The sequence below is a fragment of the Centruroides vittatus genome, unplaced genomic scaffold, assembly GCF_030686945.1.
Source record: "Centruroides vittatus isolate TY-2023 unplaced genomic scaffold, ASM3068694v2 contig_496, whole genome shotgun sequence".
In the NCBI taxonomy this organism is placed as follows: domain Eukaryota; kingdom Metazoa; phylum Arthropoda; class Arachnida; order Scorpiones; family Buthidae; genus Centruroides; species Centruroides vittatus.
This window is the reverse complement of record NW_027122282.1, coordinates 31,953-95,511: the sequence shown is the minus strand read 5'-3', so window position 1 is coordinate 95,511 and position 63,559 is coordinate 31,953. Positions and strand designations below refer to the sequence as shown.

The window sequence follows — 63,559 nt, the reverse complement described above, 5'->3', positions numbered from 1 at the left end:
GTTTGATGTTCATTTTTATTATTTTTATAATATTTTATTCGTACGTATTCCTTATTTGTAATTTGATTTGTACATAATAATAAATATTTTTTCTTCCTGTTTTCTCCCTGTATGCTTTTCCGTTATAACATATATCTACTTTCGCACTTCATGTGTATATTCACTAGATTGCAATCGTGAAATCATAACTATTCATATGCACTGTTGTTGGTTTGGTGTCTGACTGTCTTATGCTAATCTTGGGAACAAAGTTAGATAGATGAAAACCGAGACTACATAAGAGTACTTTAGAGACGGAAATTTAAATTAAAAAATTTGACAAAAGAATGGCCGCTTTGCTTTGAAACGATGTCACGATATATTTTGGTCGTTGCAATTGTTTGCCTGTTTGTTTGACTTAGCTGCAATCCTTACATATTTATAAACACTATAAAGTCGTTTTGCATTACAACTTTTCAAAAATAACAATTTTAATCGTCGACGTTTTCATTAACACAGATATATTATGTAAAATTAATTATTTAAATCCTTCGAAGAGAGTATATTTTTAATTATTTAATTGCAAAATTGATATTGTCATCTAATTTATGACTTGAAATTAAAATATGTTAATATTCTATCCCCAGATCAAATATAAGTAATTGTTCGTAACCGTAATATCATTAATATAAGCAATAATTATTACAAATATTATGTGAAAAACGAACGTACCAATTTTATAAAACTAAACAAACCTGAAACGCCTATAAATGAATCAATAAAGAATGTGATAAAGCCTTTGTGTCTTTTTAATTGCACTCCATTGTGCTAAATAAATAAATATAAACATATATATTTTTATACTAATATAACAATCAGAGCCGTAACTAGGGTATGGCCAACCTGCCTCCCGCCATAGGCGCAGATTTAATAAAAGCACCAACGAGAAGAAATAATATGTGTTCGAAATTAATAACACAAAAAAATTTCTATAATTATATTAATATAGTATTTATTATCTGCAATTTTTACGAACATATATTTCAGAAAAAACAACCAGTTTTATTTTTACTTATTAAAAGAAATTTAAAGAGGCGCCATTTTTATTCTTGGCCATAGATGTCCAAAATCCTAGTTACGGCACTGATAACAATGTTTTATTTATCAGGTTCGTATCACACAACTTTCAAATAATAGTTATATTGAAAATTAATTAAATTAACTTTAAACTTACAACGAAAAATTTATCAGAAATTTCGTTAAATGACTCTTCGGTGATATTTTTAGTATCATCTGATTTAATGTATTTGCCCATTTCACTTGATTCTTTTGTTTGATTATTTTCTTCAGTTTTAAATTCTGAAACTAAAATATGAAAATTCACATTGAAAATAAAATCTCTGTTTTAAAATTTTATATAATAAAAACGCGATCTGTGTTTTACTCTGTAACAACCACTTAAATAATTATTAAGTTTAAAAGGATAATCTGATTTTCTGTAACATCAAAAAATGTGAAACGAACGTGAATAAATTAAGTAAATAAGTAGTCATATATTTCAAAGAATATTTTGCTGTTAAAGGAATTAATTATTTTATATACGACGCGTTATTATTCAAATTTAATTACGCAGTGTGCATAACTATGTGTAACAATACGGTAGATGTTGATTGGTGTCAAGTATTACAATGTGACATTGGTTACTGACCAATGTCACATTGTAAGATGGAAATGTACAAGAGTATGACTTGGTGATAGATGCATTAATGCCAGAGATGTAGAAGGCTTATCCTCAGTATGGAAGTTTGCAATTAAAAGACTTATAAATGGCTCGGGATTTGCGCCATGTTTCATATCATGAAAATCTTTAAGCGAAAAAATGGAAAACTTGCCAAGTGTTGAATAAAAGTCACTTCATTGTGGCAGTATACTATAACATAAATTACAACACGGTTTCAATAGCATCGACTTAATAATTTTTATCATCTGTTAACTGATGTTAGCTTGTACTAATCATTTTGAAATTGCTATAATTCTTTTATTTTACATTTATGTATTTTTTACGCTTGAATTCCTATTTTAATTAGTTGCTCCGTTGTTGGTATTTTCGAATATAAATTTTTTGTTCTATTTTATGAAATTATTTCGCGTTCGTCACTTTCAACCTTAAGATGATCTATGGAATAGATCGAATACGTTCGTTTTCATAATAAAACTTTCTCGGCAACTAATAAGGTGTTAGTTACTGGATTATTTATTTTTGCTGAGTAAGTTTTTGTTCATTGGTCACTGATTACAAATGTTAAAATATTGATAAAAATACAAAATACACGCAGTACTGTACATAATCATAAGAAAACCTCTTACAATGATCCAGCTAGCGTAAAAGTTTTTTGCACTCCAAGTTATAGAGATACCCTTATAAACTAAATAAAATGAACCTCAGTTACAAATGACCCGCCTGCACCAGAGTATACAGTATTGGTATTTAGCGACAAACAAGAAGCTACGAGTGAGGAAACTAAATCTAATTTAACTAATAATGTGCAACCAGATAAATTGGAAATATGTATACGCCGTATAGGAAAAATAAGAGATGGAGGCCTTGCAATTAATTTGAATCATAAGAGTGATGCTAACTATTTTAAGGAGAGTGTTGAACAGATACCGGGTTTAATTTCAAAACTACCGAAAAAGACACTTCCACAAATCAAAATTGCTTCAGTTCCCAAAGATATCTATAAAGAGGACCTCATTGAGGATATTTTTGAACAAAATGGGCACCTTTTAAGATCCAATTTCACACAACGCACTTTCCCTAAAAATGCTCATATCAGGTTTTCACTTAATGAAAAGAATCAAGATCACATCTCCTGGATTCTTAAGGTAACTCCTATGGTCAGAGAAAAAATGGTAAAAGCAAAAAAGATCCACCTCCTTTGAACGACCTGCCAAGTTTTTGACTTTTCCCCCATTATTCAGTGTTATCGCTGTTTATCTTTTGGACACTGCAAAAAACTGCATTTTTACAGATAATGTGTGTAGTCACTGTGTTGAGCTTCATCTATACAAAATTTGTCCTAACATACTTTGTTTACCAAAGTGTACCGATTGTTCACGTGAAAATAAAACTGATACTTGTCACAATTCAATGGACAAAACTTGCCCAGTATTTCTTAAGGAAAAAACCAAATTACGACTAAAGACTGACTGTGCCATTGCAACAGAGAGAAAATCCGCCTTGTTTACAGGACTATAATATTTTGTATACATTATTTTGTAATGTTATTTTGTCATTGGTAAGCTGTTAATTACTCTGCATACTAACAAGTCTTAAGAATCTGTTTACTGAGTGCATGTTTCATTAATATGTTAACACTTATTTTTTTTTAGTTGATGTACGCAACTTACCAAGATATGTATATAATTGTATATAGTTAGTATCTCTCTTGTAAATAATATATTATCTTAATCTCATGATAATTATATGCTACACTGTGAACTATGCATCACCTTTGAATTGTTTTATTGTTAATACTCTATTTTATATTATATTGTTATATGTTATATTTAAATACTGTTCAATCTTATGTAGAATTTCATGTATATTGTATCCATTGTTTTCTGTATGTAATCCTAATTATGCCATACGATATCAGGGCATGTAACAAACAAATGTTACGTTAAATAATATTAATGAATGAATGAATGAATTGATAAAAATTAAATTTCATCACGAATTTTCGAGTATAAATAGTCTACTGACGGGCGAAATAAAAGATTAATTCTACGATATTTTGGTTCCTTAATTAAATAAGTAACGAAATCAAAAATGTGAATAAGAGATATACAGTACTAGCAACTAAAAACAGGAAGATTGATCGAAAAATCCTACAATTCTGAAACAGAGCTTAGATTTACTATATTTTATAATTAGCTTTTATAATTTGAATAGATTTTTCTAGACTTTATCAGAGAGACAATGGAAACAATTATAATACAGAGATTTTTGCTCTGCTGTAATAAAGGTCCGAGCACATGTTTCAAGAATACACAGTGTATCTGTTTTTTGTGTCAAAAAGCCTGTCGGAAGTTACGTGACTGTTTATGCAGATATATGAATAGTAATATACTTGTTTGAGATATATATCGAACTATTTCTATTTTAACATACAAAATGTTTACCAGTAGGAAGCTGTTTTTCCAACTCTTGTTCAGTTGATGGCTTGGGCTTGTATGCGATCATTCCGGCTGCCGAAAAGTAATTCAGTACGGCAGGAGGATGGAGATTTCTATCCAGTCCTGGTGGGGGCCCGTAAACAATAACTTTGTAATTCGCTTTATAATGAAATGTATCGAGCGGAGGGGCCCTTCCTGTCATTCCTCTAGGTGGTACGTATGCGAAGAGTCCCGAAAGACATACATAATATATCATTTCTGGAGCAAGGTCACTTTTGGTTATTTGAGGAGGTGGCCCATTAACCATCACAGCATATGGTGCTCCACAGTTTATTGTATCATAAAATGCTCTATTTGCGTCTATTGTTACAGCTGATGGATATGCGTAGTACTGAAATAGCAAGAACAAAATTAATAAACACTATTTTAAATATAACTTTAAACTTTTATTTTAAAAATGTTAACTTAGACTTCATATTGTTTTTGAATATATTATATATTTTCAATATTGTTGAAAATTTTAATTTAATTTTTAATTGACAACAATTATTTTAAATTAATAAAATATTCTCCGAATTTAAATGTAGTGAAGAAACAAACATCTATAGAAGAAACAATGTTTTCTTTGTGTACACTTAACAGAAAATTATCTTAACACGCTATTTGAGTTCACTTTTTATGAAAGTAAAGCAATATAATTTATAATTTTCTGTTACACTCACTTGATTATTATCCATAACAGACAAATCACCTCGAAAATATTGTCCTTGAAAACCTGTGAACAAAGATTTCACAATTAATAGTTATGTATTTTTTAACACACATATTGTATTAATGCTACAATAAACTCTGAATGACATTTACAGGCAACAACTTTTAAAACTGTGTGACGCCGTCTGTTATAAAACGATTTTTTAAAAATATTCTATTATTAATCGTTACGAAATGGCAAAAGCTTAATTTTGAGGATAATAAAATGTTCATTAAGTCCAACCGCTCAAGATGAATCTCTCTATCTTTCACTTCTGGACTTCATCCATTAAAATATAATAGCTTCAATGGTACACAAACCTCGCTGAAAACATTAAGCAATTTTCGACAAAAGACACAGGAGTTATTATGCTGCAAACTAAGTGAATCAAATCGTATTTCATACGCATACGTTATCTTTCATGCATACAGAAAAAACACCCGAATTTTGTTGCATTTCTCAAAGTTTCACAGTTCCTCCAATTCCAAAAGTGTAAAAATGTTGGGGAAAGTCGTTTTTCTTCGATCACTGTACTTTTCCTCTACTATTTTTAACAGCGGAAAAATAAAAATAATTACAATAATTATAAATAACGTATCTTTATGAATTGAAGGCATCGGGGATATGTTTAGTAGAGTAATTTTTACAAATAAGTGTCATAAATTGCATGCTCAAATTTTCATAAATCATTCCACGAAAATCAATATTGAAGTTTTCTTTTGATTTCAATTAAGGTCTTGCCATAAGTCAACTAATGTAATTAAACACAAAATAAGATAATTTAACTTACTTTCACCACTCATAATCTCAAAATTAATGCGCTTTCGATAATCTTGCATTTGACAACAATGGCTTCGAATAAACAACTGGTTCCAAGAAATGTCAAAATTGTATTGTTAAGAGTTATTGTGAATATTAGGGCGCCCTTAGCGGAGAAAATAGATTCTGGCATTTTAGTTGGAATGCCCGTAGCGGGGAAGATAAAACGTGGCGTTTTCGGGTTTCATGGCGGAAAGTCTCTTTCAACTCGTACTGTACTCTTATCTGACTGTATATTTTCAATTCAAACAAACGTTGCTTGTTTACGACGTGTCTAGTTTCGTTTTAGGATCTGTAACTTAGTCTTGCAGCATTTAATATATCAATGGAAAACTTCGCGCCAGGCGATTAGATAAATGCCGGACACTTTGCGATAATTTATATTTTCGACGACACATAGGCCTATAAATTTTCTTGAATTGTGTTATTGTTCTCATACAATGATTTTCAAATATTATGTCGAGGCGATCTATACGAAGCCAGTTTATCAGACTTCGTCGTATATCAAGAGTTGTGGCCGAAAGTAGAATTTGGTGACATTATAAACTATTTGGTTTTTACAACAAATTTATACACCCTGTCACAAATGAAAGCTTATAAATCTTTAGAGGCCCATAACTATTTAACAAGTGGCTGGGTTTCTCCTGATATAAAAGTAAAAGTAATTAATAACAGCGAAGTAATATTGCTTGGAAAGATATGTTTTCTTTTGTTTGTTTAAACTCGTGTTTTTACGTATTTCTTAAGTAAGAATTTTTGTCTGAAAGTAAAAGTCTAATTAAAAACAGCCGTGGAAATTTTTTAATTCAAATTGTTCAGTACCTTTATTTTCTAGTTGAAACTAGCATATAATAAGTCTACTTGCTTTTCGTTTTAACGTGTAATGTTTATAAGTTTGCACTAGCTAAAGCCTGAAATCACGTTAGTTATTCGTTTATAAATGCATTATACCTAACTAATTTAATATAAGCAAATCAGTAAACTCTTTAGGTTTTAAAATATAACTTAGTGTTTATTAACGTAAATATTGAAATGAAATGTTTCTGACAAACTCTTGTATTGATATTCACTTTATTCGTAACGAAATTTTTCCGGTTAATTCTTGAGAGCCATGCAGTTTGCCTTCGTCGTGAAAGCTCCTCAGTTTGAGATCCTTGATGACAAATAATGCCGGGAATTTTAAAAAATGATGTTCCTTTGTTCTTGAGTGAACTAGCATTACACCCAATTACACAACAAATTACCATAGTGATATTCGCGACGAAAAAAACAACACAAGAACTCCAGTTAAAACGCACGTGAACACACACAAAACGTAAACAAGTCACAAACAGTCACAAAGATGGCGCTGGACAATTGCGCATGCTCATGACGTCACTCGTAATGTCGACATGAAACCTCTCTATACGGTGCTGTAAATGTACCTATTTTTTGGTATCTTTATAAATAAAATAACTGTAACTGTAACTGTTTTTGTTATTATATAATAGAACGCATTAAACATCTTTTTTGGCTGAATTGCTAAACTCACCAGTCGCTGTGAGTTTCCACATAATTTGATTTAACTATTGTGCTATACAATTAAAAGAGCTCAGCAATTAAACAACTATCCTGGGAGCGGTCGCATGACCCATTCTGACCCGCACTCCCTATTTCATGATCGACTGAATCATTAATAATCAAGTTTTACGGATGTCACTCACAGTAGCTTCTTAAATTTATTGTTATTATCGGAACGTATCGCCGTTACTTAGTTTCTCAGAACGTGTTAAGAGATAATTGCTCTTTGGGGTCATGGTGACCCGCAGCGACCTTTTACGTCTGCGTTAATTTGTAAGAGGGGGTTTGTCATAATCACCCGTTATCTGTTTATTTTCAATTCCCAAACCATTAGTTGTCACCTGCAAGTAATTTAGTATTTTTAGGAACGTAGTTTTATTGAATGCATTTCTAGGAAATGTTTTTCGTTTATTTTTCAAAGCCTAAAGCGATTTTACTTATATATAATAGTGAAACGACAGCTTGTAGTCGCTGTTTGTAGTTTTGTTTCTTAGTCTGCTTGTATACGAGTGTATAGAGTTTAGAATGGATCAGAAAGAGATAGATAGAATACGTTCTATGCTAGACGAAACTTTATCAGAAAACGAAGATGACTACTTAGGTGGTGAGGAAAGTGATGCTGGAAGTGTTGTTGATGCAGAGGAAGAAAATGGGGATGCTGCTCAGTTTAATAGTGATACATCACAAAGTGAAAATGAAGATGATGACGACATTCTATCACAGGATGGAAATTTTTACACAGGAAAGGATGGTACAAAATGGAAGAAGGTAAAACATATTCAGTCTGTGCGCACACGAAGACACAACATTGTGTCTCATCTTCCAGGTTGTAGAAGTGAAGCAAAAAATGCTAAAACACTTTTGGATGCCTGGCAGTGCTTTTTTCCTGACGCTATTCTACAAAAAATAGTGGACTATACTAACGTCAATATAGAAATCATTAGATCAAAGTATAGTCGTGAAAGAGATGCGAAACCTACAGATTTGGTGGAGATAAAAGCTCTCCCTGGACTTTTGTATTTTTCCGGTGTTTTGAAATCATCATACATACACACTGACGAATTGTGGAACGATGATGGCACAGGAGTTTCTATTTTTCGTGCAACAATGAACCAACAGCGATTTAGATTTTTGTTGAGGATGCTGCGCTTTGATGACAAGAGAGATCGTCAAGTAAGGATTGCACTTGATAAATTTGCTCCTGTGAGAGAAATATTTGAACATTTAGTAGAAAATTGTAAGCAACATTTTTGTGTTAGTGAGTACACAACAATTGATGAAATATAAATGAAGGCATGTATAATATATTTACTAATTTATTTGTGCATATAATTATTTAGTTGTAATTTCAAAACCTTTATGTTTTTAAGTGTTAGGCAAGGACCGTTAGACTGATGACGTAGGCTGTTTACTTTTTCGAATTGTATCAATGCTCTCAAAATCACGTGATTTACAGAAGTCTCGCCAAGTATTTTCTGATGCAAGCCAATTAGAAATACAGTAGAGAGTCGTTAATCGGAACCCCGGTAATCGGAAGGCTTTTCAGTCGGACTGTGTCGTGCTGAATCGAACGTTTTTGATACTAGATTTACTTCTAAACAGAGCCAGATTATCGAATAGGCAAAGTAGACAAATGTCTAGGGCCCGTAATTCAAAGGGGCCTGACTTCAGTGCAGAAGATTTCTCTGTTTCAAAACGAGTTAAAAATTATTTAAGAAATTAGATAGTAGGAATTGTTAAATACAGCCTTTTCTGTCCTAAGCTCCACTCGACTAGCCATTATCTAAAAAAAAAGGTCAACAGTCACCCATGCGTCAGAAGTAATGTGCGCCACGAGATCTCTGGCACCATCTAGAAATATTCCTAGGGCTGCCTCTCGTGGTAGTAGTACTGATGTATGGTTATGATTTATTTTCTAAATCTAAACTTATACGTCGCGACATCGCATATTCGATGTAGCGTTCAAGTTGCTCGAGTGCGAAGATATTACAATTCAATAGTGTTTTATAAAAGAGTTAAAGAGGATGACACTACGGTGTGACTTGGGGTGACTCCACGATATCCGCACTGGGTGTCACTCATGCTTGCTACGCTAATGTCACATTATATAAGATTTGTTTAGAAGCAACATATTTAAATGGGGCCCCAATTTAAATTTTGTCTAGGGCCCGCTAGAGGCTTAATCCGGCGCTGCTTCTAAAGTATAATTTTCATGTTTTTATATTCTTCAATATATTTATTTTGTTTGTACAAAATGAAGAAATAATTTTTAACGATACGATAGCCTCGATTATTATTATACAAATTTTTGTTAGGCTTAAAATCGACGAAAATTCAACACGAAGCGACCTGCAACGGAGAAAAATTCGAACATCAGACAGGTTAATGTATTTTTTTTCGTACATAATCGATAATCGGAACAAATCACTAATCTGAACCACCCCAGTCCCCAATTGATTCCGATTAACGACTCTCTACTCTATTAATTTTTATAACCAATCAGATGATGACAGGTGGTTTAAATTCAATTTATGTCGATAAATAACCCTCTAAAATTTCATATGTATTTTAATTTTCTCTTTTTTATTTTAATTTCTCGAGAACTGATGGATATTCCGAAACAATGTAAGAGAATACAACTATGCATGAGAATTCTAAAACTTTACGAAAATGGTCCAGGTATTTTATACGAATATTTTTACGAGTATATTCGTCCCGCACCACTGCCACTTGATCGCCTTGGACGACTATACCTCACTCTTAAAAAATTAACCTCTTCACAGTGAATGAGAAGTAGCCGATTAAATAACGCCACTGGTAGGCCAAAGCCTACCAGCGGCTGAATAAATAAAACAATCGAACATTGGTAGTTGGTCTTTGGTTCGTGCATGACCAATCGACTGGCCACCATGTTCCGCGTTTTCATCGTGTGTCAAACACCTAAAAAAGATTGCCAAATAGGAGATCTTGCGAACAGTTTTTTTTTGGAAGATCATTGATGTGTTTTGTGCCTTCCTCTCTGTCAATTCACTGACAAAAATCTTAATGCTGACAATTTAATATTTTGTGAATGTATGTAAGCCTCGGACGATTTGTGTGTATATATTACAACACAGTAAATAAGAAAGTTTATGTTTAAATGATTTATATATTATTAATGGCTTGTATATTTAAATTAAATTTTATAATACTATGTAAATGAATTATCATTTATTATTTTTATAGTGATTTATATTAACATTTGAAATTATAACAATGTTGTAAAGTGGCTATAAATTATTTTCTTAAAAAAGACGATTTAATAATTCATTCATAAACTTTATTCAAAACATTTAATTTAATCAATACATTTCTTTTTACATTAAAATATAAAATATTCTTATTTTGTTATAAATTTAAAAAGCAACAATACAAATATAAGAAAAAAATTTGATAAAATTTATCAATATTTAGAAAATGAATAAATAATAAGCATATTTTACATACAATTAAAGTTAAAGAGATTGGATATAATTTTATTTTTTTCAGTGAAAATGAATAATTGACTAAAATCATTTTTTGTTTTTTTAAAATTATGATGGAAAATAAAGTAGCAAATTAATTTTTTTCTCAAATAAATATGACAAGAAACTAAAACTGACTTTTTTCGTATTTTTTAAATTGAAAAAATAAAGAAACTAAATCTAACTTATTTTTGTATTTTTTAAATGAGAAAAATGAAAAAAACTAAAACTATTTTTTTGTATTTTACAAATTAAAAAATTAGAAAAACTAAAACTAATTTTTTTGTATTTTTTAAATGAGAAAAATGAAAAAACTAAAACTAATTTTTTTGTATTTTTTAAATGAGAAAAATGAAAAAAACTAAAACTAATTTTTTTGTATTTTTCAAATGAAAAAAATGAAAAAACTAAAACTAATTTTTTTGTATTTTTTAAATGAGAAAATGAAAAAACTAAAACTAATTTTTTTGTATTTTTCAAATGAGAAAAATGAAAAAACTAAAACTAATTTTTTTGTATTTTTCAAATGAGAAAAATGAAAACACTAAAACTAATTTTTTTGTATTTTTTAAATGAGAAAATGAAAAAACTAAAACTAATTTTTTTGTATTTTTAAATGAGAAAAATGAAAAAACTAAAACTAATTTTTTTGTATTTTTCAAATGAGAAAAATGAAAAAACTAAAACTAATTTTTTTGTATTTTTTAAATGAGAAAAATGAAAAAACTAAAACTAATTTTTTTGTATTTTTTAAATGAGAAAAATGAAAAACTAAAACTAATTTTTTTGTATTTTTTAAATGAGAAAAATGAAAAAACTAAAACTAATTTTTTTGTATTTTTCAAATGAGAAAAATGAAAAACTAAAACTAATTTTTTTGTATTTTTTAAATGAGAAAAATGAAAAAACTAAAACTAATTTTTTTGTATTTTTAAATGAGAAAAATGAAAAAACTAAAACTAATTTTTTTGTATTTTTCAAATGAGAAAAATGAAAAAACTAAAACTAATTTTTTTGTATTTTTCAAATGAGAAAAAGAAAAAACTAAAACTAATTTTTTTGTATTTTTTAAATGAGAAAAATGAAAAAACTAAAACTAATTTTTTTGTATTTTTCAAATGAGAAAAATGAAAACACTAAAACTAATTTTTTTGTATTTTTTAAATGAGAAAAAGAAAAAACTAAAACTAATTTTTTTGTATTTTTCAAATGAGAAAAATGAAAACACTAAAACTAATTTTTTTGTATTTTTTAAATGAGAAAAAGAAAACACTAAAACTAATTTTTTTGTATTTTTTAAATAAGAAAAAGAAAAAACTAAAACTAATTTTTTGTATTTTTCAAATGAGAAAAATGAAAACACTAAAACTAATTTTTTTGTATTTTTTGAATAAGAAAAAGAAAAAACTAAAACTAATTTTTTTGTATTTTTTAAATTAGAGAAATGAAAAAACCAAAATCAATTTTTTGTATTTTTTAATTAAGAAAAATGAAAAAACTAAAATGAATTTTTATAGTATTTTTCGAATTACAGAAATAAAGAAACTGATACTAACGTACTTTTGTTTGTTTCAAATTAGAATAAAAAAATTATTAAGTTGAAATTATATTTTATCAATCGTAATAAAAGATAAAAAAATTGAAATTATTTTCTATTTCAATTTTGTATTTCAATGAAATGTAAAGAAGCTCAAATTATTTCCTTTTAGCAATAATGGAAAACAAATTGGAAACAATTCTTTTCTCCAAAAAGAAGGAACAATAAAGAAGTTGAAAACAAATAAATAATAAATATATACAAAGTAGTCTATTCTGACAAAATCATTCAGTTCCATTTTCAAAAGTATTAGTGTTTTTTCCTTCCACAACGGAAAAAACTCAGAATTCTGCGAAAGTAGTATTGGAATAAATCTATGCATTTTGTCTGTTCCTGCAAAAAGTGAAAAGTAATTTTCGTAAGTCAAAATTATTAATATTCATTTTAAAAGTTTTAAAATATTATATGAAATTTGATTAAATTTTAAAACAATGAAAAATGTATAATCAGTAAAATAATTAAAACTATATCTAAATCAATTAAATATAAATAACAAAAATAAATGATAAATAATAACCGAATTTCAATAAATATCATGAGAAAAAAATGTAATAATTTAGAAAAATTTCACCATTACTAAAGAAGTAATTAGGTAATTTTAATAACTTAATTTAAAACAATTAAGAATAAGATAAAAAAAAACTGGGAAAGAGGTCATGAATGAGAGTTTAACATGACATGATAACACGTGTTTAATTTAACCTAGACAAAGATTATACAGTAAAATATTTTCTAACCTCTTTTACAGATTTTACTTCGAATTCTTCATCTATAAACATATTTCCATTAGTTTCCACGATTTCTTGTGTCTTTATTAAAAACTTTTGCGGGTTTTTTTCATCTTTGTTAATAAACATTTCTGAAAAACATAATGTATGTTTAGCGTGTGTGGCATTTTTTCTATGTAAAAATTTTAATGCAGCCAGTAACTATAAATTATGCAAGAACCATGTCGCTTCTCAAACATGCAGTTACATTATCCGTTTGAAGTGAAGAAAAGACATAAATGATTTCAAATACTAATCAGCAATTCAAGAATGACAAAGTTCACAAAGTGATACAATGAGTGACAAATTCGAATTTTAATTGAACAGATACAACAAAAATTTAAATATTTCTCATTCAACAAAAAACTTCTGCTTAATTAAACTAAATTCTAAAGTATTCTCTCACTAATTTCATTATCAATGCAAGAAACATTAAATACCTAATTATAATTTTAATTTTAATTTACTTTTATGTTAAAATTTTTATACAAACGATTTTAAAACTTTTGTAACTGTTAGGGTGGGTTTTAAAAAAAAATAAAGAAACATTGTGTTATAGAAATGAAAGCAAGTCTGAATTATAACTTATTATCTTACCATGTCTGTCATCATTATCGGTGTTGGTTTCGCTACGAAACTTTTTAAAATCGCTGTAACATTCCAATGACTCTTCAATAGATTTTAATTCATCCTCTTCTTTAATTACATCACCGACTAAGGAAAACTTTTCTAGTTCGTCAAATGCTTTTAATAAATAACGATGTTGAGTATTTCCATTGACAATTGTCATTTTTGATGAAGTTGGAAAAGCATTATGATCTGAATTTTCAACAGAATTCTGAAAAAATTTCAGTATATTTATTAAATTCGATTCATAATATTCAACAGTTATATCTTTAGTAATTGTCGGACAAATTTAATACGCGATGACAGGCAGCTTCAAGAAGTGGTTGTAATTGGCAATAGGTAGAATATCGCTCAAATTGTAGTTTATTGTAAATTAACGCAGAATAATAATGAAAACATTAAAATTTGATTGACGATAATACGAAGAGCATGCATACAGTTCAGAATCTGAGAAATACAGATGTTTGATGCTCATTTTTATTATTTTTATAATATTTTATTCGTACGTATTCCTTAATTGTAATTTGATTTGTACATAAAAATAATTATTTTTTCTTCCTGTTTTCTCTCTGTATGCTTTTCCGTTATAACATATATCTACTTTCGCACTTCATGTGTATATTCACTGGATTGCAATCGTGAAATCATAACTATTCATATGCACTGTTGTTGGTCTGGCTGTCTGACTGTCTTATGCTAATCTTGGAAACGCAGTTAAATAGATGAAAGCCGAGACTACATAAGAGTACTTTAGAGACGGAAATTTAAATTAAAAAAACTGACAAAAGAATGGCCGCTTTGCATTGTAACGATGTCACGATATATTTTGGTCGTTGCTATTGTTTGCCTGTCTGTTGACTTAGCTGCAATCTTTACATATTTATAAACACTATAATGTCGTTTTGCATTATATCTTTTCAAAACTAACAATTTTAATCGTCGACGTTTTCATTCACATCAGAGATATTATGTATAATTAATTATTTAAATCCTTCGAAAAGAGTATATTTTTAATTATTTAATTGCAAAATTGATATTGTCATCTAATTTATGACTTGTAATGAAAATATGTAAATATTCTATCCCCAGATGAAATGTAAGTCATTGTTCGTAACCGTAATATCATTAATTTAAGCAATAATTATTACAAATATTATGTAAAAAACGAACGTACCAATTATAAAAACTAAACAAGAAACAACTACATATATAAATAATATGAGATGAATATAAATAAAATGTATGTCTTTCACGCTCAATTTAAAACTGTCTTCTTATTTGTCTTATTTATTCAGCATAATGGAGTGTAATTGATAAAACTCAAGGCGTATATTACATTCTTTATTTATTCATTGATACGGGTTTTGGATTCTTCTACCCCTGTTCATTCAGTTTATAATTTCTTTTTTAATATACATAAAACTGTAAAAAGGAATTACAAGCTGACTGAAGAGAAATAAAAAAAAACCTGAAACGCATATAAATGAATCAATAAAGAATGTGATAAAGCCTGTGGTCTTTTTAATTGCACTTCATTGTGCTAAATAAATAAATATAAACATATACATTTCTATACTAATATAACAATCAGAGCCGTAACTAGGGTATGGCCAACCTGGCTCCTGCCATAGGCGCCGATTTAATAGAGGCGCCAACGAGAAGGAATATGTATTCGAAATTAATAACACAAAAAAACTTCTATAATTATATTAATATAGTATTTATTATCTGCAATTTCTACGAACATATATTTCAGAAATAACCACCAGTTTTATTTTTACTTAATAAATAAAATTTTAAAGAGGCGCCATTTTTATTCTTGGCCATAGATGTCCAAAATCCTAGTTACGGCACTGATAACAATGTTTTATTTATCAGGTTTGTATCACACAACTTTCAAATAATAGAAATATTAAAAATAATTAAATTAACTTTAAACTTACAACGGAAAATTTATCAGAAATTTCGTTAAATGACTCTTCGGTGATATTTTCAGTATCATCTGATTTAATGTATTTGCCCATTTCACTTGATTCTTTTGTTTGATTATTTTCTTCAGTTTTAAATTCTGAAACTAAAATATGAAAATTCACATTGAAAATAAAATCTCTGTTTTAAAATTTTATATAATAAAAACGCGATCTGTGTTTTACTCTTTAACAACCACTTAAATAATTATTAAGTTTAAAAGATAACCTAATTTACTGTAACATCAAAAAATGTGGAACTAACGTGAATAAATTCAGTAAATAAGTAGTCAAATATTTGAAAAAATTTACAACTATTAAAGCCATTCATTACCTCAGGTATACCGTTTGATTATTTCTATATAATTATGTATTGTGCATAACTATGTATAATTTTGACGGTAAATGTTGATAGGTGTCAACAGTTACAATATGACATTGGTCACTGACTACTAATGTTAAAACTTTGAAAAAAATTGAAACTTTTTGAGTAGAAATAGTCTCTTAATGGTCAAATTAAAAGATTAGTTTTTTGATATTTTAGCTTTTTAATTAAATAAGAAACGAATTCAAAGATCTGACTGCAAAGTCAATGATAGATATATTAGCAACCGAAGACAGGAAGATTAATCGAAAATCCTAATCAATTACCTAATTTTAATAATAAAACTATCAAAATTATTTACTTTTTTGTTAAAAATTTTATACAAACGATTTTAAAACTTTTGTATCTGTTAGGTTAGGTTTTAAAAAAAAATTAAAAAACACTGTGTTATAGAAATGAAAGCAAGTCTGAATTATAACTTATTATCTTACCATGTCTGTCATCATTATCGGTGTTGGTTTCGCTACGAAACTTTTTAAAATCGCTGTAACATTCCAATGACTCTTCAATAGATTTTAATTCATCCTCTTCTTTAATTACATCACCGACTAAGGAAAACTTTTCTAGTTCGTCAAATGCTTTTAATAAATAACGATGTTGATTACTTCCATTAACAATTGTCATTTTTGATGAAGTTGGAAAAGCATTATGATCTGAATTTTCAACAGAATTCTGAAAAAATTTAAGTATATTTATTAAATTCGATTCATAATATTCAACAGTTATATCTTCAGTAATTGTCGGACAAATTTAATACGCGATGACAAGCAGCTTTAAGAAGTGGTTGTAATAGGAAATAGGTAGAATATCGCTCAAATTGTAGTTTATTGTAAATTAAAGCAGAATAATAATGAAAACATTAAAATTTGATTGACGATAATACGGAGAGTGTGCATACAGTTGAGAATCTGAGAAATACAAAGGTTTGATGTTCATTTTTATTATTTTTATAATATTTTATTCGTACGTATTTCTTATTTGTAATTTGATTCGTACATAATAATAAATATTTTTTGGTCCTGTTTTCTCCCTGTATGCTTTTCCGTTATAACATATATCTACTTTCGCACTTCATGTGTATATTCACTAGATTGCAATCGTGAAATCATAACTATTCATATGCAATGTTGTTGGTTTGGTGTCTGACTGTCTTATGCAAATCTTGGAAACAAAGTTAGATAGATGAAAACCGAGATTACATAAGAGTACTTTAGAGACGAAAATTTAAATTAAAAAATTTGACAAAAGAATGGTCGCTTTGCTTTGAAACGATGTCACGATATATTTTGGTCGTTGCAATTGTTTGCCTGTTTGTTTGACTTAGCTGCAATCCTTACATATTTATAAACACTATAAAGTCGTTTTGCATTAAAACTTTTCAAAAATAACAATTTTAATCGTCGACGTTTTCATTAACACAGATATATTATGTAAAATTAATTATTTAAATCCTTCGAAGAGAGTATATTTTTAATTATTTAATTGCAAAATTGATATTGTCATCTGATTTATGACTTGAAATTAAAATATGTTAATATTCTATCCCCAGATCAAATATAAGTAACTGTTCGTAACCGTAATATCATTAATATAAGCAATAATTATTACAAATATTATGTGAAAAACGAACGTACCAATTTTATAAAACTAAACAAACCTGAAACGCCTATAAATGAATCAATAAAGAATGTGATAAAGCCTTTGTGTCTTTTTAATTGCACTCCATTGTGCTAAATAAATAAATATAAACATATATATTTTTATACTAATATAACAATCAGAGCCGTAACTAGGGTATGGCCAACCTGCCTCCCGCCATAGGCGCCGATTTAATAAAAGCACCAACGAGAAGAAATAATATGTGTTCGAAATTAATAACACAAAAAAATTTCTATAATTATATTAATATAGTATTTATTATCTGCAATTTTTACGAACATATATTTCAGAAATAACCACCAGTTTTATTTTTACTTATTAAAAGAAATTTAAAGAGGCGCCATTTTTATTCTTGGCCATAGATGTCCAAAATCCTAGTTACGGCACTGATAACAATGTTTTATTTATCAGGTTTGTATCACACAACTTTCAAATAATAGAAATATTGAAAAATAATTAAATTAACTTTAAACTTACAACGAAAATTTATCAGAAATTTCGTTAAATGACTCTTCGGTGATATTTTCAGTATCATCTGATTTAATGTATTTGCCCATTTCACTTGATTCTTTTGTTTGATTATTTTCTTCAGTTTTAAATTCTGAAACTAAAATATGAAAATTCACATTGAAAATAAAATCTCTGTTTTAAAATTTTATATAATAAAAACGCGATCTGTGTTTTACTCTGTAACAACCACTTAAATAATTATTAAGTTTAAAAGGATAACCTGATTTTCTGTAACATCAAAAAATGTGGAACGAACGTGAATAAATTAAGTAAATAAGTAGTCATATATTTCAAAGAATATTCTGCTGTTAAAGGAATTGATTATTTTATATACGACGCGTTATTATTCAAATTTAATTACGCAGTGTGCATAACTATGTGTAACAATACGGTAGATGTTGATTGGTGTCAAGTATTACAATGTGACATTGGTTACTGACCAATGTCACATTGTAAGATGGAAATGTACAAGAGTATGACTTGGTGATAGATGCATTAATGCCAGAGATGTAGAAGGCTTATCCTCAGTATGGAAGTTTGCAATTAAAAGACTTATAAATGGCTCGGGATTTGCGCCATGTTTCATATCATGAAAATCTTTAAGCGAAAAAATGGAAAACTTGCCAAGTGTTGAATAAAAGTCACTTCATTGTGGCAGTATACTATAACATAAATCACAACACGGTTTCAATAGCATCGACTTAATAATTTTTATCATCTGTTAACTGATGTTAGCTTGTACTAATCATTTTGAAATTGCTATAATTCTTTTATTTTACATTTATGTATTTTTTACGCTTGAATTCCTATTTTAATTAGTTGCTCCGTTGTTGGTATTTTCGAATATAAATTTTTTGTTCTATTTTATGAAATTATTTCGCGTTCGTCACTTTCAACCTTAAGATGATCTATGGAATAGATCGAATACGTTCGTTTTCATAATAAAACTTTCTCGGCAACTAATAAGGTGTTAGTTACTGGATTATTTATTTTTGCTGAGTAAGTTTTTGTTCATTGGTCACTGATTACAAATGTTAAAATATTGATAAAAATACAAAATACACGCAGTACTGTACATAATCATAAGAAAACCTCTTACAATGATCCAGCTAGCGTAAAAGTTTTTTGCACTCCAAGTTATAGAGATACCCTTATAAACTAAATAAAATGAACCTCAGTTACAAATGACCCGCCTGCACCAGAGTATACAGTATTGGTATTTAGCGACAAACAAGAAGCTACGAGTGAGGAAACTAAATCTAATTTAACTAATAATGTGCAACCAGATAAATTGGAAATATGTATACGCCGTATAGGAAAAATAAGAGATGGAGGCCTTGCAATTAATTTGAATCATAAGAGTGATGCTAACTATTATAAGGAGAGTGTTGAACAGATACCGGGTTTAATTTCAAAACTACCGAAAAAGACACTTCCACAAATCAAAATTGCTTCAGTTCCCAAAGATATCTATAAAGAGGACCTCATTGAGGATATTTTTGAACAAAATGGGCACCTTTTAAGATCCAATTTCACACAACGCACTTTCCCTAAAAATGCTCATGTCAGGTTTTCACTTAATGAAAAGAATCAAGATCACATCTCCTGGATTCTTAAGGTAACTCCTATGGTCAGAGAAAAAATGGTAAAAGCAGAAAAGATCCACCTCCTTTGAACGACCTGCCAAGTTTTTGACTTTTCCCCCATTATTCAGTGTTATCGCTGTTTATCTTTTGGACACTGCAAAAAACTGCATTTTTACAGATAATGTGTGTAGTCACTGTGTTGAGCTTCATCTATACAAAAATTGTCCTAACATACTTTGTTTACCAAAGTGTACCGATTGTTCACGTGAAAATAAAACTGATACTTGTCACAATTCAATGGACAAAACTTGCCCAGTATTTCTTAAGGAAAAAACCAAATTACGACTAAAGACTGACTGTGCCATTGCAACAGAGAGAAAATCCGCCTTGTTTACAGGACTATAATATTTTGTATACATTATTTTGTAATGTTATTTTGTCATTGGTAAGCTGTTAATTACTCTGCATACTAACAAGTCTTAAGAATCTGTTTACTGAGTGCATGTTTCATTAATATGTTAACACTTATTTTTTTTTAGTTGATGTACGCAACTTACCAAGATATGTATATAATTGTATATAGTTAGTATCTCTCTTGTAAATAATATATTATCTTAATCTCATGATAATTATATGCTACACTGTGAACTATGCATCACCTTTGAATTGTTTTATTGTTAATACTCTATTTTATATTATATTGTTATATGTTATATTTAAATACTGTTCAATCTTATGTAGAATTTCATGTATATTGTATCCATTGTTTTCTGTATGTAATCCTAATTATGCCATACGATATCAGGGCATGTAACAAACAAATGTTACGTTAAATAATATTAATGAATGAATGAATGAATTGATAAAAATTAAATTTCATCACGAATTTTCGAGTATAAATAGTCTACTGACGGGCGAAATAAAAGATTAATTCTACGATATTTTGGTTCCTTAATTAAATAAGTAACGAAATCAAAAATGTGAATAAGAGATATACAGTACTAGCAACTAAAAACAGGAAGATTGATCGAAAAATCCTACAATTCTGAAACAGAGCTTAGATTTACTATATTTTATAATTAGCTTTTATAATTTGAATAGATTTTTCTAGACTTTATCAGAGAGACAATGGAAACAATTATAATACAGAGATTTTTGCTCTGCTGTAATAAAGGTCCGAGCACATGTTTCAAGAATACACAGTGTATCTGTTTTTTGTGTCAAAAAGCCTGTCGGAAGTTACGTGACTGTTTATGCAGATATATGAATAGTAATATACTTGTTTGAGATATATATCGAACTATTTCTATTTTAACATACAAAATGTTTACCAGTAGGAAGCTGTTTTTCCAACTCTTGTTCAGTTGATGGCTTGGGCTTGTATGCGATCATTCCGGCTGCCGAAAAGTAATTCAGTACGGCAGGAGGATGGAGATTTCTATCCAGTCCTGGTGGGGGCCCGTAAACAATAACTTTGTAATTCGCTTTATAATGAAATGTATCGAGCGGAGGGGCCCTTCCTGTCATTCCTCTAGGTGGTACGTATGCGAAGAGTCCCGAAAGACATACATAATATATCATTTCTGGAGCAAGGTCACTTTTGGTTATTTGAGGAGGTGGCCCATTAACCATCACAGCATATGGTGCTCCACAGTTTATTGTATCATAAAATGCTCTATTTGCGTCTATTGTTACAGCTGATGGATATGCGTAGTACTGAAATAGCAAGAACAAAATTAATAAACACTATTTTAAATATAACTTTAAACTTTTATTTTAAAAATGTTAACTTAGACTTCATATTGTTTTTGAATATATTATATATTTTCAATATTGTTGAAAATTTTAATTTAATTTTTAATTGACAACAATTATTTTAAATTAATAAAATATTCTCCGAATTTAAATGTAGTGAAGAAACAAACATCTAAAGAAGAAACAATGTTTTCTTTGTGTACACTTAACAGAAAATTATCTTAACACGCTATTTGAGTTCACTTTTTATGAAAGTAAAGCAATATAATTTATAATTTTCTGTTACACTCACTTGATTATTATCCATAACAGACAAATCACCTCGAAAATATTGTCCTTGAAAACCTGTGAACAAAGATTTCACAATTAATAGTTATGTATTTTTTAACACACATATTGTATTAATGCTACAATAAACTCTGAATGACATTTACAGGCAACAACTTTTAAAACTGTGTGACGCCGTCTGTTATAAAACGATTTTTTAAAAATATTCTATTATTAATCGTTACGAAATGGCAAAAGCTTAATTTTGAGGATAATAAAATGTTCATTAAGTCCAACCGCTCAAGATGAATCTCTCTATCTTTCACTTCTGGACTTCATCCATTAAAATATAATAGCTTGAATGGTACACAAACCTCGCTGAAAACATTAAGCAATTTTCGACAAAAGACACAGGAGTTATTATGCTGCAAACTAAGTGAATCAAATCGTATTTCATACGCATACGTTATCTTTCATGCATACAGAAAAAACACCCGAATTTTGTTGCATTTCTCAAAGTTTCACAGTTCCTCCAATTCCAAAAGTGTAAAAATGTTGGGGAAAGTCGTTTTTCTTCGATCACTGTACTTTTCCTCTACTATTTTTAACAGCGGAAAAATAAAAATAATTACAATAATTATAAATAACGTATCTTTATGAATTGAAGGCATCGGGGATATGTTTAGTAGAGTAATTTTTACAAATAAGTGTCATAAATTGCATGCTCAAATTTTCATAAATCATTCCACGAAAATCAATATTGAAGTTTTCTTTTGATTTCAATTAAGGTCTTGCCATAAGTCAACTAATGTAATTAAACACAAAATAAGATAATTTAACTTACTTTCACCACTCATAATCTCAAAATTAATGCGCTTTCGATAATCTTGCATTTGACAACAATGGCTTCGAATAAACAACTGGTTCCAAGAAATGTCAAAATTGTATTGTTAAGAGTTATTGTGAATATTAGGGCGCCCTTAGCGGAGAAAATAGATTCTGGCATTTTAGTTGGAATGCCCGTAGCGGGGAAGATAAAACGTGGCGTTTTCGGGTTTCATGGCGGAAAGTCTCTTTCAACTCGTACTGTACTCTTATCTGACTGTATATTTTCAATTCAAACAAACGTTGCTTGTTTACGACGTGTCTAGTTTCGTTCTAGGATCTGTAACTTAGTCTTGCAGCATTTAATATATCAATGGAAAACTTCGCGCCAGGCGATTAGATAAATGCCGGACACTTTGCGATAATTTATATTTTCGACGACACATAGGCCTATAAATTTTCTTGAATTGTGTTATTGTTCTCATACAATGATTTTTAAATATTATGTCAAGGCGATCTATACGAAGCCAGTTTATCAGACTTCGTCGTATATCAAGAGTTGTGGCCGAAAGTAGAATTTGGTGACATTATAAACTATTTGGTTTTTACAACAAATTTATACACCCTGTCACAAATGAAAGCTTATAAATGTTTAGAGGCCCATAACTATTTAACAAGTGGCTGGGTTTCTCCTGATATAAAAGTAAAAGTAATTAATAACAGCGAAGTAATATTGCTTGGAAAGATATGTTTTCTTTTGTTTGTTTAAACTCGTGTTTTTACGTATTTCTTAAGTAAGAATTTTTGTCTGAAAGTAAAAGTCTAATTAAAAACAGCCGTGGAAATTTTTTAATTCAAATTGTTCAGTACCTTTATTTTCTAGTTGAAACTAGCATATAATAAGTCTACTTGCTTTTCGTTTTAACGTGTAATGTTTATAAGTTTGCACTAGCTAAAGCCTGAAATTACGTTAGTTATTCGTTTATAAATGCATTATACCTAACTAAATTAATATAAGCAAATCAGTAAACTCTTTTAGGTTTTAAAATATAACTTAGTGTTTATTAACGTAAATATTGAAATGAAATGTTTCTGACAAACTCTTGTATTGATATTCACTTTATTCGTAACGAAATTTTTCCGGTTAATTCTCGAGAGCCATGCAGTTTGCCTTCGTCGTGAAAGCTCCTCAGTTTGAGATCCTTGATGACAAATAATGCCGGGAATTTTAAAAAATGATGTTCCTTTGTTCTTGAGTGAACTAGCATTACACCCAATTACACAACAAATCACCATAGTGATATTCGCGACGAAAAAAACAACACAAGAACTCCAGTTAAAACGCACGTGAACACACACAAAACGTAAACAAGTCACAAACAGTCACAAAGATGGCGCTGGACAATTGCGCATGCTCATGACGTCACTCGTAATGTCGACATGAAACCTCTCTATACGGTGCCGTAAATGTACCTATTTTTTGGTATCTATATAAATAAAATAACTGTAACTGTAACTGTTTTTGTTATTATATAATAGAACGCATTAAACATCTTTCTTGGCTGAATTGCTAAACTCACCAGTCGCTGTGAGTTTCCACATAATTTGATTAAACTATTGTGCTATACAATTAAAAGAGCTCAGCAATTAAACAACTATCCTGGGAGCGGTCGCATGACCCATTCTGACCCGCACTCCCTATTTCATGATCGACTGAATCATTAATAATCAAGTTTTACGGATGTCACTCACAGTAGCTTCTTAAATTTATTGTTATTATCGGAACGTATCGCCGTTACTTAGTTTCTCAGAACGTGTTAAGAGATAATTGCTCTTTGGGGTCATGGTGACCCGCAGCGACCTTTTACGTCTGCGTTAATTTGTAAGAGGGGGTTTGTCATAATCACCCGTTATCTGTTTATTTTCAATTCGCCAAACCATTAGTTGTCACCTGCAAGTAATTTAGTATTTTTAGGAACGTAGTTTTATTGAATGCATTTCTAGGAAATGTTTTTCGTTTATTTTTCAAAGCCTAAAGCGATTTTACTTATATATAATAGTGAAACGACAGCTTGTAGTCGCTGTTTGTAGTTTTGTTTCTTAGTCTGCTTGTATACGAGTGTATAGAGTTTAGAATGGATCAGAAAGAGATAGATAGAATACGTTCTATGCTAGACGAAACTTTATCAGAAAACGAAGATGACTACTTAGGTGGTGAGGAAAGTGATGCTGGAAGTGTTGTTGATGCAGAGGAAGAAAATGGGGATGCTGCTCAGTTTAATAGTGATACATCACAAAGTGAAAATGAAGATGATGACGACATTCTATCACAGGATGGAAATTTTTACACAGGAAAGGATGGTACAAAATGGAAGAAGGTAAAACATATTCAGTCTGTGCGCACACGAAGACACAACATTGTGTCTCATCTTCCAGGTTGTAGAAGTGAAGCAAAAAATGCTAAAACACTTTTGGATGCCTGGCAGTGCTTTTTTCCTGACGCTATTCTACAAAAAATAGTGGACTATACTAACGTCAATATAGAAATCATTAGATCAAAGTATAGTCGTGAAAGAGATGCGAAACCTACAGATTTGGTGGAGATAAAAGCTCTCCCTGGACTTTTGTATTTTTCCGGTGTTTTGAAATCATCATACATACACACTGACGAATTGTGGAACGATGATGGCACAGGAGTTTCTATTTTTCGTGCAACAATGAACCAACAGCGATTTAGATTTTTGTTGAGGATGCTGCGCTTTGATGACAAGAGAGATCGTCAAGTAAGGATTGCACTTGATAAATTTGCTCCTGTGAGAGAAATATTTGAACATTTAGTAGAAAATTGTAAGAAACATTTTTGTGTTAGTGAGTACACAACAATTGATGAAATGTTGTGGAGTTTTCGCGGCAGATGCGCATTTCGTCAATTCATGAAAAGCAAGCCTGCTAAATATGGAATAAAGGTGTTTTCGCTCGTAGATGCTAGGACCTACTACACACTAAATATGGAAGTTTATTTAGGCAAACAACCTGATGGTCCATTTAGGCTTGATCAAACGCCTTCTGCAGTTGTGAAACGTTTGATACAACCAATCTCGGGTACTGGACGTAATGTAACGTATGACAATTGGTTTACGAGTGTTCCATTAGCCCGAGAACTCCTATGTCAGCACAACCTCACAACAGTTGGAACAATAAGAAAAAACAAACGTGAGTTGCCTGCATCTTTTCTTATCAGCACTGGTAGAGAAGAGTATTCTTCACTTTTTGGATTTGGAAAAGATCATGCGACTCTGGTTTCCTATGTGCCTAAAAAAAGGAAAGTTGTTTTATTGTTGTCAACAATGCATGAAAGCGATGCAATTGACCCAGGAACAGGCGATAAAAAGAAACCCGAAGCAATTACGTTTTATAATGTAACAAAGGGAGGAGTAGATACAGTTGACGAAATGTCAGGCAGCTATTCTGTTGCAAGAAAAAGTCAGAGATGGCCCCTGACAGTATTTTATCACATGTTAAACATAGCAGCTATTAACACCCTTGTTATAGTTGCGTGTAATAAAAATCTCGAAGATCGCCCTATTATACGGAGAAAGTTTTTAAAAGAGATAGCTTTAGGTCTGGTGAAGCCCTACATGAAACAGCGTCTCAGCATGCCAAATCTCAGCACCAAGGTGAAAAGTGACATATCAGAAATTATAAAAAAACCAAATGACACTCCAGTAAATACAGAAAAAAATGAATTATCTTCAAATAAAAGAAAAAGATGTGAAAAATGCCCAAGGACGGGAAATAAAACTTCCAATTACTGTGCAATATGCGAGACTCCAATTTGTGGGAAGCATGGAAAACTAACGTGTTATGACTGCCTAAAACAAACATAAATGTAATTTTTTTGAAAACATTTATTCACATAGCTTTCCTACAATAAATATAATTTTTTATCATCACTAATTGTTTCATGTTTTTTAAGTAGTTAGAATTTTATAGTTACTTATAGAAATTTCCCAAAAATTTAACGTGTAAATTTAAATGTTTATAAATAATTAAGTAAGGCGAGCAAAGTAAACATATATATTTATTAAATTACTAAACAGAATAAAATATAATATTTAAAAGAAAAAAGTGAAAAAAGTTGAACGGTAAAGAAAAAAATTAATATCTAAAATGCGGGTCGAGGTGACCCGCAGCGACCTCTATAAGTTGTTGACCTTTGCGACCTCACCCGGGCTATTATAGAACACCTTAATTTTGCTGAGAAACATATATTTTAATCACAAACGTTTTCAACCTGATTAACAGGTCATCCTCAGGTCTACAAAACGATAATGGAACATAAACGTTCCATGTATAGAATATAAATATTTAAATCAAAATTTAGAACAAGAATTTAAAAAATATACCATAGAAACGGAATAAAACATAAAATTAAAATATATAAGAGAATAAATAAAAATAAAGATAAAGTAAAAAAATTATAACTAATAGTTTTCCAATAACTAATTCTAGCATGAGTTTTCAGTGAACTTTTTAATCATGTATTTCCACGCCGACGACAGGCTCTCAGCATCCCTCGCATTCAAACATCCTTCCCGTAGTCTACTCTTATATATTTCAATCTTCTCTGCTGTCATTGATAAAGTGGGGGAAGATACTGGTTTTATAATCGTCGCCTCGTCCCATTTTACTACCGAACCTTGGACTTGCGACATTTGTGATAAAACTGTGGTATTGGATCCTTTTTTTACGTTATACCGATGTTCCTTTAGCCTTACCCCTATAAAACCATTGGATAGTTATTGGATAACTATTAGTTATAGAATTAGTTATTGGAAAACTATTAGTTATAATTTTTTTACTTTATTTTTATTTATTCTCTTATATATTTTAATTTTATGTTTTATTCCGTTTCTATGGTATATTTTTTAAATTCTTGTTCTAAATTTTTGATTTAAATATTTATATTCTATACATGGAACGTTTATGTTCCATTATCGTTTTGTAGACCTGAGGATGACCTGTTAATCAGGTTGAAAACGTTTGTGATTAAAATATATGTTTCTCAGCAAAATTAAGGTGTTCTATTATAATTGTGCTATACACTAGAAAGACCAAAAAATATCAATACCAATGCGATGGTTGATTATGTATTATACTTCGAAATATCCGGGATCGAATTAAAGCAAGAAACGCAAGAATATTTTATAAATAACTTCTCCCGACTTTGCTAAATTATGTCGCTTACTATTTGGCTGCTGTCAATCTCTCCCTGGCCGAATCAATAATAGCCACAGGAAAAATTGTTTCAGCAATGCCTACAATTTATAAAATAAGCGAAACATTAAACGGAATTAAAGGAAACTATACAAATTAATATGATTACATTACATTCCTGTTACAGAAGACAAAACTGCCCGAATGTACCACTAAAGAATAGCTAACAACTACTGGTTGTCAGCTTAAAATATAAAAAAAGCCATAATTTATCATAGATAAAGTGAGAAAAAGGTATTTATGTTTTAGGCTCGAAAATGGAGGATAACTGTAATATCATTTAAAATATATACATTAAGATACAGACATTTTCAACCTGAATTAAAGTAAATATTAAATATACATAAAAATTCATATTGTATTTGAAATACTACAACATTATATACACTATATTACATCATTTTAAATTATAAAAAATAAGACAATTATAAGTTACGTTTATTTATACTTACGTGATCTATCATAACGTTTATTCTATCTGGCATTAACGATTTCTTATCTATTAGTTTAGTCCTATTGTACATTTTACAGAAAGTCATTTTATAGTCTTTGCACTGAAACGTTTAATAATAATAACAATATAACAAAATACATAAATAAATAGATAAATAATTTATAATTACAATAAGAATAAGTGTGCTTAATAATATTTTACTTAATGACATTCAGAAAAGTGAGTTGAATTTGTTATAAAACATTTTATGGATTTATAAAATAAATTCATAAATGAATTTGAGCGATCAAAAAATTTCTTGATATTTTCTGATCGTTCAGAATTGTGTGCTTCAGCTATGTCGATCGATTTCGACAATCCATTTGCTTTTATTGTGAGTTTGGCTGAACCGAAAAAGCCAGGCAATTATTTTATGAAATAACTAGTGTGAGATCCGCGGACTAAGGGATAAATTATTATGAAATATTGTAACAAAGTATTTTATTTCTTTCGTAAAATTTTAACAAAAAGGATGTACATTTTTCGTTTCCGAGAAAGGAAGGAAAGGAACTTTCTTTCTAGGCCTACTAAAAACTACTTTCTGTCTTATGACAATGATTCAGTTACCCAGCCGTCTCTATAAAACAGAATATGTTCCCGCCTTTTCGCGCAGTTCTTAGAAGACAAATCACGCGTTAATAACTCGCGCAGTTGATCAGAGGTTCAACGAGACCAGAACTGGCAATATAAGAGTAGTTCAAGACATAAACCATAATGTATACTGAGCGCATAGAAGATTGATTCTCTTGCTCCCCATTCTCCAGAATACGATCAAATCTTAATTGAAGGCAGTATAATATTTAGAACGATTGTAAGCTCTCTCTCTCTTTCGTGTAGCATCCCTGTTGGATGCAAGGAATAAATTAGTTTTAGATCCTTTTGATATGATACTCTTGCCTGTTTATAACATTTATAGAATATTGTTATGATTTTAGTCCAATAAATAGAATCTATATATATATAATCGAGACGAATTGATAATAATAATAATTATCAGTGCAGAGCCTAAACGGTAAGGAGTTGAAAGTTGAAATTTGGTACACAGTTAGAGTACATCACGAGGACGCACGCTAAGAAGGGATTTTCCGAAATTTCTCTCCACGGGGGAGGGACAGGATTAAAGCTTCTATACACATTATTGAGACGTGTCCAAACGGTTAGGAGTTGAAAGTTGAAATTTGGTACACAGTTAGGGTAGGTCACGAGGACGCACACTAAAAAGAAATTTTTCGAAATTTTTACCCACGGGAGAGAGGGACAGGATTAAGTCTTAACACTTCCATTAACAATAGAAGTGTCAAGTAACAATGGAAGTGTTAAGTAACAATGTAAGTGTCAACAATGGAAGTGCTACGTAACAATTAAATTGTTAAGAAAAAGCGACGTGCATGACGCATATGCAGATTTTTCGTTTTTGCGGGAAATCGAACATAATTTCAGACCCATCTCACAATTCTCTAATTAGTCTAGAAACAGGGGGACTTAATTCTTGCATTCTGTGAAAACGGGTAGAATTAATTATAACGTAATAATCTTAATCTTCGTTACTGTTACTTTTGCCCGAACAACGCCGGGCCTACCTGCTAGTTTATATATATTATATTTGGATTTTCACTCATTCTTTATCCTTAAGTTGAATTCTTTATCCTATTGTTGAATAGTAGATAAGCGTGTTAATCCGCGATAATTCGATTAACTGAGGTCGGGAACCTGAGAGGAAACCGTTATTTTGCGATCGCTCATCTCCACGTTTTACAATAAACACTATTATCGCCATCCTTTTACGCAGAGGGCTAGTCCAACAGACTAGTAGCCAAATAAGTGGTATAGGAGTCGAACTAAACTCGATACTTACGGCCAGCCCCTCACGCTAGGTTATTAGAGAAAAACAGCATTCAATATTTTAACGGTAACTTATATAGAAATTATGAATCACCAATCGAATGAGAATAAACAATTGGACAGTGTTTAAAATGGCATGTCATACATGCAAGAAACACACAAAAAAAAAAAAAAAAATTAAGAAAGATGGCCGAGAATCTAAAGAACTGAAGTATTTCGCTGCAATTGTTTAAAGGAAAGAATTCTTGTTAGAGCATGTAATATTGAACTTTTTAAGAACAGAGGTTAAACATTTCCTAAATCAAAAATCCACTTTTCTATTTTGTAAAAATTTGAAAATATGTTGATAAAGATGTTTCAAGATGAAGTATATCTATAAAATCATGCAAAATGTCTAATTTACAAAAGAAAATATATTTGTACATCACACGTTTTCGTACTGACACAGAAATACATTTAAATTTGCAAATGCTAAATGAAAGAGAGGAACTGTTAGAAAACTGAAGAGTGATGAATTTAGAATTGTGAAACTGAAATAACACAGACTTTAAGACTCATTGAGTTAGCCAAGTTGTGAAATTCATTGCTTCTAATTAGAAATCAAGTCATATAATTGATTAATTAGTAAATATTAAGTAGATTACTGTGTGTCATGCAATAACGGTAAGAAAAATCATACTAGTCCTTGTAAACAATTTACGTTCAAAACTATAAAATAAGGACACAAAGGCAAAAAATTGGTAGGTGAAATATAAGCTTATTGCTGTGAGGAAACCAAAACCGAATGTGGACAAGCCACAACAAGAAATGTTTATGACCATCAACTCCTAGATGTTTAATTACTGTATTAAATTTTTTAATTTTATATAAAATTATAGAAAAAAATAGAGTAATTTCAGATTTCATTAAAACATTTAAATAAAACAATGGATTCTTTCTACTTCGACAGCACATAACAACTGAAGATTTAAGCGAGTTGTTTGAAAGGGTACATCCAGAAAAAAACTTTCTATGAAATTCTGTCCTCATTTAGGTGTGTGATCGTGACAAAAACTCTGAAATATCCACATGGCCAGCCAGAAAATCAGGATCGGTGGCTTTGTAACCAGCAACAGATCAGCAAATTAAAAATGCAATAAATTAACCCTTGGGGTGCCTGGTGGACTCTGAGAGGCCAAACTCATTTTCAAAAGTTCATAACTATTTTAATATTTCCGTTAGCGACTTAAGGTTATTAGTAGCTTCAGTTCTCTTCATGCGCTTGCGATCCCCACAAAATTTTTAGTTTATCGCGCGATATCCGGCGAACAAGACGTGGTCGAATAAGTGCCGGGCCTCACAGACCCCACTAGCCGCTCCGCGTTGCAAAAGTGTAAGTAATATTTTTTGTGTTTGCTTGATTTATAACACGTTTACGTTGTCAGTCGATAAACGTTTAAGCAGCTACTGAGCGTCTGTAAAAGATGATCTAGATTTATTTGCATGAGACATGCAAAATTCCAATGAGAAAAATGCCTGAACTCTCAATTTCAGATTTTAACTGAAAAAGCATAATTTTTATGCTTTAACAGATAATTATATTAGGTGCCATTAAAATGAACTTAAAATACTTAATTTATAATGAGATTACATCATGATTTCTAGAGAAACAAAGTTAATATATTTTTTATAACAAAAACAGTTGATGTTTTTTATTATGTAGTCGTGTGAATAAATATTTTACGTAAATCAATGATTGTTTTATTTTAAATATGTCTTAATAAACCTATTGTATATATATAATAACATAACATTGAAATTATCTTTACAAGCCATATAATGTAGTGTTTTATTTTGGGGTCTGTGGAACCCCACCAGGCGCTCGGCAGACATTTCTTAACCAGGCACCCCGAGAGTTAACAAGGCTATTTTGAAGATATTAAAATGTCCGGCAATATTATATAAACAGCAAACTACTAATAATTATGCACTGAGTATTTAAAGTATAAAATGTTTAACCAGTTTAAATAAATAAAATATATGAATAACTTACAATTTTAACATAACTTTTTTTTACTTGTATGAATGTCGAAGCTTTCAACTCTTCAGTAAATGCAAAACGTCGATTACCACAATTGTAGAAAAAAGTCATTTCAGGGTGAAGAACGAATCGATCTTCTACCACATGCACAATGTATTCTTTCTGAATGAACTTGCTTGAAATAGTTCCTGAAATTTACAAAAATTTTACTAATTTGGAAAATTAATTCAGTCAGAAGATTTAGAATATGTATATAAATGAAATCTTGTTTGTTTGTCTTTTATAGAAATATTTATTGTTAAAGTGATCAGTACTGAAGTTTGTACCGATATTTTTCAGAACATGGATCCACGCTAAGCTAATTACAGCCCAAAAATATTAATATATTTTCTGTATATAAATTAATTATTGTTTTTCGTATTAAACTAGATTCGAAACATTTAAGGACTCGAATACTTATCTCTGTTTTAAAAAATTTCGTAAAGATAACGATTTCATGTTTTTTTGGATTTTTCTCTTATAAATCTGTGTAACGCCGTACACATAACTACTCATAAAGATATTTCAATTGGGACTGCCGTAAAGAGTAAACTGTTCATATACAACATTTTGCATAGAAGTTGCAAGAACTCAACCGAATTTACTAAATCCGGTTTATTATTGGATTTAGTAAATTCGGTTGATGATAAATTTTAAAAATATTACCTTCATGATAGAAAAAACGTTTTCTAACAGAAATGTCAATCTTAAAACGAGAATTTGAAAGCAGCTAACATGAAGCACTCTTCATGTAAACAAACTGTAGAAAATAAAAAATGCTAATGAAATATCTGTTATCCTATAATACGTACTGAACAGCAATACCTTAACACAACGTGAAACTTTTTAAATAAACTTTCATTAATAGAAGTAAAATAAATAATATAAAGTAAATAATTTTCAAATATTTAATTACAGTTTACTTTCATTAGACTTATTAATATAATATGAAGTAAACATACAAAAAATTAGAATTATTTATTAAATTATCGCACAAAATATCTAGTTTTGTTTACAATATTTACAAAAAAATATATTTTTTTCATTTTAACTTTCATTTGAAATACGTAATTATCGTAACTTATTGCACTCTGTATTGTTGCAATATTCATCTATCGTATTAGAATTTTTATTGCACATAATATGAAATACTTTGTAACACATGCTATATTAACTAGCACATTGTGTAGTTTTTCCACATCTTCGTCAAGCCTCAACTCGTGAATAATGTAGTATTATCTTTGAATAAAAAGTTATTTAAACAAATATTTATAATAATAAAATAACACGTCGAGAGCATAAAAATAATTTTTAATGTAAAGAATAAAGACACATTGCAGTAATTCACACAAATTAGATTCATTTTATATAAATTATTATTTTCAATGAATTATCCTAATTGTGTATAGTAAAAACAAATGACAATACTTACTATCACTAAACTGATGAACAAGTCGAATAGTACCATAAGTAATCAGTACAAAACTTAGCTCCAATTGAAGTAACATGTCGAATATTGTTCTATATCAAAATAAATTAGAACTATAAACAATCGTTTAATTATTTTTAAGATATTAAATAAATACTGATGCATGGCACTATTTTTATGGTGTCATTCTGTGAGATAAAAAAAAATTATTTACAAAAATTTCAATTTTAAATTCTAAAATCTAAGAAAAGTTGTTTGGAGTATTTTATTTCGAATTAGCGAATTTGGAACAAATTAAAGTATTCGTTCGAATTTGTTCATTTTGGATTTGTTGATTTTGGGTTAACTGAAAGGTGGAAATGCTTAAAATATCTATTAATTACCAAAATGTATACTATATGTCCCACTATTTTTTGACTAAAACTTTTCCCCTGATTTTCGTTCCCCACGGACAGGGGTAGATATTCCAAAAATTCATTCTTAGTCTGCATTCTCAAGGCGTATCGTAACTTTTACCAAAATTTCAACTTTCAACTCCTAACTATTTGGGTTCTGCGCTTATTATTATTAATATTACAACCCAAAAGATTATGTTAATAATTCAAATTTTGTCGGCCCTTGACACTGGGGGCCCAGGGCTGAAGCCCTATTAATCACCTTGTAGATCCTTCAACGTATACAATACATGTATGCTGACTGAATACCGGAAGCTTTAGTAACAATCTGCCTTGTTAAATGCTTTGTATGACGTCATGCGTGTGCACTTGTTTGCTGCGGGGAAAACGTCCACGAAAGCAATCGATCGAGTTTTCGCAAGTATTACACTGACTTAAAACTGCTAACCGCTAGCTCTCATGGTGAAAGGAATCAGAAATCATAAAAGAGTTTACACGTTAGAATAAATTATTATTGTCACAATCGTTCTCATATAAAACATATATTGACAGTCAAAACTTTTTCTTAAGCATGCGACGGATGCTAAGCAAGACCAGAGATAAGGACTCGTGTAAATGTATAGTCTTGTAAGAAAATATATTTTTTTCTTAAAAAAAGACCAGAGAATTCGCCGTCTTGTAGAGATTTTTCGCGTGTGTAATATATCTACTGGCATCCGATTCTGACAGAAATCTCTTTTTGTAGCTATCACCCGTAGCCAGATGTGCTGCTATGCTTTACGCTGTCAATCTAACCTAATTCATTCTTTTATCACACAACTTATGAATTTTCTTTCACGGAGAAGAGTAACATTTTAACAAATCTTGCACCTTTCTGTGAAAAAAATAATCAGTATAGAAAGGGACTATTATAGTATGGTGTAAACAGTAAAATATTAGGTTTTGCAAGTTGATGTCTACAGATACCTTCTTTTACAAACAAGTAACTGTAGATATAGAAAGTTACCAAAGAAAAAATAAAATCGATTAATAAAAGTTAAGATTTTCTTCACAAGATTTAATAAATAAAATAATTTACTAATCGTTTCATTTATTATATGTCTATAAACAGCAGAAATAAATAGTAAAGAACAGTGTTCAAACAAATTGTATTTTCTTCAAATACAAAATAATAAATTTAAACAGACTAGAAAATTATTTTTTAGAAAATAAACTTAAGAGTGTACCACCATTTGTCAAATCATTTTTCGGTACTTTTTTAACTAACCAGATGCAGAAAGCTTACATTGATAGACGGATTCTATGTAACAAAACAAACCGAAATATCGTATGGGCGGTTTATTACGGACACAAGTGCAAAAAACACTTTTTAACTTTCATAACTGGAAATTTTAAGTGGAGTTTTTTCACTGAATCGAGTTTACTAGATTCCGCAATATCTCTTGTATAAAAGCTATGTCTCTGTAAAGACACACATATATATCTTAACCTATGACAATTATAAGTTATTAATTAATTTAAATTTTAAATATAATACAGCAAAATTACTCACATGCGGCATAAGAGATGTCGAACTACTGAAATGTATTTTATCGTAGTGTGATTTAACATTCTAACAAATTGATTTTCTTCGTCACAACTGACGTACTTGTTACAGAGGAAACTTTAATGTTTTCTTTTAATTAATTGAAAAATATTCATATTATATTGTACAACTTCAATTAAATTTTATTTCAAAACTTTTATGAAAAATAAAAAAGCTATTGTTCTGTTTGTGTAAAGAACAAATAATTGGGTTAAATAAGTAGCCGTTTGTTTATTTAACGTTAATTAAATTTTTAACATTTAAATGTAAAATTAAATTATGTATTCATTATTGATCAAATTAGCTTAATTTTCAGAAAATACTTTTGTTTAGGCAAGATGACAGTATAAAATTTTATGTATGACGTCATTTGGTGTAAGGAAAGAAGCTTACCGCAAAAAACAATTTTTACATAAGTTCATGTTAGTTTTATTTTATTTAACAAAAAAAATAAACTTTCATCTCAAATAATTTTTAATTATCATTTTGGTTTTGTAAAAAACTCAGTAATTGATGTAACAAGTAAAACGGCAAAGCCGTATTTGGGACAAGACTATGTCTCCAACTCTTGCTACTAAGCAGAATCACTTTGATGCTCAAAGTGGATCTCGTTCTCATTCTCCAATCTTTTCTGGTATCGCTGATTTTGAGCGCGATCGTTTAAACTTCGCCGGCCACGATGTATTTACTGTGAAATTAACCTATCCAATGTCGAAATTTCCCTCCGTTGCGTGTCGGCCCGGGTTGAATTTTTGTCGATGCATAAAGAAAACTTTTTGTTGTTGAAAAAAATTATCGTGGCTATCGTATCGTCCGTAATTATCTTTTTATTTCGCACAACGAATATTCAGTTTAACCCGAAAATATCGTTATTTAACGACTACTCTAATAATTACAGTTAAATGACTTATAATGAGCTATTACTGGGTCTAATAGAATTTGTTTCTTGTTAGCGGAGACGTGGCTAAGCACTCCTGTAACGCATGCATCGTTTCTTTTACGCTGTGACTAGGCAATTAATTGGTCTGTGCGGTTGTAGGGTCCTTATCTTCATTTTGGATGTCAATAACTGTCCATGTTTACGCTTGACGCACCTGCTCTGCAGTAACTTTTTTTGTATTATCTTAGGGGCCGGGGCTGCGAAAATTAAACTAATGAAACTGATCGCCAGTTGCCGAATCATAACCCTGAGGCTTTTAATTAGGGTATTTGGATAAGCTACGGCGATATTTTACAATAGTTGTCGAGGATAAATTATATACAAAATGCTAAAAACCGGCACTTACTGGGTCGACTCGAGAAAGTTTTAACTTAATACTGAAGTTGAAAATGCTGTGATCTCAGGGCAGTTGGCAAAGTTTGGGAAGCATAAAGTGAGCATCAAAGAGCAAAGGTCACCTGTCGGTATTGCGGTCGCACTCTGCCCAAAAAAAAAAAAAAAGAATAAAAAAAAGAAAAAAAAAACCAATAGAAAAAGAAAAGGAAAATAAACAAAATAAAAAACAAAGAGACATTTTTATTTTTGGGATCAAAAGTTTTATTAGTTTCACAATATTACTATACTAATATAAAAAAAAAAAAAAAAAAAAAAAAAAAAAAAAAAAAAAAAAAAACTATACGTCAAAGTTTTATTAGTTTCACAATATTACTATACTACATAATGTTAACAAAACTCACTTTTAACGACATTAAAAACTCATGTTTTATAAGCGTTTTTAATTTAAATAGCACTTACCAGAAATTTACAACAATAGAACAGATTAGTTTTGATAGAAAATATCTCATTTCAACCTCTTAACAGTGAGTTGTAACACGATGGTAAAGGTGAGGCTTCGTCCAATGGCGATCGCAGGGTGGGTCTGATGTGGTAGCATTTGGGACGGGAAATAGCTGTTAAAAAAATGGTCTCTAATAAAACACCTGTTTTTTGGACCCGGATTTCTGATGAAGGTCGTAGAATTTTCACGAGTAGTTGGGTTCTCCAACTTTGTTTTGGAATATCCTTTAGTTCTCGAGAAATTACAATAAAAGAAGAGAAAATTAAAATTAAATATGAAATTTTAGACGGCCATCTATCGACATAAATCGAATTTAAATCTCCCGCCGTCAATCTGATTGGTTAAAAAAATTAATATTTCTAATTGGTCTCGCGTCAGAAAAAAGTAGGTGTGACTTCTGTAAATGACGCTATCGGGAGTTGCACCGATGCAACCGGAAAAAAGTAAACAGCCTACGTCATTAGTCTAACGGTCCTTGTCTGACCTACTTTTCGTAGAATCAACATTGGAGTAAGCTATAGTAAAACGTAGTAAGTTTATAGTAAAACGGTCTTCACTAATATTCATAGTACTTTGTAAAGCTTGGATTTCAATTTAATAAGTATTATTTAGTTTCAGAAACATTATAAAATACATCATTAAGTAGGAGAATAACGAAAAACTTTATTTTTTAGTATAATACAATTTACAAAATCGAAAAGTTCGTATATATCGTAAGTATTATAAAAAACTACATCGAAACATACAAAGTCACCTAATTTACTTAAATTCAGTTCATTATACAACTGTAGATACTCTTGCCTTCTTTCAGTTTCCTTAAAAACAAAATTCGAAAACTTTAATTAATTCTATAAATATTTAAGCGCCATTACTATTCGAATTAACTGTAATTACAAATATAACTGAAAAATATTTTCAACATAAACCCTAGGCAATAATTATCAACACAAAATTCTTCAAGTATAAATTTTTCTGATCGAGTAATATGTAATTATAGTTTTATCTATTACTCTTGCCATATTCAACTTTCTATGTTCACATCCATTTAGTTTCATCTAATTACACTTTAAATGTAAAAAAAATCTACCAACAAATAAGTTTTCTAATAAAGATACTACTTGCTAATTAAAGTTTGTATTTTTCTTTGACGTAGTTCTACGTTTTAGCACTAAATTGGTAGACATGTCTAAATAACACGCTTATAAACACTAAATGCCATAAATGTTTCGAAATTAGAACTAGATAATCTTTGAACTTTGTCTTTGTTTCTGTTTACTAAATGAAATTTCACAGTAAAATATTCGGAAACTAAATTATAAAAGCCAAACAAATTAAATAGCTTAATGTTTACAATATCCACTTAAAATGGATAAAAGCATTATTGCATATTTATTATTTATTCGTGCATATCGACGTCTTTCGAAGAAATAATCATTTATTGTAGAGTTTTTATAAGCTGAAAATTATTCTGTCTTTGATGAAATTTGTTACAATTTACTAAGTTTTACAGAAACATTAAATTTTAAATGATGACATTAGTTAAAATGTATTAATTTGTACACAAACATTAAATTTAAGGCGTATTTCTTGGTGATCACGTGACCGAAAGCTATTTTTATCTTGGCGGAAATTTTTCCACAGTGATCTTTCTCATATCTAATTTGCATAATAATGATAGTACATTACTAATCTTTATTAAAACCCCTTAACGCCCATTGACGTCTATAGACGTCAAGAGTTTTCTTAATGCTACAGCCCATTGACGTGTATACACGTCAAATTTTCAAAAATCGTTTCTATTTTCCCTATAGACGAGATAAGTCAGGAAAGGCTTTTGATACATTCTATTGGATGTCGTTTATGACCTCAGCAAGTTTTGAAATTATACATCCAATAGAAGTTTATATTTTGGACCATTTTTTCGGTCCCCACCTATTGAAAGAGTATTCATGATCGAAAATTTCGTAATGTATTTGAGTATTCACGGTAAATGATGCACATCTGGCTAAAAGCCAGTCTTCCCCTGAAAGTTACTTGGGAATATCCCGCCAGCTTAGACAAACAGCTGTTTTCAAGGACATTAAGCATAGTACACCGAACTGCGGCGCGTGTCACGTGATCCGTCGCGATTTTTTGTTATGTGACAGATAATTCGTTTCTAAATAATACCTAACAAAAGAAATAAAGTTTTATGCTAAAATCTTTTAGAAATGTATTTCATAAATTGGTGTATTAAAATGTTTTTTTATTTTTGTGGGTGTTTTTCCTGTAAAACACAAAAAAACAATGTTAGGTTAATGATATTAGTCTCAACATATAATATAAATGATAAGAAGAAACTGGTATAAAAATTATTAGAAAATAACGAAATACATTCGAGTATTTACAGTAACTAGTTCTGACGTGTGTAGAAAACTTACACCCCCTCAAGCGTTGTTTTGGAACATCCCGCGAAAAGTTTACAATCAGCTGTTCTCAAGGTCATCCAGCTGTGTATCTGCCTGTGCTAGGTGTCTCCTTGCCAGTTTTGTGTTATATGAAAAATAATAAGTTTCTAAATAATAGATAATAAAATAAATAAAGTTTTATACTAAAACTTTATAGGAATTCATTTTATAAAATGGCGTAATATAAATTATTCTGATTTTTCGTGGGTTTTTTGTAAAGCTTTTATGTCAGCATATAAAGCTAGAAACTAATAATTATAAAATAAGTATTATTGTGATATAAGAAATTGTTTGTACTGTACTTGTGTAAAAATTCTTTTTTGTACTAAACGAACTGCACCCTTGTATAGCCTTATGGTGTCAAATTTCATTGTTTACAATATACTATTTCTCTCTTCATGACAAAGTCCAGGGGGTAGTGTGGCTCAAGCAATGTAGGACAGATAAAAATCTTTCTCTGATAATAAGATAATGAAAAATATTCATATACAGAATTTTCATAAAAACTCTGCGTTCTTCTATCAAAAACATGATGTTTTGCAGGAAAAGCATGTTTACAGATGCAAATGTCGTTTCAAGTGTTGTATCTCGCTTCAAATTCGCGCTATATTCAGTCTGTTTTTTTCGTTTACTAGCAAAGTCATATTACAGTTTACCGTAGTTTTGTATTTTGTTATTCAATAATTTAAAATTATAATAAAATTTTAAATTTCCGAACAAAACAGAAAACAATTTATTTATTTATATAAATTCGCTAAAATATCGTGCATTTATTAGTTACACATATCTTTGGTTTGAAAAGAAAACAAACTGCTAGCTACAGCAAGTGAGAAGTTATTGCCATTATTCACACTACTTCTCTAATTACTCTCCTAGGAGGGAAGTGGATGAGTCATCTGAGGGTCAAAGTCAACAAAAGTTTTTTTAGTGATAATGTATAAGAAACATTATTTTTATATTATTTCGGCAATTTTTACAATAATCGACTATACTACGCAATTTTACATGCAATTGTTTACATATTTTCTCATATTATGTAACAGCGAGGGGAAATGTTTACTTTCACAAATAATTTATATCTTCACATTTCTAAAATAATGTTTACTCACCTAAATACTCTCCAAGAACAATAAATTAGCTAATTAGAGCTAAAAAACGATAGAAACAAGCAATTTTATAACGATTGTTTACATATTTCAAAGACTGTAGCCTGTGTGATGTTTAGGGCGACAAGTACAAGGTCCAGCAAGCACGATAGTAGAAATAAATAACTATATTTTATTCACGTGACAAAGTAATTTATTTTCGCTCTAAACAGGTTCTTTGGATCCCAACAACTACAAGTAACTACTATACACACACACGTTACAATCTATACTAACGAACAAAAGATCAACGAGCGCGACAACTATACGCGGGCCGAAACTTACAAACTAATACTTATGCTAATTATAACTAAGGAAAGAAGAGAAGATGAAAAATAGAAGAAAAAGAAAAAAGGTAGAAATACCCGGAACTTTCCTGTTTTTTTCAAAGACTTGGGTGGGATACTAGTTTGATGTTTTTCTTGAGGTGAATGTTGCTCCTCGTGTTATCCGTCGGCACTCTTTTCAATTTTTCTCGCTAGCTTCCTTGGGGTGAACGTAGCCTTCAATCGTCTCAAATTCGATCGGGTGGCTACCCTAATTCCGCCCTTATTCTTCAGAATTCGAGTATAAGTTTCTTTATCGAAACCTAGTTGTCTCCGATTGTCGTGCTAGCTATCTCGTGCTTTCCTTCTCTCCGTCCGTCCTCGTTGAGAGTTCTGACCAAAAGTGTCTCTTCCCTTTGTTCGTCAGCCCCAGGGCCTTGCCTCACCCTTTGTTTACGTACACCTTTCTTGGAATTGGTAATCCCACCCAAGGGATAATGAACCAGAAAGACAAAGCAAGAAAGTTCTAGAAGATGAGACAAAGAATAGAAAAAGGAAAGATACTAAACTAAACTTAAATCTATATTTACAACAAAAATATATAGCGTACAGCTACACCTGAGAGGGATGGTACTTAGTGGAAATTTGAGCTCCACTGTTTTCACAGGTGGATGATTCGTCGATCTAATATCAACATAGACAGAAAGTAACCGACTACAGTGTAAAAGAAGTTGACTATCGATTTTATCAGCCAATAATCTGCCTCCTCACCCTCTAATTGCTTTACAATGGAAGAGGACGGTATTTCGCGAAATATTTATGGTTCAGAGGTGGTGACAAAACATTTATTGGTTGAGTCAGTCAAAAGACACATACAAACAAGCAAATCAAAGCTCAGATCGCTACAGACTTGATTACAGTTTGTACAATACTCCTCCTTCCCATGTTATATCTATAGAACAACCTTCTTTTGTTTATTGGATAAAACAAACTGTCGGTCACATGCTTGTTGAGCTGTAATTGATACATTATAGCTAATTGACTATCCTTCGACAAATAAGCTTCGATTCGGGTTTGTGGGGTGGGAATTTTCAAGCAAAAAGCCGTGCCTTCTCGAAGATACTTTGTCAGCTATAAACATATGCAACCAATCATAAATCATTACTCTCATTTATTTTTACTCGAGTTTATTAAATTTATATGTATATTCATACTATTTTACGTTTATAAACGTTATTTCAGAATCATCCAGCCACAAGTCTTTCTAAAAAACAAAGTAATTCCGGTTTATTGTGGTACTTCCGTAATACATAAAAAAATAATACATGTATAGTAGTTCATATAATAAGGTAATAATCGCTTATTATAGTGCTCTGTTATTATAATAGTATAAATAACATAAACAAATTCAAATACACACCATCGATGCACAAATGTGTGTTGACCTACTTTTACAACTTCAACCGCCCCCCTCAAACTAGTGGCGTTGTAAACTATAAGCTATATTGTATGTCTACGTCAGTTTAGTAAGCTGCGTGATTTTTTTTGAGAAAATATACCTGTCTACGTAACATATAACAGATTGATCGAATGTTTATACGAAAAACTTTTTTGATTTTTTCAAGTCTTGAATTTTATAAATTTTTGAAAACATATATATATTATACTCAACAATCATAAACGGTGATATGTTATTCATATTTCTGTAAAATTATTTACGTATAAAGGCATTTAGAAAGAACTTCCAAACACCTGCATGTAATTCTTAGATGAGCAACTTGTAATAAACATTTGCTAAATGGAAATGTGTATTGTACAGTAAGTACAACAGTTTCCGATAGCAGGTGTAGCGCTGCCTGTGCCAATATCTTTGGTCTTAGTCCGAGAACTCCAGGTCTGCTTAGACTGACGGAAAGACATTTCCTGGACCTTCTTCCGGCGACTGACAAAAAAAAAAAAAAAAAAACTCCCGCTAGACGCTGTGCCGTATGTAAAACTAAGCATGACGGTGCAGGGAAAAGAATAGAAAAAGAAACCCGGTATTACTGTCAAATTTGTGATGTGCCATTGTGTCCAGCACCCTGTTTTAAAATATACCATACAATGGAAAAATTTTAAACAAACTTTACTCTTTTTTATACCATAAATTTTCTTACGTCTTAGATCACAGTATTTTTTGAAAACTTTCATTATTATCACTGTAAATAATTTTGTAGATATTGTAAATAATAATAAGATATATACTTTTATTCGTAATTATATGACTTTTATTCACTTTTTTATATTATTTAGTTGTGCAAATGTATCACTTTATATCGCATTATTGTTTTTTATATTTGGTATATAATCACAGCAAATATATAAATAATATTGTATTTTATTATTTTTTTCTATGTTTGGTATATATTCATAGCCAATTCATAATAATGTATTTTATTATTGTTTGCTACATTCAGTAAATATACAGAGTACTGTACATTCACGTATGATAGTATATATAATATGCTATCTATATAATACTATGAATAATACTATAATCTAATACTATCGTAATGACTATAATATACGTATAGTCAATAAATTTATTTTCATTTTATGTTTTGTCATGTTTTCGTTTTTAAATTATTTTTAAAGATAAACGACGAATGGCAGCTTTCCAGCATGACAGAAATATTATGCAAAGAAGCCACCGTTTCAGGCTCTGAGGCCCCTGTAAAGTTGGCTATCCATAGGAGAAGGTGCCATTTAGGAACCAATTTTTACAAATTGATAAAAATTCGAAAAAACAACTTTTTTCAATTCAAATAAATAATATTTTTCAATGGTATTTTCAATTTTTTTGTCGAAAAAGTTACTTCAATAGTAATTAAAAGAGCCAAGGGGTTAAACAGATCTAGACATTTTATATTATTTAAATTTGGCTGAATTAGTAAAATAATTATATAAAAATTTTCAGTATTTTGCAGGGAAGTTCAATCCAGATGACGTAAGTGTCATCCATGGTTCGTGGCAGAATTTGCGCGATGATCTTTTTTATATCTAATTTGCATAATTATAATGGAAAATTATCAACCTTTATTAAACAGATTTAGTTATTGTGTATTAACTAAATTTATCGGTTTTTGTGAAAAAATTCTTTAAAACTTTTAGCGTTTATTTAGAAACTTTTTGTCACTTGATGACATTGGACAAGAGCATTTTCGTTTTGTTTATTGTATACGACAGTTCGCGCCAGATTTCGTAAAGTGCGGTTTAATAATTCTGTGTTTCTCGTTTTTTCGAAGTTTACTGCGATAATTTTTTATTACGTGGATTGATACATTTTGCGTTGATTGCAATGGATATTTTAAGGCATAAAGTTTACTGTGAATTAGTTCTAAATTCAGAAAGAAAAGTTGAAAATAATTTATTTTTCGACAATTTGGGAAAACTGAATTTTCGATATTACATATGGATATAAATGAAGATATGTATTATTGGTTTACTAATTTATTTGTGTTTATGTGTATTGTTGTACTGTAACTTAGTTTGTTTTACTATGTTAGAGAAAGTAGGTCACACATTGGATTTCTGACATAAAACTGTCGGCTTTTTCAGAGTGAAGCGGACCTTCTCAATGAAGTTTGTTTTAGGGAAGTTATGCTTTCTTTTTCTGATGCATGCCAATTGTGAAAATTGTTTTTAAAATTAAATATTGGTCAATGACGATAACATATGTTATAAATGTAAAGATGAATATAAAAATATTTTTACATTTTTTAATTGTTTTGTTGTTTCTTATAGATTAATTCATTTAAATTTATTATATGTCAAGTAAGTTTATTTACAAAATGCTAATATTTTAATTTGCTTTAATATTTCGGTGTAAATTTGAACAACGAATTTTAAAATTTTAAATGAAAGATATACTGAAATTTTCTTTTATTTACAATGATTACGTCACTTCTACAGAAAGTAGAACACGAGACGACCTTCACCCACATTTCAGTCTGGGGGGAAAGGCCGCCAGTTGTAGTCATAACAACCTTTACGTCTTCTATTGTTGTGGATGAAATTCGTTAACTGTCAATTACATTTTCTTGAATTTGATTCGCAGGTTGGAAAAAATCGTCGTTACTTAAATGCCTAAAACTTTAAAATATTTTATAAAATTGAAAATAAATTCAAAAGTTTTGAAAAAATCGTATCGGATGGAAAATCAAAAAAGAATTTAATATAAATTTGAAAAAAAAATTTTTAGCAAAAAATTACCGCGAAAAAAATTCATATATAAAAAAATTATGTGACAATAAAGAACGATTTTTTCTTTACAAGACGTAACTGTTTAAAAATTTTTTTTCCTAAACGAAAACGAGAAAAACGCGTGGGAAAATTCTTAAAAAAATTCCCACGGTTTATCTCCACAACTAACTGGTAGAGCCGAGTCCGACTGTTTCACTGTTAAGAGGTTAAGAAAGAAAATACTATGTGCTCAGTTTTAGGGTCAGAGTCCACTTTGTAGAATGACTGTGGGTGGTACTCTTACCACATTACTTCGGTGGGGTGAGTTGCCTGTTTCGCCTGTAGAAATGTTGCCATTTTGTATATTATAATTACTCGGTTTTCGGTCCCCTGATATGCACATGTCAGGTTTTTTTATTCGCAAATGATTTGGACACCTAATACTTTTTGCCAAATTGTAACTCATGACATTTACTCCTTTATACTTCTAAGCTGTCAACACAGGCCGTCACAATCGTGAACTTTAGAAGCGTTTTTTACAAACTGTGAACAAGCCTGTTGCTATCTAAGCTTTGATTCGGTGTCGTGTATGTCTTTCAACTGTCTCAACCAATAAATGTATAGTCACAACCCTTGGGCCATAAATATTTCAGTATTTCCAAAAATACACTTAGTGAAATTCTACAGAAATTAGACGAAAAAAGGCAAGTTATTGGCAGATAACATTGTACACTTGTTTTACACTGTAATTGATTAATTTCTCTGTCTGTTATTAGATCTACGAATTATCCACGTATAAAAACAACTGCCAAGAATATTCCCGCAAAATGCCATGTCCCCTTAGATTACTATTTTGAATTATGTAAACAATCGCTATTAAATTGCTTGTTTTAATTGTTTTTTCACTTTAAATTGGCTAATGAAAAGTTGTTTAACAGTATTTACACGAATAGACATGTTTTGAAAACCGCTTAGCAATAAATATTTCCGGAAAAACTTCACCTTTCAACTTTTCATTTGTAAGTCTATGGGAGACCTTTTTGCCTTTAATTTGCTTCAAAACATCTTGTTTATGCGGCTTCTATGCTCTCCTTGATCATTTCTATTATGAGTGACTCGATATCAAGCACTGAGCGTTTTTTCATATCCTAACAGTAGTAGTGGTTTGGGAAGCTTTGATCACAAAATTAATTTTATTTTAACAACAATGCAAAGTTTTTGTATTAATATCTGAGAAAATTAAAACATGACAATTGTATGAAATAATATAATACCAAAACAATTTTTGAAATTTTTTTTATTTTATTTAAGCTTTTCCAGTTCTTTCATTTACTTTATCTAAAACATGACACATTTCTGCAAGTAAGTGGAGTAATAAATTTTGGTGATTGTTGACAATATATTCCCGGTTTATCTTTTGATATTTTAAGATGTAACACCAAAAAGTTCATTTTGGAAGTTGTCAATAAATTGCTGGTCAAATATTTGGTAACGAGAAACATAATTCCAGTTTAGATAATCTTTTAATACGCGTAAAGTCATAGTTTTTAATCGTTGGTATTTTAAAATTTTTTTTATATCAAACTTATGTATGTATCGCCTAATAAAATTATCTGAAAAAATTTGAATTTCGGCAACTTTATTCCAATCAAGATATTGTGAAAAGCTGGTTAAGAATAATTCGTCTAACACCTGATATTCCCAAATTAAATCCCATTTTGCATATTTAATATGTTTTTCAATAAATGAAGTAGAGAATATATAGTTTTTCTATAGAATTTCTCAATTTAACTTATTGGCGAATTCAAAAATGAATATGAGAGATAAATCGTTTCGTTGACTGATGATATCCCAGTCAATATAATTTCTTAAATGACAAATATTAGTTTCTTTCAATGGCAAAAATGAAGAATCCCCCAATCAATTAGCAGTTGAGTATTGTCTATAAAGAAACAAAATTGTTTTTTGTCAGAAAATATTTATTTAATTAATTACATAATACTATACATTATTTATATAAAAAACATTTTACTATATAGATATCACAATAAAATACATTATTATTCAAATTGAATACATATGTAAATGGATAACATTATTTAAATTGAGTACATATATTAGCAGATACAAATTTATTTATTACATTTCATACAGTCACATCTTGTAAAATATTTGTCATGTATTGGTAATGTTATTTTATCATTCATTAAAAAAACAATTTTCATTCATATGTTTTATTCTTAGACAGTTTTAATGATGCTGCTTTAAACACAGATAAGTTTTATTACAAACACTACATATTACATAAGTATGTTTTCGTTTGCTTACTATTAAAAATCTGTATTGCGAAGATGATGATGATATCAAAAAATTTGTAAGAATTAAGAGTAGAAACGGTAATGACCGAATGATACCACATGTATTCCATTATCTAGAATGAATTTCTATCATAAAATGGAGAAAGCGAAATTTTGTTCTGCAGGTACATTGTTACTACATGATTTTTGCTTTTAATCCCATATTGATGATGTCTTAATAGCTCTGTGTTGAATAAAACTTCTTTATATTTATCATTATTAAATGATTTTATAACTGATTTTTAATACCTTTAGTGGTTTTTTTATTTTGTTTATTAAAAATATAAGAATACATCTTTGGTTTTAAAGAACAAAATTCAATTATTGGTTTTGAAAGTGTTACGTTTTTAAAATATCCTAATTAATATTTGTTCATTTCATTATTTAATTTGTGAGTTTTAGGAGAGTTACTAAAATCAAAAATATCAGGGAATGATTTAAAATCCTCATAAATATCATTTGTATAAATTTGAAGTGTTAATGAATCTGTGTTGGTAGATAATAAATGTACGTTTTTACCATATCTGTTTTTAAATACTTTATAAAATGTTTCATACATATGTAATTTGCTTAATTCTAATACACAACAACGTATTTAAATAGGTTTGTCTAAGAATAAATTAGGTTTCTTCATTTTAAAAATTGTGAGATTATCATTTATAACTTGAAATTGTTCTACACATGGTTTAGATAGATAGCAAGGATATTGATTTAATGTTGTAGCTGCTTTTATGTTAATACGCTTTCTTATATTTTGACATGTTTTGCCAAAAAAACTATTATTTATTAATTTAAAAAATGATTTGTCAAAATCATTAGTTGATTCTTGTCTTTTTTATTATTAAAGTATATATATTTTTTAAGCCATGCACTTTGACAAAATGAAAATACTCTATGAATTTTAGTTACTATTAACCCCTCTTCTAGATAAAATTTTAAATTTTTATAATGAACCATATAGTTGGTCTTATCAAAAAAGGTAAAAATTAATTTTTTACTATTAATATATTTTAAATTTAATTTATTTAGTACTGTTTTTTGATAATTAGATAATAAATCATACAGAATGGCAGTGTGTTCGACAGCTAGCGGCAAATTTTCATGTTGGTCATGAATATATTCGGGATATTTTAAATCAACTTTTAAAATATATCCTATGCTATTTTCATCAGATATATTAGTTATGTCTAAAGCATCTATTTCATCTTTGTGCAGCGATCTAAAATTATTTACAGGAAAGTAAGCACTTATTACAAACCCATAAAGATTATTTGCATCTATTGACACAATGTAATTATGAGGTTGATTTTTATCATATGTTTCGGGTATTAGTGGATTATTCGCTTGCACAAATCATTTCCCCACTAAACTTACTCCCCCCTTATTCCATTTTCAATAAATAAATACATATCGAGATCATTAAATAATTGTAATTGAATTTTTTTCATTTTTAAACAACAATTCTATGTTAAATCAAGTGTTGTTATAAAATATACAGGATTTAAATTATAATATGTTAAACTTAATGTTCTAAAATTTTGGAATATATCTGCTAATAATATAGTATCAACATATTGATATAATTTTAAATAGTCCTTGAAAGTTTCACAGCGAAATTTTTTCCAAACTAATTGTGCATGATTACAATCATCATCTGTAATATTTTCTCCTGATAATTCATTATAAAAACATTTATTTTGTGGTAGCTGTATTTCATCTAATATTTGTTCATTTTTAAAATAGGAATATGGAAAAATTCTTTTTATTTTTAATAATTTTTTATATTTTTATTGACAAAAAAAATGATAAAAAATTGGAAAATTATAATTAGCATTTTTTAAATTATCAATTAAAACAGAGAGAGAAGAATTTAAAAACTGATAACTGTCGATAAATTTAAATCCCATCATCATCGATCATCGTGACCAACAGCATATTTGAATTACTGATTGTCGAAGAGGTATGTAACCTATTTCTTTGAGCTCTCTCTCTTTCTCTCTCTTTGCGTGGTAGGGATATATAGCTTTTTATATGTCACCTCTTTTTTGTCAGATTTTTGTAACGTATATTTTGTTTTCCATTAAACCGTGTTATCCTGTTAAATGGCGTCTTGTTTGCTCGAATATTCGCTTATCGCCTTACCACGACTCCACCTTCCCTCCTATACTCGACTGGATGAAAAAGTAGTCCTGTCCCTACAAGATCCCTACGACAAATAAGCCATTTCTGACGCGTGGGCAAGTCCCTCTGACTTGTTGCCGAAATTAAACAGAGGTCTGACTTCGTCGTCCCTCCTCGGTACATACACTAGCATTAATAATTGATTATAAAACTTGTCCACACTCTCGAAGTCAAGCTTTTTGAATTAATATTCTCTAGACATATATCGTGTATTGTGTAAGAATGATGTAATCTACTAAACAACAGATACGAAGAATAATAGCATGCGGTAAAATACTAAAACAATTCTGGATTATTGACAACTTTTTGAACAATGCCAGATTATCAGAGAATTCTAAATTATTAGGTGCTGGATTAATGAATTTCTATGTAATGTTCAATATGTATTTACCCTGGATTACTCTGTGCACTGGTTTTACGTGTATATAAAGTGGAAAATGATTAATTCTAACCGAAATAAGTGGCCAACATAAGTAATAAGCCACATTTAAGAAAGCTACCTAAAACTTTTGAAGCTGTTTCGCGCCAATTAAATTTCGTACAGTATTTCTATAAACTTTATTAAATCTTAATTTGTACAAAAGAAATAACTTCATTCTATCGAACAAACTAATCCAAAACTTTGTATATATCTCTGGAACCAAGTAACACAAAAATAAACATCATATCACGTGGCAGTGGAAATAGGCTAATGGCTGCCACACATCGTGTCTACCTAGAAACTATGACTTCTAATCTAACCTAACATCTTTCAAAAAATACTTTTAGTTTAAATTTATTGGTTGTGTATTTCTTAAACCAGCTGACACCTATAACAAATGAATAGACTTTGGATATTGCGATTAAAAAGTCTCAGTTTATGTAAAATTCTAAGTTTATACAGCAAAATTTTATAAATTTAACAATCGTAGATTTGCTTTTCGAGATTTTGGACAACGTTGAGACATTGACATTGTTACAAAATTTCATTTAATATGTGCAACTGAAATATTGTATGGATAGTTTATCATTTATCAGTAATAAACCATTGCACAGAATCGTTGATTTTTATAATTTAAATATAAAATTATTAAACCTTTTTTTACCACCAAATTTAACCATGTATTTTCTAACATATTTACGAAATATTATATATAAAATGACATTATTTTTTATAATTGTTAATATCATTATTAATAATTGTATGGCTTTTATTAAACTTTTTCTTTGTTCCTGAAAAATATTAAATTTATTTCTTATAATTCTCTTCATACATTTTTAAAGACAAATATGACAAATTTTGACATCTTCACATATTTTGAACACAGAATATGATTTTATTTGCATGAAAGACTACTTTCCATATATCTACGTATTCTGAAGAATGCAACTACCATAAATATTTTAATATCTCAAAATAAGATAAAGACTAATAAGGAAGAAAATTTTGCGCAGTAAACTGTTTGCAAAAGGCATTGATACTATAAAAGTTTGACTGTTAAAGGTTCAGGGGATAAATTGAAGGTGGTGACCTATGATATCTCGCATAAGCTCAAACTTAATGACAATTTCATTTGTTATTCGTATTGACAGTTTTTTTAAACTCATTTTTTACTTTCAAAATTAAATATTTGCTATGTTATAATAATTAATAACATAAAAATTTTTAAAGCAAAAACTCATAACAAATAGCGCCACATAAATTTATTAATTATTATTAACAATACAAATATTATTTTTAAATTAAATAAAATAACAGTGGAAAAGTTACACAACACTTTGCTAGACATTTTTATTGCTATGAGTAGTACGTTTCTATAAGTTGATTAAATCACAAACGCGTGTCTAGTATCAGGCCTTCATTTGAATTTAACAAATTTTTGCTATTATATATTATACTTTTTTTTCGGAGTGATTAAAGAACTTCAAAATGCAAACTTTAACTGTGTACAGACCATCACTTTACTTAAATTCTATCTCCAAGTATCATTAAAAATTATTGGACTTCCTTATAACTCTATACATAATTCTAAAATACAAAAAAATATATGACATGTATTTTATATATTTGTGTGTTTGTCAATACTTTGTTCTTAATTCTAGATAGAGTATCGTTGGGATTAAGCAATCTTTCGTTCTGCTAAGCTTCAAAGCAAATCTGTACTCACGGAAAACTTTAATTAATCAAACTTTTCTGCTTGTATAATTCAAATAAAGTATGGCAATTCGGCAATATTCAACCAACAAGGTTTTTGTCTTAGACATGAAACGTTGTGAATTGTAAAAAAAAAAAAAAAAAAATTGAGGTTTGAATTTGCAGGGATATTAGTATTTGTGTGTTTGGAACATTCATTTGAAATCTTAATAATCCGTGTTCTTTTTGTCGAATATATTTAAAATTAGGCTGAAAAGTTTGGTTTTACGGAGAATCAATACTATTAAATTTTAATGGTTAAAATTCGATACAGTGAAAAAAGGAAAATAATTGTTAAGTAAATCTCTAGTATAGTCAGATATAAGACGATTTTTCGCATTATTAGCATTCACATATTTTCATAAATCTAATCTTTATCCTTACAGTTGAGCTTGATGTCATGTTATAATAATTGAAAATATAAAATGTTTTTTCATAAAATATCATAAAAGATAACACTACACACTCAGTAATAATGATAACAGAAAAGTTCTGAAACTCGCTGCTGGATATTTTATTGTTTAGTCGAGATTACTGAAACTTCAGAAACGTAACGGTAGTATAATCACTTTATTAAATTAATGTCTAAAGTACATATGATAAATTTTACATATTTATTTTTAATATTGATATTAGACGCATATACAATTGAACCTGCAAATAATTGCCATTTACAATCACAATCCATTAAACTTTTTTTATTAAAATTAACGCATACAATTAAGTTTTATATAAGGCATTAAGTCCGAAAATCAGCCATGACATACGTCTTCTCTTGTTTTTTATGTTAGACAAAAGCTACTAGACTATAGTGCGCCGTGGTAAGTTGTGATGTGCATTTGCCAAGTGACGTAGTTAGTAATGATGTATATTCGTTTATAATTGAAGAATAATGCCTTCCGGAATAACTTATGAAACAACTGGCCCCTATTCAGGCGTTACGGACACGGAGAAAACCCGGAAAACTACACGTGGCCAGCCGGCCCGACAAGACGCAAAACCGGGACCAAACTTCTAGTGTTCAGGAACGGAACTTCATAGCCTCTAGTCGGCAATATTCTACGTTGCCATCAATGGCCATTATTCAAAAATTTGAATATGTTTTCAAATAGTTATTTTATAGTAAATCAGATATTAAATGCACATTAATTAATAAGAAATGAAACATACAGTTGTTTCAAGTTACAACACTTGTAAATACATAAGCTTGATACATTTGTTATTTAAAATTTGCGCTTATATAAATTTTTCAATAATTATTGTAATATCTGTTAAATAATAGTTTTGACGTGATGCAACATAAATTTTTATAAAAACTACCGTGTAAGATTTAAAATTATTGTACGTTCACATTGGCGTTTAAATCAATCTGATGACTATAAAATACAGGATGATATTTCTTACTTTGCAATCAACTTACTCGCGTCAGAAAGTGCAACAAAAAAGCTATTGCATATCGTGTTATAAATAATTATTTTTGTAGTATATTTTGAACTATTCATTATAGTCTTCTTTATTGTAGCATATAATTCGCAGGAATAAGTGATAACTTTTAAAATTTAATACCCGCTCGCTTATCTGGCTTACAGTCTATTTTAATATGATTTATTATGCGTTATCGTTTTTTGAAAAAGCTGCTCGTATCCCTTCTGTTTCCGTTTATTAAAATTTTCTTTTTGTGTATAGCATTGTTTTCGGTGTACCATATCAACCGAAATAACGAGTAACTTAATTTTTATTCGATATTTGTTTTCAGCTATTTAAATGCAAGCAGTATGACAAAAATGGTTTTATAATCGAAATTCCTGATTTACTCTGATGTGATTACATAAACGACAGATATTTTATGCTACTTCTCTCTTGTCACATGCTCGAAATGCGAATGACAATTGAAGAAACCATACTATAGAAAGCTTCGATATGCCATTCAAACTATACTAGTAATTACAATATAACGTGGTTATTTGTTAAGTCAAGAAAAATCAAATCGAATTTCTGTAACGTCAACACTCGGAAAAAAAGCCGAACACGTGCATTGCAACAGTTGTATAACAAGTTAATAATAAGCGTGTTTAAACGTTCTCTATGAAACAACGTTTTTAAGTATATTTATATATTGTTCTACAGATTTTATCTGCAGTTTAACATTTAGCATCCAGCTCGAAATTTTTAGCTTTCGATCATTAATTTACACGAAAACAAATCAAAAACTTAACTGTCAATCGATGAATCCTTGTTTTGTCACATTTTATAAGTATTGTTGCTGAAAAACGTAGAATGTAATTAAAAAACGTAATAAGAAGAAGTAACTAGTATAACGAATACAGCATTATTACGTCAATTTACAAATATGATTATAAATTAATAAACAATATTGAATGGCTTCGCTCTGCGTTTTCTGCTTTTAATCCTTTTTATCTTGTTAACAAAAATTTCTGTAATAAATACTACAGAAGCGATTAAATATCCTGTAAGTAATAAATAGAGTACACTCTTAATATCATCCATTTTCAGAGGTTCATCATTAGTATCAGTAGTAGTAGTCTTATCATCGTAGAAGTCGTTTCTTCTTTTTTTATCAACAATGTCTCTGTTAATTTTCACAGATAATCCACTTTCTTGAATACGATTTACCTAGTTAAATATAAATAAAAATTATAACTCCTCAGTATTAGACTTTTGTATATAGAGAGTACATTACTTTAGTTAACACTTAAATAGTAGCTCTTACATTATTCGCCATAAAGAAATTACGTCAAAAACTATTTATTTTTTTATAAATTATATAAATTTTATGTGAAATTTATTAAAATCGATACTACATATCTTGCAGCATGTCTCGTTATACAAAGTTCTGGTAATATTCTGCGATTGAGTGAATAAAACTACTAAACACCAGTCGTTGAACGCTCCTTTATTTCTAATCATTGGAATGCCTACATGTAAATTCGCATGTTTCATTGTAAGTGTTTGACACCTAAACAATAGACCATAATAAAAAAGAAACTCAAATATAACTTATGAATTTTGATGGTTTCATTGCCGTATTATAATCTCATGATTATATTTGTATAACATGGTATAAATTTATTTTACTCTCAAAATGAAAACTTCTTTTAAGTTTTTACTGATAGAAAAATACGTTATGATGTTAACGAATAGATGAGAAATTGTGTTTTCTATTTATCGTGTACATATAATATAAAATATTAATAATTATTTTTAATTATGACATTGTAGCGTAAATCATAGTTACACGATAAATGAAACTTCTGCAATCAAAAACTTATAAAGTAAATTCTATTTTTTTTAAAAACTATAAATTAAATATTTTATAACTTTATATATTATAATATTTTTATGAACGCCATTATATATGAGACGTAAATATTTTCGGAGTTTCGCATACGTGGATTGTTATGGTATCAATCTCTGGCATAAACCAGGTAGAATACAATACATTTGAATTATTGATATATATATTTCATAATTTATACACGAATTAAAAATACAACTTTTATATTAATTAATGAATATCAGGTATTAATTGCGTACTTGTTGCAAATTACTTCCAGTTTCTTCTTCATTTGTTAAATATGTCATCGCCATTCTAAAGTGTTATGGAAGCTGCACATTTTTGTTTTGCAATACTACGGTGTTCGCTATAGTAATTGTTAAATTTATGATTATCTTCAGTTATTGCACTCCATAAACAACTACCGCAACGGAGAACTTGTTCTGTCATTTTGAGAGGTAAAATAAAATTAATTCTACATATTACCAGATACAATAAACTTACGCGCTAACATTATTATAGAATTATACTAATTAGTTTAAATTCACTGAAACGACGTGTCGTCTGACGTTTATCGTTAGTCGAGTTTTTCCGCAGAAAGAGCGAAACTCCTAATGTTCGGTGGCATTATCCAGTGAAAAATTGTAAGTGGTAGAAACACATTCTTTATACTTAAGTTTTATAGATTTCTTCAGCATAATTCACTTTGAGTAAGTTGATTTGTATTAACTGAAAATTCGTACAGAGTATGTCTTCTGAGATGAAAATTACTTCTTTTTGCCGTTTGTTCATGCTGAATTCAATTTTTTGTCTTGATGCTAGTACGGCGTGAGTTTCAAGTACTTTTTTAATTGGTTCTCTGAACTGCTCATAATGTTCGAAATAATTTTGATTTGCAACATTTTCAGTAAAGATTTTGATAACACTATTATCAATTCTTTTCTCATTGTCTATCATCTACAAAATATAAATAAATAAAATTGATATAAATTAATATACACACGCAAGTTTAAAATTTTTATAGAGGATCTAACTTACAGTTAAAAATATATAATGCTATAGAATTTATGTATAAACATATTTAATTATAATTATATTCACTTTATTATAATCATGTCATTTGTGAGGTAATTGTGTAAGGCATTCAAAGCAACAATGTTTTTGTAGATGTACATTTAGGTAGAGTATTTAACATGGATACGCTAATAAATACAAAAATTAAAAACAATGTGTTTTAAGTTTAATTAAGGGATATAATTTTATATGTGACTGGTCTTTTATCTACGAGGTCTAATGACATTCTGCAGAAATATCTGAATCACTTGTTTTATTAATAATACACGTTAAATATGATTTACACTCACGATCAATTTCTCTTCATTTAATTACCGAAATATTTTCAATGCTGATCTGAATTTCTCATAAATTATTAATTGCCATTCGATTTCGTAAATTATAATGGCATGTGCTATGGAGATTATTGTGATTATGTTGACTACATTATTTATATTTATAGCAAGAAATAAAGATTCTTTACCATCAGAAAAGTATGGTAAATCTATCTGTTTTTAAATATTGTTATAATAACGTGAATAACAATTCTGGACAAAAACGAACATTTCAAAAGTTTACTTATTACCTCAGTTGTCATGTATCCAGCTCTGCAATATTCACAATTGATAGTTTAGTAATTTATGTAATTATACCATCATTTTTATATTTCTCGCGAATTTTAATACTAAAATCACACTCAATATTACATTAAACGATTCTTTTGAATAGTTTTGTATTTTGAATTTATAACTACAATTATTTTTAATAAAATGATACGTACGCGAAAATAAAATGGCAGAAAGAAATAATGTTCTTGACTGAACACGAAATAAGTGATATTGTATCGTCTTTCTTTCACCGATTGAGCGAATTCCTGAAATGTCTTAGGAATGGTTTCGGTTCCAGGATTAACCATGAAGGATGGCAAAGTGCCGACGTATGCTGATGTCAGGACAAATGCAATCAGGATCCAACAGCCAATGAAGATTCGAAACGTGATTAGAAAATAACGATTTATTGTTGTGTCTGGAAAAAGTAATAATAATAAACGGAAATTATAATTAAGTCCTTACGAATAGAATAAACACGTTTCAGTTTAGGAAAATACCGATTTTTAACTAAATAAGCACACAATTTTTGTAAGTGTCATATGTAAGCGGTCGCAGGAATTGCGCAAGAAAAACTCTAAAATTGTGTAATTTATTAAGCAATCTTTTCGATCGTAAATACAAGCCAACGACTTTGTAAATTTCTCTTAAAAAATAATGAAAGTGAACAAAAACTTATAAACGAACAGATGTAAACATACGTATAACCCTAATTATCATCTCCAATTTTTAAAAATTATAACATAACAATTCATTGCTCATACACATTTTCCTAATATATTCGTTTTATGAAAATTGAAGTCGTGAACAATGTAATGATACTAACCTTGACGAAGAAAGTTTCTCAATATAATGCAAAATAAGATGGAAAATTTCGGCATCTCCTTGTTTATATACTCATTCTCTTTTTTCATTATTCTATACGAAGTTGTCAAAATAATAGAGAAAGATAAAGGAATACAAATCCAAACCTGAAATATAAATTTTAATAATTATTTTGTACTAGCAAGTAGGCCCGGCGTTGCTCGGGCAATAATAACGATAGCGAAGATTAAGATTATTACGTTATAGTCACAAAAGAAAAAGAGTAATTCTATTAACAAACTAAATATTTCTAAAGAAAGGACGAATTTAAAAATCGAATGTTCTAATATTGTTCGATTTTCACGACGTGTTCTGATTATATCGTTAGATTTTCCTCGATTGTTATAAAGAAGAAAGGTCGAAAAATACCAAACTAGCGTGTTTAAATTTGAAAATTGAATATATTTTAACATATTACTCTTTTTTTTCCTTTTTTTCTGGCACTGGTAAATCTTGCACGTCGCTTTCTTTTGTTCTCCATTGTTAGGTAACACTTTCATTGTTGACACTTCCATTGTTACTTAACATTTCCATTGTTACTTCACACTTCGATTGTTACTTCACACTTCCATTGTTACTTGACACTTTTATTGTTACTTAACACTTTCATCAACAATGGAAGTGTTAAGACATAATCCTGTACCACTTTCCCGTGGTGAGGAATTTCGAAAATTCCCTTCTTAGTGTGCGTTCTCGTGACGTACCCTAACTGTGTACCAAATTTCAACTTTCAACTCTTAACTGTTTGGGCTCTGCACTGATTATTATTATTATTATCAACTCGTCTCGATTATATATATAGATTTATAATATATTCATGTTTTTATAATACAGTGAAACCTACGATAACGATAACCTGTAAATTGCAGCTGTTTGTTCAGCAGTGTTTTCCTGTTTATAAAATAACCTCCAAACAAAGACCACTTTATACAAAATTTCCATGTTCCTTTGAAAGGCCGTTGTTAAAAGGTCCTAGTGTATATTATTTTAAAAAGTTTTAAAATTATAAAAACCTAAATCGTCGGCATCATTGCTCTGGTTAAAAATTTGAAATTTTTGATTTTTTATTACACATTACATTAGAAATACGTTTCATTTCGACATATTTCCCGTGGTTTTGTAATAGCCCAGCAGTGGCCGTATAAATTACACTGCTGAACTCTTTTAGTTGGATTCGAGTTTGTGTTTCACTCACATTCTAGCATTCTTTTTTAATATTTATCAAGTTGATATAAACAATTATATTTATATAATAAATAAACAATAAATATTTTCCCTGGATGCATATTTTCCTTGGCACATGGCTAAAGTGCTTTATACTACCAATCAGTAAATCTGATATGTTATCAAATATTAAATATTTCTTTCCTCGTGTAAATTTCGACGCGTATAGTAAAGTATATTTTTATAATATGTAGAAAAAATAATAATTTTTAAAACATTACCATTATGTCGAAAGGTTTTACCAAGATAAAGGCTTTATTTAAAGGTCTTGCAGCACGAATTGCAAATGCAGTTGAAATATGCTTTATCGAAAAAGAATAAGACAGGTAACTTCGTCTGATATTATAATCATAAATAGCGATTTCTGCCTAGTAAATAAGATTAAATTATTGAAATACATATTAGTAAAGTATAACTGCTGGATATAGATTTATCACCCGCATGGAATTTGAGAATTCCAACCTGAAAGGAAAGAAACAGCTTGTATGTAACACATGTAATATTATTTACGTATACTGTATGAAAAAAAAACATACTTAGAATGAAGACCCTGCGCTAATAGGTCGATATATCTCGAAATAAATGTTTCCTTCTTCTTCTTGTCTTCTTCAATTTCCTAGAAAACAAGTTATTATTGTTATTTAATTTTAAATATTATTGTTTGTAAAATCATAGTTTAAATTTCACTTTAAATGTTTATTAGTTCTTTCTCTTTGTTTTAGGAAACATTTTTCTATGAACACAAATAACTAAAAAATGCTTTGGATGAATTACATGAGTAAAAAATTATTCTGAAGCGGATTATCACTGGCTGAATTGGAAATGTTTTCGATAGAGAACTACACGAATATTTGAAATTTCTTGGAACTAAACTGTCAACAGAAGAGTCGATGTTATGTTGTATGTGTGAGATTGCTTTGCGTTCATAATATAGATTTTTCATTATGTGTATTAATAAATTGTTTAATTATTTTTCTTTTTGTCTGAAAATGTGACATCCGCTACTAATTGTGTTTTGTCAAACATTCATGAAATAAGAACTATTAATTTTAAAGCAGTTATTATAATATTTATACAGTAGAGCGTCGTAAATATGCGTCAATTGGGGACTGGGGTTGTTCCAATTAGTCATTTGTTCAAATTTTCGACTTTGTACGAAAAAGTATATTAATCTGTTTGATGTTCAAATTTTTCTTCGTTGCGTATCTCTTCCTGATAAATTTTTCTTTGTTTCGTGTCGCTTCGTGTTGAATTTTCGTCGATTTTAAGCCTAACGAAAATTTTTATAATAATAATCGAGGCTATCGTATCGTTAAAAATTATTTCTTCATTTTGTACAAACAAAATAAATATATTGAAGAATATAAAAAGCATGAAAATTATACTTTAAAAGTAAATCTAGTATCAAAAATGTTCGATTCAGCACTACACAGTCCGACTGAAAATCGTTACAATTTCCGGCCATTTCAATTACCGACGTTCCAATTAACGACGCTCTACTGTATTAATCTGACTTTTAAACAAACAACAGCTGTTTCTCTTAAATTCAAACACACAAAATATCAAACTGTGTTACTTGACATACTTTACAAAAAGTTAATATTACATTCGTTTTTTTATATGTGTTACCAGATTAAATCATACTCAAATGAAAAAAAAACTTATCTTTTTCAATTCACAAATATTTTATGTCAGTAGAGAAAAGTCAAAATGCAGATTTGAAAACTTTGCCCAAAAATTTCATAAGATTCTCGGTAACAACATATATATTCGATTTCTGAAGATGAATTGGCTACGATAGCTATATGTTTAGATGAAAAAGAAAAAGAAATACACTAAAGAAAGTGCCGCAAGTAAGTACAACAAGCATAGACAAAAAATATCAACACTACGGGGTTTTGTACTTTTTATAAAAAATTGAGATGACGAATCTATATGTTTTGAGTATTTTCGAATGTCTTAACATGCATTCTATATTTTATTATACAAAACAGAGAAATATTCATTTTGTACCCAATGTCCATGTACTTTGAACAAGATAATTGAAATGGTTTTAATGTATCATTTCAACTAAATGTTCGTCATCCATTGGAAAACAAAATTTACCGTCAATGAAACTATCGTTCCTGTCAAATGTACTTTCACGGTACGGTCACGCCTCTGCTACTGCACAGCACTGTGACAAACGAGTCTGGACATGGTGGTTTGTAACTAGGTATACGATTTTTCAAAGGCAAAAATTTACCACACTGTGCCGGCATGTCACTGTTGTGTGTAAATTGACGTTAAAACTCTTGACAGGTCATTTTTCGAGAAACGGTCGTATTTTTTCTGTTATATATAATATAGCCAAGAAAGTAAAAATAGAATTTTATTTTCTGATGAAATGACAACAATTGTACAGACCATGCTGTTTGTGTGAAAGTTCAAATGTATAATATTTTTACTAGTTTCCGTAATCGTTTCTATTTCCTCAGAATTGAAATGATTATCCTAACGTTTATATTTTCAATTATTTTATTGCATGGGTTATATATGAATTCATTTAATTATACTGTATTATTGTTCGTTGACTGCATTTCATGTTTACATTGTTTGTCAGACTGATGAGGAACACGGCCCGAAATGCATTTCTGACAAACCAAAAGACAACAAGTTCTTTTTACACAGTGAGTAACATGATTCCTGTATGAATTGACTACGCTATAATATCACAATTGTTTTGTATATACAGGTAGGCCTCCTACAACGCGGTAGATACGTTCCTTGAAAATAATGCGTTGTGTAAAAACGCGTTATAGGAGACACCAACTTAATACAAGAACTGGGATTCGGTTCTAAAAAGAGAAAAACTACCTTTTAAGGTGTAACATTTCCATCATTTTTTAAAAAATTTATGTACATAAAAACATTTTATAAAAAACTTAAATAAAATTCAACATCATATAAAAACTAAAATGATTACTATTTCAAGTCAAAATCAAAAAGAAACATGGTGTTATGCTTCTAAATTTATTCCTGATCGTCACGTATTATAGTTGTTCGAAAACGTTTGACTGGCCTTATTTCAAGATTTGAGCTTGTTTCATCGACAAGTTCCACTGCCGGTAGGTTTAGTTTTTAAAAAATTTGTCATTAGAGATTGTTTGCTCTTGCTTTGGAAATCTGTAAAAATTTCTTGTTAGGCAGATAAGCAATTTTGAAGATTTCTTTTAAACATTTTTGCTCTCTCCGGCAGAGGATCGTTTTCTAAGAAGTAAGAGTCCATCTGTTTTGCCATGTCCAAACATTTTTCTATACCTTTCAGAGTGAAGTTTTTGGTTTCTTCATCGAAAATATCTTCACAATTATCTTTAATCGGTAATTTTTCGGATATAACTGTCATAAAATCTGCTTCGTTTATTTCATTTTCCGTAACTAATTCTAGAATATCATCAACAGTTATTTCAGTGAATCCACTGCCTCCTATTGCGTGTGCAAAGCTTACTATGTTATTATATTCACGCTGAATTGGCTCAACAACATTTTTCTAACTGACCGTTTCCGGTAAAAAAGCTTTCCAGGAAGCATTTTGAGCATTATCCTACTAGGGACTAGGGACAGCCGCCACGCATTTTCGAAACCGCGTTGTAAAAAAATTTCCGCATTTTTCCAACCGCGTTCGAGCGAAAACGCATTGTAAAAGTACCGCGTTGTAGGAGGCCCACATGTACTTATTATATATAAAATAAATAAATAAAGTTTTAATAAGTTTTGATTAGTCTACAAGATTTAAAACGAAAATTAGCTTAGAGGAGTTTATCAGATGAAATCACCGAATAACATGAAATCATGCCAGTAATTATTCATGTGTAGAAGTAAATGGGTTTATGATCTTTGTGTTTTTCATTTGATTAACCGACAAAAAAAATATTCATTAGTTGAAGTCTTTACTGCAGAGCAACAAGCGATCTGCCGAGATAATAAAAGATAGTTTCGGGAAGTAAATGAAAAATAGTAAAAAGAGTAGTATAAAATTCAGAGTTACTGTTCCAACAAAAAACTGTCAATAAGGTAAAGGTAAAGGTTATTATTCAGATTGTACGTACAATGTAAAAATGATCTGTATATAAAACGCAAACAATTAGAATT

At 29.5% G+C, this 63,559-nt stretch overlaps 2 protein-coding genes across 2 annotated transcripts; both read left to right on the top strand.

Annotated features, from left to right (window-relative positions):
• Nucleotides 1-7,813: 7,813 nt before the first annotated feature.
• Nucleotides 7,814-8,575, top strand: LOC136978135 (uncharacterized). Its single transcript, XM_067273793.1, has one exon. It carries the CDS (start codon nucleotides 7,814-7,816, stop codon nucleotides 8,573-8,575), a length of 762 nt encoding a protein of 253 aa, XP_067129894.1.
• Nucleotides 8,576-24,871: 16,296 nt separating this feature from the next.
• Nucleotides 24,872-26,623, top strand: LOC136978134 (piggyBac transposable element-derived protein 4-like). Its single transcript, XM_067273792.1, has one exon. The coding sequence runs from the start codon at nucleotides 24,872-24,874 to the stop codon at nucleotides 26,621-26,623; it is 1,752 nt and encodes a 583-aa protein (XP_067129893.1).
• Nucleotides 26,624-63,559: the final 36,936 nt, after the last annotated feature.

Excerpts from the sequence above, each read along its gene's own strand:
- LOC136978135 (XM_067273793.1), top strand. The coding sequence starts at position 7,814 with ATGGATCAGAAAGAGATAGATAGAATACGTTCTATGCTAGACGAAACT.
- LOC136978134 (XM_067273792.1), top strand. The coding sequence starts at position 24,872 with ATGGATCAGAAAGAGATAGATAGAATACGTTCTATGCTAGACGAAACT.